We start from the raw sequence: 72,089 nt of genomic DNA on the forward strand, positions 1-72,089 counted from the left end.
CTATAGACACAGTATTTCAGGTTCCCACATTTATCAATCACTGCGTCCTTCTCATGCTATTTCCCTCGCGGGATAACAGAACCGCGGATCCGGACTCCGCACTCGCTTCATACGTATTTGTACGTCTCACACAATCATACAAGTTCAGATCCTCTAAACATTAATTCGCCCCCCCCCAAAACCTTGGGGAGACAAAGGTACACAGATTACAAAGTTAACAACAGCAGCTGCTACTCCCCAGATGACAAACATCGACATAAGTTATTCAAAGAGTTTCAAATACGCGTATACCAAACATATACGTATTACTACGCATATGTAAACCAAACAACAGTCGGCGACGTGGCGGCAGCGGCAGCAGCAGCAGCAGCAGCAGCGGCGGCGACAGCGACTGAGGTGAGTCCGGAGCGAGGGTGAGATCGGGCTGTACCGGGTGGTTTCTGTACTCAGGGCCACCCGAGCAGCAGCCCCGAGTCCCGTCTGGACCCAGACGTTCCCGGCAGCGAATCAGGAGAGGAGGGGGCGTAGCACCACCCACCGTTGACCAGGTGATAAGAAGCCTCTGGGAGGGCAGCGACTAGTCCCTGCCCACAGGGTACAGGGCAAGCAAATAGTGATTGTGTGTGTCCCAGTGGGGGGGTGGTCTACAGCCGTTTGCAGCTCGTTGGGGAGGGCGCTGGTTCTCTCCCAGTGCACAAGGTGAGTGGGATCACTCTAAGAGATCCAGAGTGGTGAACAGGAGCGGGCAAACAGGGGCGTCACGGGGCAGTTCGCACGAGCAGGGCAGGCGAGGAAGGTGCCAAGAAGCTGTGAACCAGGGGTGTCACCAGAAGGTATTTACCAGCTCAGTGAAAGAACAATGGTCTCCACCCGGCAGAAGAAGACCAAAATGGATGTGGGAACCCAGACAGAGCTCCCACGGAAGGAGGCAATGGTGCAGGTTGCAGGCTGCAGGGAATGCCACAGTGTCTCCCTGGTAACAGGGGGCTGTGTGCGCTGTGAGCAGGTAGATGATCCGCTCAGCTGAGCGGCACAGCTGCAAGGCCAGGTTGAAAGGCTTCAAGCAGAAGTAGAAAGGCTTAGGAGCATTAGGGAGGCTGAAATGGAGATAGACTGGTGGAGCCAGGCTCTGCCCTCCCTGCAACAAAAATGGGAGCACCTGCCAGATAGCTCCCAGGATCGAGGGGCCCCTGTACTCTGCCCCTCTCAGGTGGAAAACAGTAACCTAAATGAAAGGAGTGAGTGGAGGCAAGTTTATGGCCATGGCAAAAGGCGAGTGCCCTCCTTGCCTACCTCGCCTCCCCAGGTGCCTCTGAGAAATAGATATGAGGCCCTGGTGGAATATAGCCAGTCCAATGGGGATGTGGTGGAGAGGCAACCTATATCAGAGGTCTCACCACAGTCAGAAAAACCTGTCAGGCGTATAGCTACCTCCTCCACAAGGAAGAAGAGTTTTAGTTGTTGGAGACTCGCTCCTAAAGGGAACTGAGGGCCCAATATGCAGAGCTGACCCTCATCACAGGGAGGTCTGCAGCCTACCTGGAGCCTGAATCAGGGATATCACCAGGAAACTCCCCAACCTGGTGCAGTTGACAGACTACTACCCCCTGCTGGTCTTCCAGACAGGTGGGGAGGAAGCTGCATCCCGTAGTCTGAGGGGGATGAAGAAAGACTACAAGGCCCTAGGACGGTTGGTGAAAGAGTCTGGGGCACAAGTTGTTTTCTCCTCTCTCCTTCCATTTTCAGGTGATGACGTGGGATGGAATAGTAGGATTCTTTCCATAAATGCCTGGCTACGAGACTGGTGCTACAGGCAGGGCTTTGGCTTCTTTGATAATGGCTGGTTTTATAAGACAACAGGCCTGTCAGTAATACATGGGAAAGGTTTGTGTCGTAGGGGCAAAAGGGTCCTGGGACAGGAATTAGCAGGGCTCATTCGGAGAGCTTTAAACTAGATTCGAAGGGGGATGGGGTAGTAGCTGGACTTGCACCACTGGGGCAACGCTCTAGTGTTGAGGTAGACCAGGAGGCCTCCCATCCCCCTAGGGTGAAATCGGTGTGCTCAGCTCCCTCCCCGAAATGCCTGTACACCAATGCGCGCAGCATGGGGAATAAACAGGAGGAGCTAGAAATCCGTGTTCGGTCGGGGGGCTATGATCTAGTGGCAATTACAGAGACTTGGTGGGACACCTCGCATGACTGGAATGTGGTCATGGATGGCTATGTCCTGTTCAGGAAAGACAGGCCACTAAGGAGAGGTGGTGGAGTTGCTCTTTATGTGAGTGAGCAACTAGAATGTATTGAGTTCTGTCCAGGGGCGAACCAGGAGCGAGTTGAGAGTTTGTGGGTATGAATTAAGGGGCAGGCTGGCATGGGTGATACTGTTGTGGGTGTCTATTACAGGCCACCAGATCAGGATGAGGAGGTGGATGAGGCCTTCTACAGGCAGCTGAGAGCAGTCTCTCAATTACAGGCCCTGGTTGTCATGGGGGATTTCAACTACCCTGATATTTGCTGGGAGGCCTACTCAGCCAGCCATCCTCAGTCCAGGAGGTTCCTCCAGTGCATTGATGATAACTTTCTGATGCAAATGGTGGATGAGCCAACTAGGAGAGGAGCACTGCTGGATCTTATCCTTACTAACAAGGAGGGTCTGGTTGAAGTGAGAAGGTTGAGGGCAGCCTTGGTTGTAGTGACCATGAGATGGTAGAGTTCAGGATCTCATGTGGCAGGAACAGAATAGCTAGCAGAATCACAACCCTGGACTTCAGGAGGGCCAACGTTGGCCTTTTCAAGCAATTGCTAGGGGAAATCCCATGGGACAGGGTACTAGAAGGTAAGGGGGCCCAAGATAGTTGGTTAGCATTCAAGGACTGCTTCTTCCGAGCTCAAGATCAGAGCATCCCAGCAGGTAGGAAGTCAAGGAAGGGTACCAGGAGACCTGCATGGTTAAACAGGGAACTGCTGGGCAAACTCAAGTGGAAGAAGAGAGTATACAGATCATGGAAGGAGGGGCTGGCCACTTGGGAGGAATATAAGTCTGTTGTCAGAGGATGTAGGGAGGCAACTAGGAAAGCTAAGGCCTCCTTGGAATTAAACCTTGCAAGAGAGGTCAAGGACAACAGAAAGGGCTTCTTCAAATACATTGCAGGTAAAGCCAACACTAGAGGCAATGTAGGCCCACTGATGAATGAGGTGGGGGCCCTGGAGACAGAGGATAAAAAGAAGGCGGAGTTACTGAATGCCTTCTTTGCCTCTGTCTATACTGCTGGAGTCTGTCCTGAGGAGCCCCGGACCCCTGAGGCCCCAGAAGAAGTCAGGATAGAGGAGGAGTCTGTCTTAGTTGATGAGGGCTGGGTCAGGGACCAATTAAGCAACCTAGACGTCCATAAATCCATGGGCCCTGATGGGATGCACCCGCGGGTGCTGAGGGAGCTGGCAGAAGTCATTGCTAGGCCACTCTCCATCATCTTTGCTAAGTCGTGGGGAACAGGAGAGGTGCCTGAGGACTGAAGGAAAGCGAATGTCACTCCAGTCTTCAAAAAGGGCAAGAAGGAGGACCCGGGTAACTATAGACCGGTCAGCCTCACCTCTATCCCCGGAAAGGTGATGGAACAACTTGTCCTTGGTGCTGTCTCTGGGCACATCAAGGATAGGGGGATCATTAGGGGCACTCAGCATGGCTTCACCAAGGGGAAGTCATGCTTAACCAATTTGATAGCCTTTTATGAGGATGTTACCCAGTGGATAGATGATGGTAAAGCTGTGGATGTGGTCTATCTCGATTTCAGTAAAGCGTTTGACACGGTCTCCCACAGCATCCTCGCAGCTAAACTGAGGGATTGTGGTCTGGATGATCGGGTAGTGAGGTGGATTGTGAACTGGCTGAAGGAAAGAAGTCAGAGAGTGGTGGTCAATGGGACACAGTCCAGTTGGAGCCCTGTGTCTAGCAGAGTCCCTCAAGGGTCAGTACTGGGACCAGTACTATTCAATATATTCATTAATGACTTGGATGAGGGAATATAGTGCATTGTCAGCAAGTTCGCTGATGACACCAAACTGGGAGGAATGGCTGACGCGCCGGAAGGCTGTGCTGCCATTCAGAGAGACCTAGACAGGCTGGAGAGTTGGGCGGGGAGTAATTTAATGAAATATAACAAGGGCAAGTGTAGAGTCCTGCATCTGGGCAAGAACAACCCCATGTACCAGTACAAGTTGGGGACAGACCTGTTGGAGAGCAGCGTAGGGGAAAGGGACCTGGGAGTCCTAGTGGACAACAGGATGACCATGAGCCAGCAGTGTGCCCTTGTGGCCAAGAAGGCCAATGGCATCCTGGGGTGTATTAGAAGGGGTGTGGTTAGCAGGTCAAGAGAGGTTCTCCTCCCCCTCTACTCTGCCCTGGTGAGGCCGCATCTGGAATATTGTGTCCAGTTCTGGGCCCCTCAGTTCAAGAAGGACAGGGAACTGCTAGAGAGAGTCCAGCGCAGAGCCACGAAGATGATTAAGGGGGTGGAACATCTCCCTTATGAGGAGAGGCTGAGGGAGCTGGGTCTCTTTAGCTTGGAGAAGAGGAGACTGAGGGGTGACCTCATTAATGTTTATAAATATGTAAAGGGCAAGTGTCATGAGGATGGAGCCAGGCTCTTCTCAGTGACATCCCTTGACAGGACAAGGGGCAATGGGTGCAAGCTGGAATACAGGAGGTTCCACATAAATATGAGGAAAAACTTCTTTACAGTGAGGGTAACTGAACACTGGAACAGGCTGCCTAGAGAGGTTGTGGAGTCGTCTTCTCTAGAGACATTCAAAACCCGCCTGGACACGTTCCTGTGTGATATGATCTAGGTAATCCTGCTCCGGCAGGGGGATTGGACTAGATGATCTTTCGAGGTCCCTTCCAATCCCTAAGCTTCTGTGATTCTGTGATTCTGCGAAACAAATGCACAAACGATCACACTAACCAGAAGATAAATACGAATCGTACATGCAAATGTCAAAATCAAATACAAATGCACAAAGAAACGATTGCACTAACTGGATGATTAATACAAATTGTACATGCAAATGTATGCCACTCGGCGGGGTTCTCACGAACTGCGACTTATGAGTAGCTGCAAATGACAGGTCCCAAAACAAAAACAGAAAGAATGCCTTTTCTTACCAGTGGTCCTTGTCTGTCCCCGCATGGATCCGCCGAATTGGGGAGTCCCTCCAGAGAAATCTCTGGGGCTGGCCAAGGGAGTCTCCGACCCAGGGGTCCTGCAGCTGGACAGAGAGTCTCCTGCATGGCTCGCCAAAAAACAATACAAAAATCGGAAATCTCCAAACCCCCTTGCTTTCTAACTTTCCTCGCCGAAGTGGGAAGCTAGGTGCGGCTGGGTAAGAGTCTGAAAGAAAACTCAATAACACTAGAGTGTTATTAAGCAGGCATTCTTTATTACAGCGCTGGGCAGCACTGGGGATTATCCACCATGAGTGCTCCACCAGTTTGGTAAATTTTCAGAGAATATATACCATAAAGTTATACATAGTCATAAGATTTCTGAGAACTCATTTACATAACTGTGAGATATGCAAATGTTCGCTCTGCATGCGCAGTTGTTTTCTCTGGTGGTCATCAGGGGTCTTCAGATGAAGGCTGGTAGTCTTCCTCATTGTGTTCGCTGACTGACCCCTGTTTTTGCGCAAACTCAGTCCGGGGATCACGTAGGCCACGTCCTTCGAGGCAGCTGTTGCAACTCCCTTATCTTTATGTTTCCGTGCCTCTGTTTTCCCAAGGCCAAGTTGTCTGAAGTGAAATACAGCCATCTTAATTAGAAACTATCTTTTCAAGGCCCAGTTTTCTGAAGTGAGATATGGCCATCTTCATTAAAAAGGCTCCCCTTTATTTATTTATATAGCAAGGTTAGTCGAGTGTCTAAGGTATTTACAACATCCCTTGTTCTTGAGGCCCCCAACCGTTTCAACATTTACCCTTAAAAAAGTTAATTTGGAAAAAATGTTCTGAGCAGAGATTTTTCAAAAACAATTCACCCTGTAACTTTAAACACAGCTGAAATTAATTGACCAACTTGTCAAATTCATTCTGCAAATTGCCAGAAATCGGGCCAAGAATACCAGACCTTTCAAACACCTTTCTAATGGAAAAGGGAACTACAGCTATTATCATGCTTCACAACAGCTGGTATCCTTAGAATGCTGACTTGACAGGATTCACAGGTTTCAAATCTACTTTGCCACAGAGCTTTCATCCTCTAGCATGACCCTTCCACCTGGGCTATGGGGAGGTGCGGAGCACAGGCCCAACCATTATTGCTGTTACAAAACTAGAGAGAATCTATTATTCTGCAAAAATATAGAGAAGCAAAGTCTACAGCTAGATGGTATCCTCATGGTAAAAATCCCTTTTGGTCATAGAAGCAGCATGGACTGTGATAGCTAAAGTAATAGCTCAGGATGTGAAGTAACATCAAGTGGATAAGGCTCTAAGAATGTATTTGAGAGGGAGATATCATTCCTCTATGGAATTATGTTTATAGGGATCAGTGATTCCCTATGTTACATAATGATGCCTAATATGTCAAAAGGAGCTATAAATTTCATTTATTTTGAGATATTAAAAAATCTAGTGGAATGGTGAGAAATGTTTTATACTATCTTTGTGTCAGTAGCAACAAATTATTAAGTCTTGCTGAACATGTCAAAGTTATAAGCCAAGCCAAACAGAAATGCCCAAACCAGTCTTAAAGGAAGAACTGGCTCCTTGGAGCAAGGCAGGCATAGACTTGATTGAAAGGCTCTTCAAAGGATCATGTGCAGATTTTAAACAATCATTCTTGAGAAGAAATTACAGTAGCAAAACAGCACAACTATTTTTGCTAGCTACCCTATATCCTGTATCTAACAAAAAGCTCCTGGACATGCATTTAAACAACCTATACTAATTTCAATCCAGATGACTTTCAGTGCAATTTAAGCAGATGTATTAAAGCTACTGATGGCTACTGAAACCAACATTAAAATAATAAATAAACTACTCATTAAATCAAGGACAGCACTAATGAAATCTGGTTTGTCACCTTTCAGTTTAAATGAAGGCTAAGAAATAGAAAGCTTACTATGATCAAAGCAGGGTTCAAAAGGAAAAGTATACAAAATCCCTACACAATATGAGATCACGAAGCTACCATTGCTGAATGAACAAAAGATCATGCTTCTGGGGCAGAAATTAAAATGGTCACAAAGAGCGGTGTTCCTTGTGTGGTCTCATGTGTCCCTGATGTGACTTGTCATCCCAGATGACATACATCTATATGTGAAGAAGAGGAAAGTAAGACACAGGGTACCTATAGTTTGGCCTGGAAGAAATTAAAATTACAATCACACCCAAGGCAGGCAGTCAGTCAGGACATAACCAGACTAAATGAGCTCTCTGCTGCAATGAAATTTCAAAGGAAATTGGCCAGATAACTATCTAACTTGAAAAAGGTGTAAATCTTCTGCCGAGAGCACTGGGACTGTTCAGCCTGGAGAAGAGAAAGCTCAGGGGGATCTTATCAGTGTGTAATAAATACCTGAGCGGGGGCGGGGGGGGGGGAAGGAAAGACTAGAGAAGATGGAGATGGACAAGAGGCAACTGAAAGAAATTGAAATACAGGACATACCTGTGAGAGTGATTGAACACCAAAACAGGTTGCCCAGAGAGGTTGTGGAGTTTCCATCCTTGGTGATATTCAAAACCTGAATGGACACAGTCCTGTGCAGCCTGCCCTAGCTGACCCTGCTCTGAGCAGGGAGGTTGGACTAGACAATCTCTACAGGTCCCCTCCTACCTCACCTATTCAATGATTCTATGATTTAATTCAGGTCATAAATTCCTCTAAACAGGCATCTTACTGTTTTGTAGTATTAATAAAGCATAACGTGACAAACTACAGAAAATTCCAGTGACTGATTCAATTACACTCTGAACTGATTTAGAAGATTTCTGTCACGTTTCCCTAGTGGGACACTTGGAAAAGGAGTGTCTTCTACTTTCTCTGATATGATTTTTTCAAAAGCTGAAGAATTATTAACACCTGCAAAACAGGTCTGCAAAAAAGTCTGTTTTGTCTTGCCAGCATTACTCTCCTTGCTGTCATGGTTTAAAGCTGGGCCAGCTATTAAACCAATGGCAGATGCTCTCTATTAACCCCCCTCCCCCCCGAGAAGGGGAAGGAAAAGAGAAAAGGGAGGGAGACTTACGGGTTGGAAAGTTAAAACAGTTTTAATGAACTATAATAATGAAAAAGAGTATAATAATAATAATGGAAATAATTAAATATATACAAATATATACAAAACCAAGATCGAGCTCCCCCGATGTCGGCCACGTCACCACCAGTACTGCGGGGCAGGCTCTGGGAAGGCCCAGATTGGGCCCAGAAACAGACGGGAACTAGATTCAGGAATGAACGGATTGTGATCAGGGGCAGCAGAAAAATGGACAGAGTCCTCTACGGATACCAGCCATAGCAAAAGGGGGGTGAGACCCTTGTGATCCCCCTGCTTTATAGTGAGAATGACGTGTATGGGATGGAATACCTTCATTGGTCAATTTTGGGTCACCTGTCCTGTCCGCTCCTCCCTGGAGGTGTGACCCTTCTGCAGCTCTTCACTCATAATTAATGAGGAATTTAGCAGTGACCTTGGTTTCTCTAGGAATAAGTACAGCAAGATTCTTTCTGCATATCATCCCTACCGGTGCCTCAGTGATAACTACAAACTTCGAGTGTTATCAGTCTTAGAAGCAGACACTGTCTGCAAAACATGCAGTTAGTTTCAGAAAGTGCAGTTACAAAGAAGCAGCTTAGCTGAAAGTAAAAATCACTGAAAGGAAAATTGGTTCTGTTTCTGTCCAAACTAGGACATTCCACCTCCTATTACATACCATTTACATCATGCTCAGATCACTACTGCTTTTTCATTTTTAAATATATACAGATAGTGCTAGTTTATGATTCATATCTCTATGCAAAAGTTGATTAAGTTAATTCAGTTCATGACTGTGGGTTTCCATCTGGCTAGCAGTCTCTCAGGGCAGGAGAGATGGTATGAGATTTGTCACAGTTCGTGCCCAGAGGTTGGAAGGTAAAGATGTTAATCTCGTGAAGGTTACTGGATGCCACTTGCTGAAGCTAGCTCTGCTCTCATTACCACTGCATTAACCTGAAAGACACTTATTGAACACTGTTAATATTAGGTAGCAATTAAGATCATAAAGTTCAGAATTAAGTGTTCTCACCCACAATCAGATAACCTTCAGGGACACATCGGACTTCACCATCCTGCAGCATCACCCACCAAGTATATCCAGGCCCTTGAGCAAAAGCAATCCCATGAATGGGTTTACCTTTGCCTGAAGCAGGAAGAACCCAGACAGTTTTTCCCAACAGATTCCTTTCATGCACCACAGGGACTTTATCCCCTTCTACTGTATGTAAAAGGTCTGACTGAGCAGGGCCAGCTCGATTGATAGATCCCCTGGTGTTAACTAACCAGGTGGCTTGTGCCAAATGTTTATCCCAGTTTTTAAAGGTTCCACCCCCCATTGCTTTCAGGGTAGTTTTTAACAGCCCATTGTATCGTTCCATTTTCCCAGAGGCTGGTGCATGATAGGGGATATGATATACCCATTCGATGCCATGCTCTTTGGCCCAGTTATCTGAGAGACTGTTTTGGAAATGAGTCCCATTGTCCGACTCAATTCTCTCTGGTGTGCCGTGTCACCACAAGATTTGCTTTTCGAGGCCCAGAATAGTGTTTCAGGCAGTGGCATGGGGCACAGAGTATGTTTCCAGCCATCCGGTGGTTGCCTCCACCATGGTAAGCACATAGCGTTTACCCTGGCGAGTTTGAGGGAGTGTGATATAGTCAATTTGCCAGGCCTCCCCATATTTATATTTCAACCACCGACCCCCCCATACCACAAAGGTTTTAACTGTTTGGCTTGCTTAATTGCGGCTCATGTTTCACAATCATGGATAACCTGTGCAATAGAGTCCATGGTTAAGTCCACCCCTCGGTCACGAGCCCATCTGTATGTTGCATCTCTCCCTTGATGACCTGAAGTGTCATGAGCCCACCAAGCTAAAAATAGTTCACCTTTATGTTCCCAGTCCAAATCTATTTGGAACACTTTAGCAGCCTGATCCGCTTGTTGGTTGTTTCGATGGTCCTCAGTGGCCCGACTTTTAGGTACGTGAGCATCTACATGACGTACCTTCATGACTAGTTTCTCTAGCCGAGCAGCAACGTCTTCCACAGTTCAGCAGCCCAAATAGGTTTCCCTTTGCGCTGCCAGTTGCTTCGCTTCCACTGCTTTAACCACCCCCACAAGGCATTTGCTACCATCCATGAGTCAGTATAGAGATAAAGCCTTGGCCACTTTTCTCATTCAGCAACGTCCAAAGCCAGATGGATGGCTTTTACCTCTGCAAATTGACTTGATTCACCTTGTCCTTCTGTGGCTTCTGTGACTCGTTGTATAGGACTCCATACAGCAGCTTTCCACTTCCGATGCTTTCCTACAAGACGGCAGGATCCATTGGTGAACAGGGCATACTGCTTGTCATGCTCTGGTAGTTCATTATATGGTGGGGCTTCTTCAGCACGTGTCACCTCCTTTTCTGGTGGCATTCCAAAGTCTTTGCCTTCTGGCCAGTCCATGATCACTTCTAAGATTCCTGGGTGTAGAGGGGTTTTTGGAGGAGAATGGTCATGTAATGAGCCAGAAGTATGAGAGCATGGAGTGAGGGCCTAGCTGCGTGACAAGAGTCATGCAGTTAGTGTCAACAAGCTGACCTTGGAGAGAAGAGCTGAGGAAAAACAGCAGCTGAGCAAACAAGAATTGAGGGAGTAGCCGGTGGGAGCCGAACACGCAGGAGAAGAAACAAGAACTGATGGAGCCAATTAAGAAAGGACCAGTGGCAGAGCAGTGACCAATCAACACATCAAAGAAGAGTATGTTTAGTAATATTAACCAATAGCAATGCACATGCTTACAGCCAGGGACAGTACAAAATGTATAAAAGGGACAGCTTATGCTTAATAAAGCGTCTTCACTTTGATTCACATTGGATTGTGTGGAGGCGTGTTCCTTCTCCTCACCTGGGCGATTAGGGTTTCCTATTCAAGCCCTCTGTGTAATTAATGCAATCCATTTACTCCATGTAGCATCAGTTACATGATGAGTAGTAGGAACCTTACCCTGGAACATCCAGCCTAGTACTGGTAATCGGTGCGCCAGTGTCGTTATATTTGTCACAGTGGTCAAATAAAGACAGGAGACAGAAGGATAGTTCCAAGCAGGCAGCAAAGCAAAAGCAAAAGCAAAAAGCAAAAGCAAAAAGCGCCCGCGTTTATTTTTCTCCATTTTTTATACCTTCCCCCTCTAGCTGGCTAGCTTTATGATTGGTTGCATTCGCTGTTCACGTGCCCGACCACAACCGCTGATTGGCCGTCATGCACCGGCCATGAGTCCATGGTTGGCAGCTGCAATGTCACTCCGTATCTTGTTTTTCTCACATTCTGTTTTCTTGCTAAATTCCTCTTCACTCTCAGGTTTAACCGTTTCAAAGACATAGCTCCATTCCTTCAAGGTCAGGGCCGCCAGCAGCCCAGTCCAATCCCTCCATTCCCCCTTTTTGTTTTTCAACCAAAAAGGCCGTGTTTATCATCCGTTGCAGGGCCCTTTGCAAACAAGAAAACAAACACGGTAACACGAGCATGATGATACAAACTACAAACAATCCCATAAGTCCCATCTTTATCAATCCTGTCAGCCATCCCCCGAGTCCTAGGTGACCCAGCCAGTCATCTAAGAACCCATGACCCTCTCGTATTTTCTGCGTTGTGTCCATTAGTTCTTTGATTTGCTTATGAATTGATTTGGAGTGATCGCTCAGATCCATACAACACATTCCATCAAAATCCTGACACCCATGACCATGCGCTAATAACAAAAAGTCTATAGCAGCTCTATTTTGCAAGGTAGCATGTCGAATACTATCTACATCGTTGGCTAATGCTTCTAAAACTCTAGAAGTTTGGTTAGCTCTTTTTGCAACCCAGCAAGCTAAATTTCGCAGTTGTGTCAACCCCTGGGCAGCATCGTTACATTCTATCCCTATGGTAGTGACACTTCTTTTTTGCCTGGCCTTATGTAGGTTAGTATGGTTTAGTATGACTTTTTGCGTAGGCAGTAGTAGACTTAATTTGCCTATGGTACACGGACCTCCCACCTTCTTACTGGGCAGCCCTGGCCAAGCCCTATCCCCACAAATTAGGAATAAACCCTTTGGTAATTTTTGCTTTCAGATCCGTTTAAGGGGTTTTTGGAGGAGAATGGTCATGTAATGAGCCAGAAGTATGAGAGTATGGAGTGAGGGCCTAGCTGCGTGACAAGAGTCATGTAGTTAGTGTCAACAAGCTGACCTTGGAGAGAAGAAATGAGGAAAAACAGCAGTTGAGCAAACAAGAACTGAGGGAGTAGCCGAGGGGAGCCGAACACAGAGGAGAAGAAACAGGAACTGATGGAGCCAATCAAGAAAGGACCAGTGGCAGAGCAGTAACCAATTAACACATCAAAGAAGAGTATGCTTGAAGTGTGGACAGTAATATTATCCAATAGCAATTCACATGCTTACAGCCAGGGAAAGTACAAATGTATAAAAGGGACAGCTTATGCTTAATAAAGTGTCTTCACTTTGATTCACATTGGATTGTGTGGAGTCCAGTTTCTTCTCCTCAGACCCCCACTAGACATGTATGAAAGGGTTGTTCAGGCTGAGCTAAGGAGGCACAAAAGCTGCGTCTGGTTCAGGCTCCGCATCAGAGTCACCCAAACGTTGTGACTCCCCTCCCAAGGTGTCGGCGGAAGGACTATCGGCTGGTGTCCTCTTGTCAGCTCCAGGATCCAAAGCAGGCTTAACACACCTGGTGGGAAACCACCGTGGCCCTGCATCTGTGGAGACACAAGCATACCCACGTCCCCAGGTAATTAAATCCCACTGGCCTGTCCACTTTCCCATTTGCAGGTCTTGTGCTAAAACCTTTGCCCTGGCAAGAGGATCGCCTCCCTGCAAAGACAAAAAATGAGAGATAATTACAGGACACTCTTTCCCAGTTGGCAGAGTTAAATGATTCAATGTGTACACAGCCTTCCATAGGCGAGCATGCGGGGTCTCAGAGCTCATTCCCCCTTTTTGTTTTTCAAGAAGTTGCTTCAGAGTGTGGTGCACTCGTTCCACAATGGCCTGGCCGGTCGGGGAATGAGGAATGCCAGTAACATGTTCCACCCCCCAGGAGGCGAGAAATCGGGCCATGCGTGAAGATACATACACCGGCCTGTTGTCTGTCTTAATACGTTTCGGAATCCCAAGGGCAGCCCAGGCTTGTCGCAGATGTGAGGTGGCATCGATTGCTTTCTTGCTGGCATGGGCCGATGCCCACATGACCTTAGAAAAAGCATCCACAGAGACGTGAACATATTGTAGGCGACCAAAAGAGGGAATGTGTGTTACGTCCGTTTGCCACAGGTCCAAGGCTTGGCAGCTGCGCGGGTTAACCCCGCGTGGAAACACCAGTCCGGGTCCTAGGCGTTGACACTCCGGACAAGCGGCGGTGATAGATTTCGCGTCTGCAAAAGAGATCTTGAATTGACGGAATAATGCCCGAGCCCCTTGGTGAAAAAACTGATGAGACAGAAACGCTTGATGAACTAGGTCTGGCACTGGAGGGGTCCAAGCAGGGGCTGCGAGGGCATCGGCACGCACGTTCCCTTCACATATGAATCCTGGCAGACCAGTGTGGCTGCGAATATGCAAGATATAATACCTATGCATACGTCGGTTCACTACAATCCATGGCATTTTTAGCAACAAAAATAATTGTTCTGAGTTTACCTCTTTGAGTAGCGCACGATCAACGTGCTGCGCAATATCTGCTACATAAGCAGAGTCCGTAACAATGTTTACAGCACAATGCGAAAATGTTTGAAAAGCAACAATGGCAGCACTAAGTTCAATCAATTGAGGTGATCCCTGTACTAAATGCACCAATTCCTGCCATTGCCTTCCATCATACCAGGTAACTACTGCTTTTCCCGATTTTCCAGAGCCGTCAGTAAAGACCGTGGGGCCTTGTACTGGGCTATCCGCTGCCAGCGGCTTTTGAATCACTTGTAACTCTGAATGAGCTTGTAATAATTTGTGACTGGGAAGATGATAAGATACCTGCCCTTCAAATCCTTCCAGGGCCAATTGAAATGGTAAACTGTTTGCCATACACCAGCTCACATAATCGCGTTCAATGGAAATTATCAGTTGACTGTGGTCTCGGCCCATGAGTTGAATGCATCGTGTGCGTCTTTTCGTGATTATTTTCGATATCAGCTCAATCTGAGTGCTCACTGTTTTTCGTGGTTGAACGGATAAAAACAGCCACTCTAGAACGTGTAGCGGATCCTGCCAGCGCTCATTCCACTGGCCCAGTAATCCCATGGAATGATAGTTGGCAATGGCTACATAGAAACTTACTGGCATCACTAAATCCACACGATGTACCTTTTTCTGCCACATACCATTGGCCACTTCCTCTAAAGCCAAGGTGGCTTCCACTCTCAATGACCAGGGAGACATCAAATCAGTGTCTCCTTTCAACAGGTCAAAGAGCGGCTTCAATTGAGCAGTCGGGAGGCCCAAGTACGGCCTTACCCAGCTGATGATCCCCAATAATTTCTGCACATCATTCAGGGTTTTTATGTTTACTCGGAATTGGATGGATTGTGGCTCAGTTGTCTGATCCAAGACCTTAACTCCCAAGTACTTCCATGGGGCCTGCTGCTGAACTTTTTCCGGTGCTATACACAGCCCAAAAGTAGCCAATGATTGCCGCAGAGCTGGATATACCTGTTGAAGTTCTGCTTTATCTGCAGCTGACACAAGAATATCGTCCATGTAATGATAACAGTATACCTGTGGAAATTGCTCCCGTACTGGTGTCAACGCCTTTGCTACATACCATTGACATATTGTGGGACTGTTTTTCATGCCTTGCGGTAATACCGTCCACTGATATCGTTGACAAGGTCCCATGTTGTTCCTACTAGGTATTGAAAAAGCAAATTTGCATTTGTCAGTTTCATGTAAAGGGATGGTGAAAAAACAATCCTTCAGATCAATAACCAAAATGTCCCAGTTTCGTGGAATCATAGTCGGAGAGGGCATGCCTGGTTGTAAGGCTCCCATCCCCTCCATCACGTCATTTACTTTCCGCAGATCCTGCAGTAGTCACCATTTACCTGACTTTTTCTTAATCACAAACACAGGGGTGTTCCAGGGGCTATGGGAAGGTTCTAAGTGACCTTGTGCTACTTGTTCTTCCACTAATTGTTGGAGGGCTACACACTTTTCTTCAGGAAGGGGCCACTGCTCCACCCAAACGGGGGTGTTTGTTAGCCAAGTTAGAGGCAGAGTTGGTCTCTGTGCACCCTCCACAACAGTGGCCCCTATTAAAAATCCTTTTGTGTACCAATGACCACTCCCCATTGTCCCAGAACATCCCGTCCCCGAAAATTCAAGGGGACATCAATCACGTAGGGTCACACTGTTGCCATCTGACCCTCAGGGCTCTGAACTTGCACCATAAATCGGCTCTAGACACTCTGTGTCGCACCACCTACTCCTGCCAGCATGGAGCCAGCCGAGCAGATGGGCCAGGATCGAGGCCATATACGTGCAGATATGATAGTCACATCTGCTCCCGTATCAATCATCCCGGTCACCTGTATTGTCGAGGGGGTTCCTTTGGCGAAGGTGAGTATACAAGTTAAAGTTGGGCGGGTATTCTGTATGCTCTGACCCCAAAAGATCTGTGGCGTTCCTGTCGAACCGAACCCCCCCTCCCCTCCGATCTTATCCTGTTTACAAGTGACTTGTGCTCGGAAAGGAATCAACTGCGCGCGATCCGGCTACCTTTGGAAATTGACACGGGGGGGTAGGAGTCCATACCATCGCACAAATTTGACCCATATAGTCTGCATCAATAACTCCTGGTAAAACAAATAGACCTTGCAAGGTTACACTAGGATGTCCGAGTAATAGTGCACTTAACCCATTTCCAATGGGTCCCACGGCATTCAGTGGAACCTTATGCACTCTGCTATTCTCTATTGTGATTGCGGTTGCTGTGGTAACATCCAGTCCGGCACTCCCTGCGGTTCGGGCTGCGAGTTGACTGCATAAGCCTGGAACTGGTTGGGAAGATTCATTTGTGTCAGCACGCGGTTCCCCCCCCGCGTTCTTCCTCCCATTTCCCTGCACTCTGCAGCTGGTTGTTATCAGCCGACCTTGAGCATTATACTTAGACCTGCACTGCTTTGCAAAATGCCCCAGCTTCCCACAGTGATCACACATCAAAACAGAGTTACCTCCCCCACTCAGCTTCGACTTCTTAGGGCAATTTTTCTTAAAGTGACCTCCTTGCCCGCATGTATAACAAGGATAAGTTACCTTAAATGCTGCCGCAAATGTTTTTGCTAAATGCTCCATCTGAAATGTGTTTTTTTGGGTTTTTTTGTTTGCTTTTTTTTTTTTTTTATAGTTCCAAACTCATCAATGTCTGTTCGTTAGCCGATTGCCTCCAGTTTGCCTCAAAAAGCAACATGTCACTGTATCTTCTTTTTCTCGCATCCTGTTTTCTTGCTAAATTCCTCTTCACTCTCAGGTTTAACCGTTTCAAGGACATAGCTCCATTCCTTCAAGGTCAGGGCTGCCAGCAGCCCAGTCCAATCCCTCACGCCAGGAGGAGATGTGCTTCAGTACCAGTTACCTCTGAAGCAGCTCTAACTCCTTCATATGTTGCCAGTATTTCTTTTTCAGTTGGAGTGTAGTTGGCCTCGGAACCTTTGTATCCTTTACTCCAAAATCCTAGGGGTTGATAAGGGACATAACTCCTTTTCCTTTTTTACTTGCTATTTATCTGGGTGTGAGCTGTCCTGGGGGTTGAGAAATTCTTTGCCTGTGAGCTGTCTTAGGGGTTGAGGAATTCTTTAATTCTTTATCTTATCAGCCTGATGCATAAATTAACTGCCTAAGCATATCTCAATAGAACAAGTTGCAGAACATTAAGGTTATACAAAACCCAGTGAGAACTGGTCTTGGGGTTTGAGCCAAGATGTTACCATGCCCATGCAAGAAGAAAAGGTGAGAAGTGCACAGCGAGGAAGACATACGGCCTTCATCCCTGAGACCCCGGCTCACGACCACCAGGAGGAACTTATTGTAATAAAGACTGCCTTCTCGGGGAAAGTCATGAATATGTATAGGTGTCCTTGAAATGATGAATATGTAACACTTCGCTACATAAATACAAGCTGAATTACCGCGAAGGTGCGCACGACTTTGGTGGGACTACCCCCCCCCGTGCTGCCCAGCGCTGAATAAACATACCTACTTTACAACCCTGCCAGTTGTGGAGTCTGTTTTCTGCACGTCAGGGTCGACCTTGAGTCTCCCCTGGTACTTTCTGCCAGAGGCTCCAGGTAGGACCATTGTCCCCGGCTGCGGTATAGAGCACATTTTTAACATCTTCTCCTGTCTGGACTGGTCCAAGGGCTACTGCATGTACAATCTTGTTCCCTAGGGCTCAGTGTTGGGGCCAGTTCTCTTTAACATCTTTATCAATGATCTGGACCAGGGGATCGAGTGCACCCGCAGTAAGTTTGTAGATGACACTAACAGCATCCTGGCTAGTATCAGATATAGTGTGGCCAGCAGGACTAGGGAAGAGATCGTCCCTCTGTACTCGGCACTGGTGAGGCTGCACCTTGAATACTGTGTTCAGTTTTGGGCCCCTCACTACAAGGAAGACATTGAGGTGCTAGAGAGAGTCCAAAGAAGGGCAACAAAGCTGGTGAACGGTCAAGAGAACAAGTCTTATGAGGAGCGTCTGAGGGAAATGGGGTTGTTTAGTCTGGAGAAAAGGAGGCTCAGGGGAGACCTTATTGCTGTATACAAGTACCTGAAAGGAGGTTGTAGTGAGGAGGGTGTCAGTCTCTTCTCCCAGGCAACAAGTGATAGGATGAGAGGAAACAGCCTCAAGTTGTGCCAGGGGAGGTTTAGATTGGATATCAGGAAAAATTTATTCACCAAAAGGGTTGTCAGTCATTGGAAGAGGCTGCCCAGGGGAGTGGTGGAGTCACCACCCCTGGAGGCATTTAAAAGACGAATAGGGAGTATGTTAGGGAGTGCTTGGACTGTGTCGAAATCGAGGAAGATGGTGAGGATGACAAGGTTGAATGTCTATGGGTAAAGATCAGGGGGAAGGTCGGCAGGGCGGACATTATGGTGGGAGTCTGTTATAGACCACCCAACCAGGATGAGCAGGCGGACGAGGTGTTTTACAAGCGGCTGTCAGAAGCCGCCCGGTCGCCGGCCCTTGTACTCGTGGGCGACTTCAACTTGCTGGATGTCTGCTGGAAATACAACATGGCAGAGAGGAAGCAATCTAGGAGGTTCCTCGAATGTGTGGAGGACAACTTCCTCATGCAAGTGGTAAATGAGCCCACTAGAGGAGGGGCCCTGCTTGACCTGTTGTTTGTGAATGTCCTGGTTTGGCTCAAACCAGGCCAATTAGTCTTAGAGAAACCAAGGTCACTGCTTACGAGTGAAGAGCCGAAGGGGGTTGTACCTGCAGGGAGGAGTGGACGGGGCAGGTGACCCAGGATTGACCAGCAAGGTATTCCATCCCATACATGTCATTCTCACTTTCCTATTTATCACTAACCCACTGCCTCCTGGAGGTGGGGCCCAGGAGGGAGGGGCCCTCCTGTCTCCCACTGATTGGTACCAGCTTTGCCAAATCTCCAGTTAAAAGCCTGCAGGTGTGATGGCAGTGAAGCTATTGCATTTTCCCCTCTGCCCATGCTGGGGGAAGGTACTGCATTTTCCCCTCTGCCTGTGCTGGGGGGAGCAACTCTGCCTGAGGAGGATTTCCAACTCTTGATCTTGGTTTTGTACATATTTGTATATATTTGGTTATTTCTATTATTATTGTTATTATATTCTTTTTCATTATTATAGTTTATTAAAACTGTTTTAACTTTCCAACCCATAAGTCTCTCTCCCTTTTCCCTTTCCCTTTCCCTTGGGGGGGGGGAGAGGGTTAACAGAGAGCATCTGCCACCTGGTTAATAGCCAGCCCAGCTTTAAACCGTGACAGATTTATTGGCACCCAACGTGGGGCTCGAGAGAAGCTCCAATAGGTTGCTCTGATAAGTTGAATCCTGGCTCTGGTGGGAGGAGACCCAGAGAGCTCAGCTGAGAGAATATCAGATTTCTTCCTTTGAGATTTACGAGGGGTTGGAAAGTTAAAACAGATAGTGAAGATGGTGATGTCATTTTTGAATGCTGTGTTATCTCATCTTTTTATGGAGTTTCTTTCACAATTGAGTATTGCAATGATGCCTTACCTGCCGTGGGCACTGTGTTATTGCTTGCTTCTTATGAATGTTTACATGCAGTTTAGCAGTGGGCGCTGGTCGAAATGTATTGTTTTGGTATGGGCTTTGATACTGATTTATGCTGTGATAAACTGGGCAGTTAATATTCTGATCTCTTATCTCTATGACACAATGATGGGCAGCTTTAATCGCGAATCAGTAGCAGCAACTTCATCTGCACGCTCCAGGCGCCCTTTAGCTGATTCTGTTAATGATTACACTTCCAGTTTTACTTTGGGAAATAGTACCTTCTCCTTTTCTGCCAAGCTGATTCCACTAGATTTTGCAAAATTAGGATGGTGCTGTCTAGGTGGCATGTTTTTATTTTTGGTTGTCCTGAATGTGTTTCTGATGTGGGATAAGATTAAATATCGGTGCAGGGACAGTTGTAAGTGTTATGCAGCCACCTCAGATCCTACAGTGTGTACTGCCGCTACAGCCACTAAACCCACTGAAACCTTGGCAGCCTGTACCACAACTGCTACACCCCCCAAGATGGCCACTGCAGCTACTCAGACTCTCAGCACTCCCACGACAGCCACTGCATCTACTCAGACCCCAGCATCTATCGAATCTGTACCAATTGCTCCTGTAACCAGGAAGAAATACCTAAAGAAATCAGCTCATGAAGTGAAGGATGATGACTCGGAGCCTTCTAAGGCAGAGCCATCATATGACCCAGGTGAGGGCCCTTCTCAGGCAGAGTTAGGGCCTGACACAGATGGGGGTTTCCTCGATCGTCCTTTTAAAGCAGACCCATCACAGAAGAAAGGTCCTTCTAAAGCAGAACTATCACAGGAGGAGGAGGACTCGGACATAGAGATAACCTACCACTCCTTATCCCTGAAGGACCTGAGAAATATAAGGAAAGACTTCAGCCGTTATGACGGTGAACCTATTATTACCTGGCTGCTCCGATGCTGGGATAATGGGGCAGACAGCATGCAATTAGATGGCAGAGAAGCCAGACAGTTGGGATCCCTCTCCAGAGATGGTGGTATTGATAAGGCGCTCGCAAGGAAGTCCAACACTGTCAGTCTCTGGAGGCGACTCTTGTCAGCTGTAAAGAGCAGGTATCCCTATAAAGATGACGTTATGAGTCACCTAAGCAAATGGACCACTATAGAAAAAGGTATTAACTACCTTAGAGAACTAGCTGTGCAAGAGATCATTTATAGACACCCACGGGACATTGTAGATCCTGTAGATCCTGATGAAGTGGAATGCAACCGATCCATGTTCCGGAAGGTTGTGAAGAATGCTCCACCGCCATATACCCATACATTGTCAATATTAGTATGGGGAGAAGATGCTATGGCAAGATCTAGTGTGGGCGAAATGGCTAACTGTATGCGACAGTATGAAGATAGTATTTCTTCCCCACTGCAGGCACGCATCTCGGCTGTGGAAAAACTGACTAAGGAAAACAAGGACTCATTTAAACAACTGTCAGACAAACTGTCCATAATCGAGAATAAACTTGACTCTCTACCTACACAGGCGCGCGTTGCAGCTGTTAGGAGCAAACGCTCTCCTACAGGACCAGCTCAAAGGAAACGGAACACATCACGAGGTATCCTGTGGTTTGCCCTGCGTGGTTATGGGGAGGACATGAGCAGATGGCATGGACAACCTACCAGTACCCTACAGGCACGAGTACGTGAGTTGCAAGCTAAAAGAAATGCCAGAGAGAATTTTTCTAGGAGGATGGCTGCTCCAGTTACCAATGAGCAGGACCCCAGCCAGGGTAGATGGGCCTCAAATCACTTTTTCCCAAGTGTGAATAGGAGAAATGAAGGTCCAGTCTCTGTGAGCAGCACGAATCCATTTCTTAATTAGGGGGGCCCTGCCTCCAGCCAGGTGGAGGAGAGGGACAACCGAGTTTATTGGACTGTGTGGATTCGATGGCCTGGCACATCAAAACCACAAAGGTATCGAGCCCTGGTAGACACCGGTGCACAGTGCACCCTAATGCCATCGGATCATAAAGGGGCAGAATCTATCAGTATTTCAGGAGTAACAGGAGGATCTCAAGTGTTATCTGTATTGGAGGCCGAAGTGAGCCTAACTAAAAATGAATGGAAAAAGCACCCCATTGTGACTGGCCCAGATGCTCCGTGCATCCTTGGCATAGACTACCTCAAGAGAGGGTATTTCAAGGACCCTAAAGGGTATAGATGGGCCTTTGGTATAGCAGCTGTAGAGACTGAGGACATTAAACAGCTGTCTACCTTGCCTGGCCTCTCAGAAGATCCTTCTGTTGTGGGGTTGCTGAAGGTTGAAGAACAACAGGTGCCAATTGCTACTGCCACGGTGCACCGACGACAATATCGCACCAATCGAGACTCCCTGATCCCCATTCATAAACTGATTAGACAATTAGAAAACCAAGGAGTGATTGGCAAGACTCGCTCACCCTTTAATAATCCTATATGGCCAGTGCGAAAGTCTGATGGAGAATGGAGATTAACTGTGGACTATCGTGGCCTAAATGAAGTTACGCCACCGCTGAGTGCTGCTGTGCCAGACATGCTAGAACTTCAATACGAACTGGAGTCAAAGGCAGCCAAGTGGTACGCCACCATAGACATTGCTAATGCGTTTTTCTCCATTCCCTTGGCACCAAAGTGCAGGCCGCAGTTTGCTTTTACCTGGAGAGGTATCCAGTACACCTGGAATCGACTGCCCCAGGGGTGGAAACACAGTCCTACTATTTGCCATGGACTGATCCAGACTGCACTAGAAAAGGGTGGAGCTCCAGAACATTTGCAATACATTGATGACATCATTGTGTGGGGAGATACAGCAGAAGAAGTTTTTGACAAAGGGGAGAAAATAATCCAAATTCTTCTGAAAGCTGGTTTTGCCATAAAAAGAAGCAAGGTCAAGGGACCTGCCCGGGAGATCCAGTTTTTAGGGATTAAATGGCAAGATGGGCGTCGCCAGATCCCGATAGAGGTGATCAACAAAATAACAGCTATGTCCGCACCAACTAACAAAAAGGAAACACAAGCCTTCTTAGGCGTTGTGGGTTTCTGGAGAATGCATATTCCGGATTACAGCCAGATTGTACGCCCTCTTTATCAAGTGACCAGAAAGAAGAATGATTTTCAGTGGGGCCCTGAACAACGACAGGCTTTTGAACAGATTAAACAAGAGATGGTACATGCAGTAGCCCTTGGACCAGTCCGCATGGGACAAGATGTTAAAAATGTGCTCTACACCTCAGCTGGGGACAATGGTCCTACCTGGAGCCTCTGGCAGAAAGTACCAGGGGAGACTCGAGGTCGACCCCTAGGATTTTGGAGTCGAGGATACAAGGGCTCCGAGGCCAATTACACTCCAACTGAAAAAGAGATACTGGCAGCATATGAAGGAGTTAGAGCTGCTTCAGAGGTAATTGGTACTGAAGCACAACTTCTCCTGGCACCTCGATTACCAGTACTAGGCTGGATGTTCAAGGGTAAGGTTCCCACTACCCATCATGCAACTGATGCTACATGGAGTAAATGGATTGCATTAATTACACAGAGGGCTCGAATAGGAAACCCTAATCGCCCAGGAATCTTAGAAGTGATCATGGACTGGCCAGAAGGCAAAGACTTTGGAATGCCACCAGAAAAGGAGGTGATACGTGCTGAAGAAGCCCCACCATATAATGAACTACCAGAGGATGAGAAGCAGTATGCCCTGTTCACCAATGGATCCTGCCGTCTTGTAGGAAAGCATCGGAAGTGGAAAGCTGCTGTATGGAGTCCTATACGACGAGTCACAGAAGCCACAGAAGGACAAGGTGAATCAAGTCAATTTGCAGAGGTAAAAGCCATCCAGCTGGCTCTAGACATTGCTGAACGAGAGAAGTGGCCAAGGCTGTATCTTTATACTGACTCATGGATGGTGGCAAATGCCTTGTGGGGGTGGTTAAAGCAGTGGAAGCGAAGCAACTGGCAGCGCAAAGGTAAACCTATTTGGGCTGCTAAATTGTGGCAAGATATTGCTGCTCGGCTAGAGAAACTAGTCGTGAAGGCACGTCATGTAGATGCTCACGTACCTAAAAGTCGGGCAACTGAGGAACATCGAAACAACCAACAAGCGGATCAAACTGCTAAAGTGTTCCAAATAGATTTGGACTGGGAACATAAAGGTGAACTATTTTTAGCTCGGTGGGCTCATGACACTTCAGGTCATCAAGGGAGAGATGCAACATACAGATGGGCTCGTGACCAAGGGGTGGACTTAACTATGGACTCTATTGCACAGGTTATCCATGATTGTGAAACATGCGCCGCAGTTAAGCAAGCCAAACGGTTAAAACCTTTGTGGTATGGGGGGCGGTGGTTGAAATATAAATATGGGGAGGCCTGGCAAATTGACTATATCACACTCCCTCAAACCCACCAGGGTAAACGCTATGTGCTTACCATGGTGGAGGTGACCACCGGATGGTTGGAAACATACCCTGTGCCCCATGCCACTGCCCGGAACACTATCCTGGGCCTCGAAAAGCAAATCTTGTGGCGACACGGCACGCCAGAGAGAATTGAATCGGACAATGGGACTCATTTCAAAAACAGTCTCATAGACAACTGGGCCAAAGAGCATGGCATCGAATGGGTATATCACATCCCCTATCATGCACCAGCCTCTGGGAAAATTGAACGGTATAATGGGCTGTTAAAAACTACCCTGAAAGCAATGGGGGGTGGAACCTTTAAAAACTGGTATAAACATCTGGCACAAGCTACCTGGTTAGTTAACACCAGGGGATCTATCAATCGAGCTGGCCCTGCTCAGTCAGACCTTCTACATACAGTAGAAGGAGATAAAGTCCCTGTGGTGCATGAAAGGAATCTATTGGGAAAAACTGTCTGGATTCTTCCTGCTACAGGCAAAGGTAAACCTATTCGTGGGATTGCTTTTGCTCAGGGACCTGGATGTACTTGGTGGGTGATGTTGCAAGATGGTGAAGTCCGATGTGTCCCTGAAGGTGATCTGATTCTGGGTGAGACTACTTAATTCTGAACTGTATGTTGTTACTGCATAAGTGTCTTTCAGGTTAAGACAGTGGTGATGAGACTGGAGCTAGCTTCATCAAGTGGCGTCCAGTAACCTCCTCGAGACTGACATCTTTAAACTGCAACCCGTGGGCACGAACCATGACAAAAGAGAGACTGCTAGCCAGAGAGACTGCTGAGAGACTGCTAGCCAGATGGAAACCCACAATCCTGAACCAAATGAACTTGATGGACTTTTTGCATAAAGATGAATCATAGACTAGTGATATGTATATATATATTTGAAAATGAAAAGGTACTGGTGATCTGAGTATGACATGAATGGTATGGAATAAGGGGTGGAATGTCCTGGTTTGGCTCAAACCAGGCCAATTAGTCTTAGAGAAACCAAGGTCACTGCTTATGAGTGAAGAGCCGAAGGGGGTTGTACCTGCAGGGAGGAGTGGACGGGGCAGGTGACCCAGGATTGACCAGCAGGGTATTCCATCCCATACATGTCATTCTCACTTTCCTATTTATCACTAACCCACTGCCTCCTGGAGGTGGGGCCCAGGAGGGAGGGGCCCTCCTGTCTCCCACTGATTGGTACCAGCTTTGCCAAATCTCCAGTTAAAAGCCTGCAGGTGTGATGGCAGTGAAGCTATTGCATTTTCCCCTCTGCACATGCTGGGGGGAGGTACTGCCTTTTCCCCTCTGCCTGTACTGGGGGAAGCAACTCTGCCTGAGGAGGATTTCCAACTCTTGATCTTGGTTTTGTACATATTTGTATATATTTGGTTATTTCTATTATTATTGCTATTATACTCTTTTTCATTATTATAGTTTATTAAAACTGTTTTAACTTTCCAACCCATAAGTCTCTCTCCCTTTTCCCTTTCCCTTTCCCTTGGGGGGGGGGAGAGGGTTAACAGAGAGCATCTGCCACCTGGTTAATAGCCAGACCAGCTTTAAACCATGACAGTGAACAGAGAAGGACTAGTGGGAGATGTGAGGGTCGGTGGCCGTCTTGGGAATAGTGACCATGAAATGTTAGAGTTTTCGATAGTGGGGGAAGTAAGGAGGGGCAAGAGCAGAACTTCTGCCTTAGATTTCTGGCGGGCAGACTTTAGCCTGTTTAAGAGGTTGGTGGACAGAGTCCCTTGGGAGTCGGTCCTGAAGGGCAAAGGAGTCCAGGAAGGCTGGACATGCTTCAAAAGGGAATTGCTAAATATTCAGGAGCAGGCTGTCCCGGTGTGTAGGAAGACAAGCCGTCGGGGAAAAAGACCGGCCTGGTTAAACAGAGAACTTAGGCTAGAACTTAAGGAAAAAAAGAGAACCTATTTGCTCTGGAAGAAGGGTCAGGTAACTTGGGAGGTCTATAGGGATGTGGCCAGGTCGTGTAGAGAGAAGATTAGAAGGGCCAAAGCTCAATTAGAGCTTGATTTGGCTGCTATGGTTGAAGATAACAAAAAAAGCTTTTACAAATACATCAACAGCAAAAGGAGGGTCAAGGAGAGCCTCCACCACTTGCTGAATGAGGAGGGTAGTGTAGTGTCAGGGGAAGAGGAAAAGGCAGAGGTGCTCAATGCCTTCTTTGCCTCGGTCTTTAATGTCAAGACCGGTTGTCCTCAGGAGACTCAGCCCCCAGAGCCTGAAGTTAGGGATGGGGGGCTGTGTGAACCTCCTGTAATCCAGGAGGAGACGGTTAGTGACCTGCTGTGCCAATTGGACACCCACAAGGCTATGGGCCCGGATGGGATTCACCCCAGAGTAATGAAGGAACTGGCAAATGAACTTGCCAAACCACTCTCGATTATCTACCGGCAGTCCTGGTTAACTGGAGAAGTTCCAGCTGACTGGAAATTAGCAAATGTAATGCCCATCTACAAGAAGGGCCGGAAGGATGATCCAGGGAACTATAGGCCTGTCAGCCTGACCTCGGTGCCAGGCAAGGTGATGGAACAGATCATCCTGAGTGCCATTACACGGCACATGCAGGACAATCGGGGCATCGGGGCCAACCAACATGGATTCATGAAAGGCAGGTCCTGCTCGACCAACCTGGTCTCCTTCCATGACCAAGTGACCCGCTTAGTAGATGAGGGCAGGGCTGTGGATGTAGTCTATCTAGACTTCAGTAAGGCATTCGACACTGTCTCCCACAGCATCCTCCTAGACAAACTGGCTGCCTGGGGCTTGGATGGGTGGACTCTTCGATGGGTTAAAACTGGCTGGATGGCCGAGCCCAGAGAGTGGTGGTGAATGGGGCAAAGTCCAACTGGCGGCCGGTCACTAGCGGTGTTCCCCAGGGCTCAGTTCTGGGGCCGGTGCTGTTCAATATCTTTATAGATGATCTAGACGTAGGGATTGAATGCACCCTCAGCAAATTTGCAGATGACACCAAGCTGGGTGGGAGTGTCGATCTGCTGGAGGGTAGGAAGGCCCTACAGAGGGATCTGGACAGGTTAGATAGATGGGCCGAGACCAACAGCATGAGGTTCAACAAGAACAAGTGCCGGGTCTTACACTTTGGCCACAACAACCCCATGCAGCGCTACAGGCTGGGGGAAGAGTGGTTAGAAAGCGGCCTGGCGGAAAGAGACCTGGGGGTGCTGATTGACAGCCGGCTAAACATGAGCCAGCAGTGTGCCCAGGTGGCCAAGAAGGCCAATGGCATCCTGGCCTCTATTAGGAATAGTGTAGCCAGCCGGTCTAGGGAAGTGATTGTCCCTCTGTACTCGGCACTGGTGAGGCCGCACCTTGAATACTGTGTCCAGTTCTGGGCCCCGCACTTCAAGAAAGATGTTGAGGTGTTGGAGCGAGTCCAGAGGAGGGCGACCAAGCTGGTGAAGGGTCTGGAGGGTCTGACCTACTAGGAACGGCTGAGGGAGCTGGGGTTGTTTAGCCTGGAGAAGAGGAGGCTCAGAGGTGACCTTATTGCAGTCTACAACTACCTGAAGGGAGGTTGTAGTGAAGTGGGAGTTGGCCTCTTCTCCCAGGCAACTAGCGATAGGACAAGAGGACACAGCCTCAAGCTTCGCCAGGGGAGGTTCAGGTTGGACATTAGGAAGAATTTCTTTTCAGAAAGGGTTATTAGACATTGGAATGGGCTGCCCAGGGAGGTGGTGGAGTCACCATCTCTGGATGTGTTTAAGAAAAGACTGGACATGGCACTTAGTGCCATGGTCTAGCTGACATGGTGGTGTCAGGGCAACGGTTGGACTCGATGATCCCTGAGGACTCTTCCAACCTGGTTGATTCTGTGATTCTGTGATTCTGTAGATGTAGTGCTTAGGGATATTGTTTAGGGATATTGTTTAGTGGTTAACTAGGTAGTGTTAGGTTAATGGTCGGACTCGATGACCTTAAAGGCCCTTTGCAACCAAGACGATTCTGTGATTCTGTGATCTCTTGTTTAATCTGTTCAAAAGCCTGTTGTTGTTCAGGGCCCCACTGAAAATCATTTTTCTTCTGAGTCACTTGATAAAGAGGCCGTATAATCTGGCTGTAATCTGGAATATGCATTCTTCAGAAACCCACAACGCCTAAGAAGGCTTGTGTTTCCTTTTTGTTAGTTGGTGGGGACATAGCTGTTATTTTGTTGATCACCTCTATTGGGATCTGCCGACGCCCATCTTCCCATTTAATCCCTAAAAACTGGATCTCCCGGGCAGGTCCCTTGACCTTGCTTCTTTTTATGGCAAAACCAGCTTTCAGAAGAATTTGGATTATTTTCTCCCCTTTCTCAAAAACTTTTGCTGCTGTATCACTCCATAAAATTATATCATCAATGTATTGCAAGTGTTCTGGAGCTCCACCCTTTTCCAGTGCAGTCTTACTAATCACTCCTTGATTTTCTAGTTGTCTAATCAGTTTATGAATGGGGATCAGGGAGTCTCGATTGGTGCGATATTGCTGTCGGTGCATTGTGGTAGTAGCAATTGGCACCTGTTGTTCTTCAACCTTCAGCAACCCCACAACAGAAGGATCCTCTGAGAGGCCAGACAAGGTAGACAGCTGTTTAATGTCCTCAGTATCTACAGCTGTGTCCTGGTTTCATTGGGATTTGGTTTCAGTTTGTGGCCAGCCATGGTGATCAAGGCCCTTAGCAGTTAAATCCAGGGCAGCTGACCCTGGCTGGCCCACAGGTGCATTCTATATCATTAACAATCAAGTTCACTATAAAAGAGAGGGCTTGCTCTTTTGGAGAAGATTGGTGAGGAGGATTGTAAATACGCTTAAGTGACTTGCACCTGGGGTATTGAAAAGCACATATATCATGCTAGTAACTGTTGTTTAGTCTTGTGTGCTGGGCAAGTAGAACATATGCATTCAGATAACATAAGCCTGTGATAAGACTCAGGGGCACCTAATTCTTCATGCCTGAGATTCCTGTCCTGCTATGAGAAAGATCAAAGCACAGTGGAAAACTGCCGCCTGCAAGAAACCCCTAATATACAGGCGAAAGCAGCAGGCCTAGAATCTCTCTCACTCTCTCTCTCTAGCAGGAACCGAGCTCTGTAGTGCCTGCGTCTCAGCTTGCGTGCCTTTGCCCCGGGTGCTGCTTCGGAGATCCCCCGGTTTGCGAGGTAATGGGAATAAATTTGCTCTTTGCATTTTATCCGTGGTTTTGTGGTTGTTCCTGCGTCCTGCCTGTGTTGGCTCACACATTTTGGCATAGTCGGCAGGATCCAGGAACAGCCATGCCATGGCTGAAAAAGAAGTCAGGGACTGGGGAGGCCGTGACGGTGACACCCCGCATTCCAGGATGGCCCAATACTGAGGACTGGGCCCCCGTGGCCACTTTCCTGGCTACACTGGCTCCACCAGAAGCATGGCCTGAAATAGATGACAGGGTGGTGATTACCCCCCAGGCAATTGAAACGGCTATGCATGGGTTGCCATGGAAAAGGGCATCAGATTCTTCTCATAAATTAGTGGGGAGATTGGGATGGTTGTTAGCTACTGGTCTTAGAGCTTTTCACCGTGAAAATGTTGCATTACGGAGTAGAGTGAGAGAATTAGAGAAGTAAGTCGGGACTTTACAGGATGCAAAGGTGATCGCGCATTAAGTAATTACTATTCAAGCAGAGCGGTGCTATGGGTTGCAAGATAATGTAGAGCGGTTGGTAGCACGTATTGCTAATAAATAAAGGGATAAATATAGAAAAAGTAAGGTTTCAATTTCCCAAGTTCGTGCTCTCACTGCAAAACGGTCATGAGATCCTGAGGAAGTGGATGGAAATATTGAGAATGAATCCTCGGACTCTGAGATTGAGTTTGAATTTGATCCAGACTTAAAAGGCAGGGAGGTGGTGGAAGCATGACCCCTCATACAAATGATGGGGCAGCAGGAACGAGCGTCTGGGGGAGTGCAGGTCACATGTACTTACACTCCAAAAGAATTAAGGGAGTTTTTAGAGATCTATCAGCAGAAGAGCAGCAAAGGCATACTGGCATGGATTTTGCAAGCTTGGGACAGTGGAGCTGCATCTATTCATTTATTAGCAGGTGAAAAAGATTTATTAAGCCCTATAGCCCATGATGATCAGATAGAGCAAGGATATGCTCAGTTGCAAAGTGGCAGGGGCCCTGATGGGCGAGCCATTACTGCACCTACGCTGTATCAATGGTTGTGTGCAGCAGTTTTAACAGCATGTGCAGAACCTGTTGAATTAGTGTCGTCCCTTGTAAGCTGGTGCACATTGGAAGAAGGTATTAATTTGGTGCGGCAAATGTGGAATGATTTTGTACAAGCCGGCATCCCACGATCAGAAATGTTTTGCAGATGGCAAAAATTAGCCTTTACACAAAAAAGCCGACCAGACCCACCACCGACTCCGTGCCCACCCTCCGCCCCACCCTGCCACCGCAATGCACAACACTACTTGGCAAATGCAAAAACAGCAGAACTGAAGGTTTGGCAGGTCCCCCAAAATTGCTGCAACTGTAGCCTCTTACCATGGGGGGACCGACACCCTTCTGTTCCTTTAACTATAAAGTGGCAGTCTTGGGGAGGGGGGGTTTACATGTATTAGCTCTGGTGAATACTGGAGCTGAAGTTACTGTATTGCATAGTATTGTTAATAATAACAATCACAGAATCACACAGAATCAACCAGCTTGGAAGAGTCCTCAGGGATCATCGAGTCCAACCATTGCCCTGACACCACCATGTCAGCTAGACCATGGCACTAAGTGCCATGTCCAGTCTTTTCTTAAACACATCCAGAGATGGTGACTCCACCACCTCCCTGGGCAGCCCATTCCAATGTCTAATAACCCTTTCTGAAAAGAAATTCTTCCTAATGTCCAACCTGAACCTCCCCTGGCGAAGCTTGAGGCTGTGTCCTCTTGTCCTATCGCTAGTTGCCCGGGAGAAGAGGCCGATTCCCACTTCACTACAACCTCCCTTCAGGTAGTTGTAGACTGCAATAAGGTCACCTCTGAGCCTCCTCTTCTCCAGGCTAAAGAACCCCAGCTCCCTCAGCTGTTCCTCATAGGTCAGGCCCTCCAGACCCTTCACCAGCTTGGTCGCCCTCCTCTGGACTCGCTCCAACACCTCAACATCTTTCTTGAAGTGCAGGGCCCAGAACTGAACACAGTACTCAAGGTGCGGCCTCCCCAGTGCCGAGTACAGAGGGACGATCACTTCCCTAGACCGGCTGGCTACACTATTCCTAATAGAGGCCAGGATGCCATTGGCCTTCTTGGCCACCTGGGCACACTGCTGGCTCATGTTTAGCTGCCTGTCGATCAGCACCCCAAGGTCTCTTTCTGCCAGGCCGCTTTCTAACCACTCTTCCCCCAGCCTGTAGAGCTGCATGGGGTTGTTGTGGCCGAAGTGTAAGACCCGGCACTTGTTCTTGTTGAACCTCATGCCGTTGGTCTCGGCCCATCTATCTAACCTGTCCAGATCCCTCTGTAGGGCCTTCCTACCCTCCAGCAGATCGACACTCCCACCCAGCTTGGTGTCATCTGCAAATTTGCTGAGGGTGCACTCAATCCCTACGTCTAGATCATCTCTAAAGATATTGAACAGCACCGGCCCCAGAACTGAGCCCTGGGGAACACCGCTAGTGACCGGCCACCAGTTGGACTTTGCCCCATTCACCACCACTCTCTGGGCTCGGCCATCCAGCCAGTTTTTAACCCATTTAAGAGTCCACCCATCCAAGCCCCGGGCAGCTAGTTTGTCTAGGAGGATGCTGTGGGAGACAGTGTCGAATGCCTTGCTGAAGTCTAGATAGACTACATCCACAGCCCTGCCCTCATCTACTAAGCGGGTCACTTGGTCATAGAAGGAGAACAGGTTGGTCGAGCAGGACCTGCCTTTCATGAATCCATGTTGGCTGGCCCCGATGCCCCAATTGTCCTGCATGTGCTGTGTAATGGCACTCAGGATGATCTGTTCCATCACCTTGCCTGGCACCGAGGTCAGGCTGACAGGCCTATAGTTCCCTGGATCATCCTTCCAGCCCTTCTTGTAGATGGGCATTACATTTGCTAATTTCCAGTCAGCTGGAACTTCTCCAGTTAAGCAGGACTGCCGGTAGATAATAGAGAGTGGTTTAGCAAGTTCATCTGCCAGTTCTTTCATTACTCTGGGGTGAATCCCATCTGGGCCCATAGCCTTGTGGGTGTCCAATTGGCACAGCAGGTCACTAACCATCTCCTCCTGGATTACGGGAGGTTCACACAGCCCCCCATTGTAGGTAGATTAGGGTACGGCGACCGGAAAATCTCGGGCTGTAACGGAAGGTAGGCGTGGCGAAAGGAGCAGGATGTGTCATTATCGTGCGAGTTCGTACGGGACAAGACGACTATATAAGGCTGTTGCGCAGTTAAATAAACGCCATTTGTTGCATCCTCACATTGGTGTCAGTGCTCAATGGCCCTGGGGTGCGGATAGCCTCAGGCTAGCCAGCAACCGAACGGAGCTTGCTGCAGACAAGCGGCAACAAGTGGTGACCCCGACGTGATTGCTGGGCTGGCGGACCGCAGGCGGTCGGAGTGGGTTCGCGAACCATGGAAACCTTGATAAAGGTGATTTCGTTACTGGGCGGGGAATTTAAGATTTCTGTGAAATCGAAAGACGTAGCCCAGTGTGTGGACCGTCTCGTTAAAGGGGGGGGCGGTGGCAGGACCGGCTGATTGTTTACAGCCGAATACCTGGGAGCGGTGCTCGATGCAGCTCGCTGAGCGAGCTATGGCAGCGGGTTCTGCCAAAGAATTAAAAACATGGGGAGTTATCTTGTGGCTGCTACGGACTGCGCGGGAGGACTGGGTGACATGGGATGCGGCTCGGACGTGTTTACATGGGGTCTACCCTGACCAAGACAGAAGTGACAGTGGTGAAACTCCTCCAACATATACTCTCTGAGAGAGGAATTAAATATGACGAAGCTGCGTTAAAGCAGTTACTGTTTTGGGCAAAAGATAAAGGACATTTTACAACCTTTAATGATGTCTTTGAAGTGCCTTTATGGGAGAAGATTGGTGACTCTCTCTGGAATGTGGTGATAAGGAAGCCTTTAAATTGTCTGCTACATGGCGGCTGGTTAGTGAAGCGTTAAAAGGAATAAAAGCAGAGAGAGAAGTCACACATACAGCTTTTATGGCTTTAGGACCACAGGCGCCTACTATCCCCTCACTGTTTGCGGGACCAACACCTCCCACGGCCCCGGTGGCTGTACCGGTGGCAGCTCCTTTATCACCGTGGGTACGGACGGCTCCGAAAAAAGCTGAGGAGCGGGGAGCGAGTAAAATAGATACAGATCCATCAGAACCGGTAGTGCGCCCTAAAACACGAACTCGATTTGAACTAATTGATTCAGACGCTGAACAGGAGACTTGGCAGAAACCCCCTCCCTCTCATTGATCTCTCTACGGATGAGGCTGAGCAGGAGGACAAGAAGGAGGGTAAACATGCTTTGTACCCACCTTTACCGGATTCGCCATTTACAGAGTCAGCAGTACCAGAGTCACAAGGACTTAAAGGACTGTTACCCTCACGAAATGGACACGAAATTGACGTGACAGAGCTTGGTAGACGACTGGAAGAATTAAAGACGGAATTGCAGCAGCATCGTTCAGCCAACGCCTCGGGACACGTGACTATGTCTCCCCCAAAACCCCCCTCTGTGTTCGAGACAAGTATTAGGGCCACCTCAACCTCCTTTACAACTCCCTACTCCACCTTTAGATCAGGGCAGGGGGTGAGGTTTGTGTCCATCTGGTAATGTGGGAGGTGAGGGAGAGGGTCAGCTTCCGCCCGCGTATACAGGGGAAGGGGGGGAGGTGAGGGAGGAGTGAAATGGAAAGGGGTCATTCAAGATGTGTTATTAGAAGGAGTTGTGATTCCACGGGCATATCTGGTGATTGTGGGTGCGGGTCCTGAGGGGAGAAATATTTGGCAACTGTTAGATTGGAAAATTGTAAAAGAAGCATTACCACTATAGTTAGCGAAAGACAGCACAGGTGAGGACTGCAGAAAAGTTGTTGCAGGGATGGCAAATAGTAACCCCACCTTAACTGAGCTAATGGATGCTTGTGAGAAAGTAGGAACCACCACATTTCAGATGGAGCATTTAGCAAAAACTTTTGCGGCAGCAGTTAAGGTAGTTCATCGTTGTTATACACGCGAACAGGAAGGTCACTTTAAGAAAAACTGCCTTAAGAAGTTGAAGCTGAGTGGGAGAGATAACTCTGTTTTGATGTGTCATTGCTGTGGGAAGCTGGGGCATTTTGTGAAGCTGTGCAGGTCTCAGTATAATGCTCAAGGTCAGCTGATAACAACCAGCTGCAGAATACAGGGAAACTGGAGAAAGAACGTGGGCGGGGGGGAACTGTATGCTGACACAAATGAATCTTCCCAACCAGTTCCAGGCCTATGCAGTTAACTCATAGCCCAAACCGCAGGGAGCGCATGACTGGTGTTTCCACGCAGGGTTAACCTGCGCGGCTGCCAAGCCTTGGACCTGTGGCAAACAGGGATAATGCTAATGATGATTGTCAAAAGATCATTGAAGCTTTACCTGGAAAAACAGATTTGAATGCTATGATAAAGGCATGTGCAAAAGTGGGTACTGTGGAACATAAGGCTCAAGTTATGGCTGCGGCCGTACTTGGGGCTTACGTCGTCACAATTGCAGCCTATATTCCAATTGTTAGCAGGGGACACAACTTTAACAGCGCCACGACAAACTACTTCAGAGATACAGCAACTGATTACAGAAATAGAAAGCAGGCTACATTCCAAATTTGTACATCGTATTGATTTGAATCAGGAAATACAAATTATCACTTTGTTTGATAGGCAAATTCCGTATGCAATAATTGGTCAATGGAATTCAGAATGATCAGATTCGTTACAGAGCTATTGGCACAGATTATTCATCAAAGGACGGATGCGATGTCGGGAGCTTGTGGCCAGAGATCCCTGCATCACTAACCGTTCCTATTTTGCAGCTCAATATTTTGAGTGGTGTATGGCTAATAGCTTTGCTTTGCAAACAGCTATGGAGAATTTCTCGGGACAGGTTGTTTACCACTTGCCCTCCCATCCTGTTATAAAATTGAGTGCGGAACTTCCAATTGCCACAGGAGTGTTGTGCGCAGACACTCCTGTGGATGGAACTACCATTTTTACGGATGGATCTGGGAACAGAGGCAAGGCGGGCCTTGTCTGGTATTCTGATGGCAAGTGGGAATCTATGGTAATACAACAAAAGGGTTCACCTCAGGTGGTAGAATTACGAGCTGTATTAAAAATATTTCAGAATTTTCCCATTCCCTTTAATTTGATTGCTGATTCAGCATATGTAGCTGGCATTATAAAGCAATTGGATAGATCTGTTATAGAGCATATATGTAATCAGTGTGTTTTTGAATTGCTGCGAGCTCTGTGGCAAGAAATTCAAATCCGAACTGCATTGTTTTATGTTTTACATGTAAGAAATCATACTAATTTGCCTGGGTTTATTGCAGAAGGCAATGCTCGAGTGGACTCTTTGGTTTTTCATCCTAAAACAACAATTTGTACCAGAGTGGAAGCAATAGCACAATTGCTTGTCAAAGTGCATAGAAGGATTACAGACATTACCGGACTAGACTCAGATGCTATCTATTTACCTATCAGAAAGGAATATCTACAGTGGTTAACAAATCAGTCAACTCTTTTTCAAATGGCCTTACAGGACTTTACTGGACAATTGTTAACACATTTGCCAAAAGATAAAAAGCTACAGTTTATTTGCAAACAGGATTGGGAAGAAAAACCTATCAGATCAGAGATACCTATGACTGGACTAACTGTTTTTACTGATGCAGGAAAGCGATCACATTCAGCAGTTATTACCTGGCAAGAGGATGGACAATAGAAACATTGTAAATTCTCAGGACAAACTGAGGACTCATTGCAGACACTTGAATTTTTTGCGATATATCAGGTTTTTGTAAAATGGACCAATAAGAAATATGCGACTTTACACTGTTTTGCTACAGTTGCATCAAGCAATAAACCTCAGAGAGATACCTTATTTTGTCACCCACATTCGTAGTCATCAATTTGATCAAAATTTGAGCATTGGAAATAATAAAGCAGACACACTTGTATCCTATACGCAAATATCACCAAATTTATTTGAACAAATACACCTATCCCATCAATTCTTTCATCAATCAGCGAAAATGTTAGCGAAACAATTTCACCTCACCATGGCACAAGCACGTGAATTAGTTAGTGCTTGTCCTAGTTGTCAGAAAATTGGCATGGGAATTGGAATAGGGGTAAATCCTCGAGGATTGAGTGCGTTGCAACTGTGGCAAATGGACGTTGCTCACATTGCAGAATTTGGAAGGCTCAAATATGTTCATGTATCTGTTGATACGTTTTCACATATAATATGGGCAACAGCACAAACTGGGGAAACAGGTCGTCATGTCAAATGACATTTACTTGCTTGCTTTGTGAGTCTTGGGGTTCCACAACAACTTAAGACTGATAATGGACCAGCATATTGTTCACAGATTTTTCGTCAATTTTGTCAACTATGGGTTATTACACATGTCACTGGGATTCCTCATTCGCCTACGGGTCAGGCGATTGTGGAACGTGTTCATAGTACATTGAAACAGCTTCTGCAAAAACAGAAAGGGGGAGAGGTGACTGAACCTTCTGAGAGACTTGCAAAAGCTGTTTATGTACTTAACCATTTAACTTTAGCAGGAGATAAGGAGCGACCCCCAATTGTAATACATTGGGAGGCAGTTCGACAAGGAGCAAGCTATGTGCAAAACAAAGGCAAAGTGTGGTATAGGGAACCAGGTACTAACGAGTGGTTGGGACCAGGGGAACTATTACTAATGGGTCGAGGTTATGTTTCTGTCTCTACAGGCGCAGGAGTACGGTGGATTGTTTCTAAAAGGATGGTTAGCCACATTATTAGAGGGAATAGTTTATATAGTTGTGATTATAATTATCATAGGGATCTGCGTGGGTTGTGTTGAGGCAATCATTGAGAATAGTATATGGAAATAGTGAGATAATAAATCTAACTACTTCCAAAGGGGGAAATTGATACCGGATGGTTTAGCAACGGTTTAGCAAGAGTAGGCCTCAGAGTAGGCTCTAAAAGGCCTGATCTGTGTTACCTTTAAACAGAATCAGCTTTCCTGTCAGTAATTTTCCTTTCAGCTAGAATAATAGAGAATAACAGTATGTTCTGAAGTAAACTACATGTTTTGTAGATAGAGTCTGCTTATGGGGATGTTTATAATAGGCATTATCCTACTTGTGTTACCCTGTTTGTTTGCATGTTTGCAGAAAACTGTGTAACAAATGGTCAATACAGCCTTTGTGGCACAACAACAGAGAGCAGGATTTATGGGTAACCAAGGCTGGGATTCTCTGACTGGGCTCTGCGAGACACAGGGAACCAGGTTTGAGTAAGAAACAAAAGCACAGAATTAAGATTCTTGGGGAGGGAGAAGGATTCCCAGACGTAATTCCTGTCAACTACCAATCTCACATTTTACATCGCGCTCTTTATTCTTTAAATCATTTTTCCCAGGGAGACCAAGAGCGTGCCCCAATGGAGCGACATTGGGGTCCAGGGGTGCCAGAAGTGGGCCCCCCAGTCAAGGTTCGGTTCCCTGGGGCAGCGGAGTGGGAAACAGGTTGGGAGCTGCTATATCACGGGAGGGGGTATGCCGCCATCAAACGGGATGATGTTATACAGTGGGTCCCTACACGATGTTTGCGCCCTGATTTAAAACAAAATCCTAACCCGAAGTAATATGTACGCTGTCCGAGCTTTATGTTTTGCAGGAGTACCTGTGGGGGAAGCCGAAACAGCACCAGCCTCGACCTTCAGACGTGAGGAGTCATGACAGTACAGAGAGTCTGGTAAAGCGGGGGGGCGCCAAGAAAGATGAGGAACGGCGGCCGTTGCTGAGTGAAACAAAAGCTTTAAACAATGCGCTTATGATTAGCTTGCTTTTGCTTTGCATCTCAGGAGTTGCAGGGGAATCTTACTGGAGAACCTGGGCTCGGGATGTTGTATCCGCCAGCTACGCTTACGCTTTGACGCAAGGCTCCAGAATCAGCGATACGCTTTACTTCGCATGACTTGAAGCATGGGGAGGGGGAAATGTAGGTAGATTAGGGTACGGCGACCGGAAAATCTCGGGCTGTAACGGAAGGTAGGCGTGGCGAAAGGAGCAGGATGTGTCATTATTGTGCGAGTTCGTACGGGACAAGACGACTATATAAGGCTGTTGCGCAGTTAAATAAACGCCATTTGTTGCATCCTCACATTGGTGTCAGTGCTCAATGGCCCTGGGGTGCGGATAGCCTCAGGCCAGCCAGCAACCGAACGGAGCTTGCTGCAGACAAGCGGCAACACCCCATCCCTAACTTCAGTCTCTGGGGGCTGAGTCTCCTGAGGACAACTGGTCTTGACATTAAAGACCGAGGCAAAGAAGGCATTGAGCACCTCTGCCTTTTCCTCTTCCCCTGACACTACACTACCCTCCTCATTCAGCAAGTGGTGGAGGCTCTCCTTGACCCTCCTTTTGCTGTTAATGTATTTGTAGAAGCTTTTTTTGTTATCTTTGACCGTAGCAGCCAAATCAAGCTCTAATTGAGCTTTGGCCCTTCTAATCTTCTCCCTACATGACCTGGCCACGTCCCTATAGACCTCCCAAGGTACCCAACCCTTCTTCCAGAGCAAATAGGCTCTCTTTTTTTCCTTAAGTTCTAGCCTAAGTTCTCTGTTTAACCAGGCCGGTCTTTTTCCCCGACGGCTTGTCTTCCTACACACCGGGACAGCCTGCTCCTGAATATTTAGCAATTCCCTTTTGAAGCATGTCCAGCCTTCCTGGACTCCTTTGCCCTTCAGGACCGACTCCCAAGGGACTCAGTCCACCAACCTTTTAAACAGGCTAAAGTCTGCCCGCCGGAAATCTAAGGCAGAAGTTCTACTCTTGCCCCTCCTTACTTCCCCCACTATCGAAAACTCTAACATTTCATGGTCGGTATTCCCAAGACGGCCACCGACCCTCACATCTCCCACTAGTCCTTCTCTGTTCACAAACAACAGGTCAAGCAGGGCCCCTCCTCTAGTGGGCTCATTTACCACTTGCATGAGGAAGTTGTCCTCCACACATTCGAGGAACCTCCTAGATTGCTTCCTCTCTGCCATGTTTTATTTCCAGCAGACATCCGGCAAGTTGAAGTCGCCCACGAGTACAAGGGCCGGCGACTGGGCGGCTTCTGAGAGCCGCTTGTAAAACACCTCGTCCGCCTGCTCATCCTGGTTGGGTGGTCTATAACAGACTCCCACCGTAATGTCCGCCCTGCCGACCTTCCCCCTGATCTTTACCCATAGACATTCAACCTTGTCATCCTTCACCATCTTCCTCGATTTCGACACAGTCCAAGCACTCCCTAACATACAACGCTACCCCACCGCCTCTCCTGCTTCGCCTGTCCCTCTTAAAGAGCTTATAGCTATCCATAGCAGCACTCCAGTCATGAGAGTCATCCGACCACGTTTCTGTGATGGCAACCACATCATAACCTTCCTGCTGTACAGTGGCTTCTAGCTCTTCCTGTTTGTTGCCCATACTACATGCATTGGTGTAAAGGCACTTCAGCTGGGCTAGCGGTCTTGCCCCTGACACAGGCCTGTCACCCCTAGGTTCATTTGTGGCTGCCCTGGTCTTATCCCCCTCCCCCATCGAACCTAGTTTAAAGACCTCTTAACCAGCCCTGCCAACTTCTGGGCCATAACCCTTTTCCCCTTCTGACTCAGGTGTTCCCCATCCAGCATAAGCAGGCCCAGTGCCATGAAAGCCACCCTGTGGTCAAAGAACCCAAAATCCCACCTACGGCACCAGTCTCTTAGCCACATATTAATCTGTTGTGTTTTCATAGTCCTTTCCCTATTTTCACCTAACACTGAAGGAATTGAGGAGAATATCACCTGCGCACCTACCCCCTTTACCAAACGCCCCAGGGCCCTGAATTCCCTTTTGATTGCCCTGGGACTTCTCCCTTCAATCTCATCCCTACCCACCTGCAATACTAATAGTGGGTGGTAGTCAGAGGGCCTCACCAGTTGAGGAATCCTCCTGGCAACATCCCTTACCTGAGCCCCAGGGAGGCAGCAGACTTCCCTGTGAGTTGGATCTGGCCTGCATATGGGGCCCTCCGTTCCCCTTAGCAGGGAGTCGCCTATAACAATTACTTTTCTTTTCTCCTTTTTGGAGCTGGTTGCAACCCTCCTACTTGGTTGCTTCTGTTTACGTAGCCCTGTAGAAGGTCTTTCACCTAGATTCGTGTCTTCCTGACGCTCAGGCTCCAGCACCTCATACCTATTTTTCAGGGGGACACGGGGAGGGGAGGAAGGCCGGGATAGGATTCGCCTACCACCCCGAGCAGGGACCTGTCTCCATTCCCCCCCATCCCCTAGGTCTCCTCCTGCTCCTTGTGGAGGAGGAAGAGGATCCTCCACTTCCTGGGGAGCATTAGGACCGTCCGTTTTCCCCAGGACGGGCAGGGAACAGCACTGCCCACCAACCTCTTCCTGGGATGCTCTTGTACTCCTTAACCTTTCCACCTCCTCCTTGAGTTGGGCCACCAAGGAGATCAGGTCGTTGACCTGCTCACACCTCACACAAGCGAGGTCTCCGTTACCCTCGAGTGCCAGGGCCAGGCTCTGGCACTCCCTGCAGCCTGCCACCTGGACCTCCGCATGCTTCCGCGGCAGATCCGTTGGGGTTGCCATGTCCTTTCTGGCACCCGCAGAGGACTTAGGGCCCCACTGAGTGGAAACCATACCTTCCTGCCCGCCTAGCCTGCTCCCCCTGCCTGCGCGAACTGCCGTGCAAACTGCCACGCCCCTGTTTGCACGCTCCTGTTCGCCACGCTCCCCAGGGGCCCTTCATATTTCCCGCGGTGCCTCCAGCTATGCCCCCTCCTCACCTGATTCGTTGCCGGGAACTTACAGGTCCAGACGGGACTCGGGGCTGCTGCTCGTGTGGCCCTGAGTACAGAACCCGCCCGGTACTGCCCGATCTCACCTTCGCCCCGGACTCACCTCAGTCGCTGTCGCTGCTGCCACTGCTATCGCCGCTGCCACTGACTATGATGCCACATCACAGATCTGTGGACTGGGGGGAAAATCTGACCCCCGCCATCCAAGCTAAGGTGACCTTAACAATAGAAAATGCTACACCATTTACTGCGACCGTGTTAATTGCCCCAATTAAAGAATATTTCTTGGGTATTGATATGTTGACAGGATGAACAGTTGAACCTTTAAATGGTTGCTTCTGCTTTGGAACTTCGCAAGCAGGATTTGCTCTTCGATCTATAACTGTCTTGCGTGGATTCCCGAAGTGGGATCCTGTTGTGCTGCCTGTGCCTGCCAAGGTGATAACAGTAAAACAGTATCGTATTCCGGAGGGTGGGGGGGGAGAAGGAAATTACCCAAACCATTCAGGCACCTCAGTAAGTGGGAATTGTTAGGGAAACTATGACTGCTTTTAATAATCCTATTTGGCCTGTTCAAAAACCAGATGGCACTTGGAGAATGACTGTAGATTACAGAGAATTGAATAAAGTCACCACACCCCACACCCCCCCCACCCCATGCAGTTATGGTACCAGACATGGTTACTCTTATAAAAAAAATCAGCAAAAGTTTACAACCCTGGAAAGTGGTGATAGACCTTGCTAATGCTTTCTTTTCTCTAGCCATTGCTTCAGAAAGCCAAGACCAGTTTGCCTTTACCTGGCAACAAACCCAATATACTTTCCAAGTTTTGCCTCAGGGATACAAACACAGTCCCTCCATCTGCCACCAAATGATAGCAGCTGATGTTGCCCTATGGTCAGGTACTGTTACTTTTTATCATTATATTGATCATCTATTGATTATGGCAGAGTCACAACAAGAAATCGCAGCAGCTGCTGAATCACTGACAGTGCATTTACAGGACTGAGACTAGGCAATTAATTCAAAGGAAATACAGGGCCCTAGTACTACTGTACAATTTTTGGGAATAGATTGGCATGTACTTCTCCTCTTATTTTACATCTTTTGTTGATATTGGATTCTCGAGTTCTTGTATTTCAGGTATCTTCGACGACTACCTGTACCTTATCTAGAGGAGATAGCATTGGAACGGTGTTATTGGTGTCGCAAACCCAACATCGAATTGAAGTTCAATCTGAAAAAGCATATGCCCTGGATACATTTCTGCAAGGCCAACATGTAAATACTTAGATTTGGTGTAATTAACTCATCTGCTTTTTACATTAAGGGAAGATCAACAGCTGCAGATCTTTTGACAATGTGTTTCATTAGCATGCCAGTAGCTGTATTATACAATTATATTATGCTAAGTGATTGTGATATTAATGTTTTCCATTTGCTATTTTTTTCTGAGTAGGTAATGACTGTATGCCAATGAACATCACAACATTGATTGACAGTGGACTATTTCCTTCTCCAACACCATAAATGCTGCTTCAACATCACTGATGAATCAGCCAGCATAGAGGACAATATTCAACGTCTCCAGGACTTACAGCATCCAACAGAACAATCTACTGATGGTGCCTGGCTGGCTGCGTGGTTTCATTCCCTGACAGGATGAATGGAACACCTGATTCACAGTATTATTCTATAGATATATATGTTTACTCCTTTTTCTATATGTATTTATTGCGTGCCTCTGTATATTACTCTGTTCTACACCCCGCAAGCCCAAATGTACATGTCCAGCTTTGCACTTCCCAGGAGAAGTGATCTCTTGAGCAAGGGGGTGGAATGTGGGAATATAACGGAAGATTGGCAAGGAGGATTGTAAACACGCTCAAGTGACTTGCACCTGGGGTGTCAAAAAACACATACATCATACTACTAACTACTGTTTAGTCTTGTGTGCTGGACAAGTAGAACATCTGCATTCAGATAACATAGGCCTGTGATAAGACTCAGGGGCACCTAATTGTTCATGCCTGAGATTCCTGCCCTGCTGTGAGAAAGATCAAAGCACAGTGGAAAACTACCGCTTGCAAGAAACCCCTAATATACAGGCGAAGGCAGCAGGCCCAGAGTCTCTTGCTCTCTATCTAGCAGGAACCGAGCTCCGCGGTGCCTGCGTCCCTGCTTGCGTGCCTTTGCCCCGGGTGCTGCTTCGGAGATCCCCCGGTTTGCGAGGTAATGGGAATAAATTTGCTCTTTGCATTTTATCTGTGGTTTTGTGGTTGTTCCTGCATCCTGCCTGTGTTGGCTCACACACATGGCCTTAAAGGTATCACTCTGCTATGTTGTTTGGCATTAGTTTAGGGTATTCTAAATTCTTTTGGAACTGCCATTTCTGATTTCTATGGAATGGGAATGAGTGACATTGTCCTGGTTTGGCCTAAACCAGGCCGATTTTCCTTTCAGTGATTTTTACTTTCAGCTAAGTCTCCTTTAAGTAACTGCATTTTCTGAAACTAACTGCATGTTTTTGCAGACAGTGTCTGCTTCCAGGACTGATAACGCTCGAAGTTTGTAGTTATCACTGAGGCACCGGTAGGGATGTTGTGCAGAAAGGCTCTTGCTGTACTTATTCTTGAGAGAAACCAAGGTCACTGCTGAATTCCTCATTGCTTACGAGTGAAGAGCCGAAGGGGGGTCGCAGCTGCAGTGGGGAGCAGACAGGGCAGGTGACCCAAAATTGACCAACGAGGGTATTCCATCCCATACACGTCATTCTCGGTATAAAGTGGGGGGATCACGAGGGTCTCGCTCTCTTTCTGCTATGGCCGGTGTCCAGGGAGGACTCCGTCTGTTTTCCTGCTGCCCCCGATCCCGATCCGTGCGTTCCTGAATCCAGCTCTCGACCGTCGCTAGGCACAGGCTGGGCCTTCCCGGAGCCTGCCCTGCAGTGCCGGTGGTGACGTGGCTGACTTCAGGGGAGCTCAATCTTGGTTTTGTATATATATTTGTATATATTTGATTATTTTTATTATTATTATTATACTTTTTTTTTTTCATTATTATAGTTTATTAAAACTGTTTTAATTTTCCAACCCAGAAGTCTCTCTCCCTTTTCCCTTTCCCTTTCCCTCTGGGGGGAGGGGGAGGGATAACAGAGGGCATCTGCCGCAGGTTTAATCGCCAGCCCAGCTTTAAACCGTGACAGATTTATTGGCGCCCAACGTGGGGCTCGAGAGAAGCTCCGACAGGTTGCTCTGATAAGTCGAATCCCAGCTCCAGTGGGAGGAGACCCGGAGAGCTCAGCCAAGAGAGTATCAGATTTCTTCCTTTGAGATTTACGAGGGGTTGGAAATTAAAACAGATAGCTAAGATGGTAATGTCATTTGTGAGCCTTGTGTTACCTCTTCTCTTTATAAAGCTTGTTTTACAGTTATGTGTAATGATACCTTACTTGCCGTATGCGCTGTGTGTTAGTGCTTACGTGTGGTTTAACAGGGCGTGCTGGTCAAAATGTGTCGTTTCGGTATGGGTTGTGATACTGATTTATGTCGTGATAAACTGGGCAGTCATTATTCCGATCTCTTATCTCTATGATACAATGATGGGCAGCTTTAATCGCGAATCCGTAGCTGCGCACACCGGGCGTCTTTTAACTGATTTTGATAGTATCTGCTCCTTTTTTGCCAAGCTGATTCCTGCAAAATTCGAACAGGGCATGTTGTTATTTTTGGGTGTCCTGTATGTGTTACTGGTGTGCTATGTGATCAGATGTCAGTGCAGCAACAGCGGGAGGTATCATGCTGCCCCTGTAACCAGGAGAAAACACCGAAAGAAATCAACTAGTAAAGTGAAGGATGATGACTCAGAGGCTTCTAAGGCAGAGCCAGCACAGGACCCGGGTGAGGGCCCTTCTCAGTCAGAGTCAGGGCCTGACACAGAGGGGGGTTTCCTTGATCGTCTTTTTAAAGAAGGCCCATTACACAAGAAGGACAAGAAAGGTCCTTCTAAAGCAGAACAATCACAGGAGGACTCGGACTCGGAAGTAGAGATAACCTACCACTCCTTATCCCTGAAAGAACTGCGAAATATAAGAAAAGATTTTAGTCGTTATGACGGTGAGCCAATAATTACCTGGTTGCTCCGATGCTGGGATAATGGGGCAGATAGCATAGAACTGGATGGTAGAGAAGCCAGACAGTTGGGATCCCTGTCCAGAGATGGTGGTATTGATAAGATGCTTCCAAGAAGGTCGAACAGTATCAGTCTCTGGAGGCGACTCTTGTCAGCTGTAAAGAGCAGGTATCCCTATAAAGATGATGTTATGAGCCACCTAAGCAAATGGACCACTATAGAAAAAGGTATTAACTACCTTAGAGAACTAGCTGTGCAAGAGATCATTTATAAACACCCTCAGGACATTGTAGATCCTGTAAATCCTGATGAAGTGGAATGCAACCGATCCATGTTCCGGAAGGTTGTGAAGAGTGCTCCACCAACACATGCCCATACATTGTCAATATTAGTCTGGGGAGAAGATGCTATGGCACGACCTAGTGTGGGCGAAATGGCTAACTATATGCGACAGTATGAAGATAGTATTTCTTCCCCACTGCAGGCCCGTGTCTCGGCTGTGGAAAAACTGACTAAGGAAAACAAAGACTCATTGAAACAACTGTCAGACAAACTGTCCAGGATCGAGAATAAACTTGACTCTCTACCTACACAGGCCCGCGTTGCAGCCTTTAGGAGGCAACGCCCTCCTACTGGACCGGCTCAAAGGAAACGGAACACGTCACGAGGTATCCTGTGGTTTACCCTGCGTGATTATGGGGAGGACATGAGCAGATGGCATGGACAACCTACCAGTACCCTACAGGCACGAGTACGTGAGTTGCAAGCTAACAGAAATACCAGAGAGAATTTTTCTAGGAGGATGGCTGCTCCAGTTACCAGTGAGCAGGACCCCAGTCAGGGTAGATGGGCCTCAAATCCTTTTTTTCCAAGAGTGAATAGAGGAAATGAAGGTCCAATCCCCGTGAGCAGCACGAATCCAATCTTTAATTAGAGGGGCCCTGCCTCTAGCCAGGAGGAGGAGAGGGATAACCGAGTTTATTGGACTGTGTGGATTCGATGGCCTGGCACATTAGAACCACAAAAGTATCGAGCCCTGGTAGACACTGGTGCACAGTGCACCCTCATGCCATCGAATCATAAAGGGACAGAATCTGTCAGTATCTCGGGAATAACAGGGGGATCTCAAGAGTTATCTGTATTGGAGGCCGAAGTGAGCCTAACTGAAAATGAATGGAAAAAGCACCCCATTGTGACTGGTCCAGATGCTCCGTGCATCCTTGGCATAGACTACCTTAAGAAAGGGTATTTTAAGGACCCAAAAGGATATAGATGGGCCTTTGGTGTAGCAGCTGTAGAGACTGAGGACATTAAACAGCTGTCTACCTTGCCTGGCCTCTCAGAGGATCCTTCTGTTGTGGGGTTGCTGAAAGTTGAAGAACAACAGGTGCCAATTGCTACTGCCACGGTGCACCGACGACAATATCGCACCAATCGAGACTCCCTGATCCCCATTCATAAACTGATTAGACAATTAGAAAATCAAGGAGTGATTAGCAAGACTCGCTCACCCTTTAATAGTCCTATATGGCCAGTGCAAAAGTCTAATGGAGAATGGAGATTAACTGTGGACTATCGTGGCCTAAATGAAGTTACACCACCTCTGAGTGCTGCCGTGCCAGACATGCTAGAACTTCAATACGAACTGGAGTCAAAGGCAGCCAAGTGGTACGCCACCATAGACATTGCTAATGCATTTTTCTCTATTCCCTTGGCACCAAAGTGCAGGCCACAGTTTGCTTTTACCTGGAGAGGTATCCAGTACACCTGGAATCGACTGCCCCAGGGGTGGAAACACAGTCCTACTATTTGCCACGGACTGATCCAGACTGCACTAGAAGAGGGTGGAGCTCCAGAACATTTGCAATATATTGATGACATCATTGTGTGGGGTGATACAGCAGCAGAAGTTTTTGACAAAGGGGAGAAAATCATCCAAATTCTTCTGCAAGCTGGTTTTGCCATAAAAAGAGGCAAGGTCAAGGGGCCTGCCCGGGAGATCCAGTTTTTAGGGATTAAATGGCAAGATGGGCGTCGCCAGATCCCGATAGAGGTGATCAACAAAATAACAGCTATGTCCGCACCAACTAACAAAAAGGAAACACAAGCCTTCTTAGGCGTTGTGGGTTTCTGGAGAATGCATATTCCAGATTACAGCCAGATTGTACGCCCTCTTTATCAGGTGACCAGAAAGAAAAATGATTTTCAGTGGGGCCCTGAACAACAACAGGCTTTTGAACAGATTAAACAAGAAATTGTGCATGCAGTAGCCCTTGGACCAGTCCGTATGGGACAAGATGTTAAAAATGTGCTCTACACCTCAGCTGGGGACAATGGTCCTACCTGGAGCCTCTGGCAGAAAGTGCCAGGGGAGACTCGAGGTCGACCCCTAGGATTTTGGAGTCGAGGATACAAGGGCTCTGAGGCCAATTACACCCCAACTGAAAAAGAGATACTGGCAGCATATGAAGGAGTTAGAGATGCCTCAGAGGTAATTGGTACTGAAGCACAGCTTCTCCTGGCACCCCGATTACCAGTACTAGGCTGGATGTTCAAGGGTAAGGTTCCTACTACTCATCATGCAACTGATGCTACATGGAGTAAATGGATTGCATTAATTACACAGAGGGCTCGAATAGGAAACCCTAATCGCCCAGGAATCTTAGAAGTGATCATGGACTGGCCAGAAGGCAAAGACTTCGGAATGCCACCAGAAAAGGAGGTGACACGTGCTGAAGAAGCCCCACCGTATAATGAACTACCAGAGGATGAGAAGCAGTATGCCCTGTTCACCGATGGATCCTGCCGTCTTGTAGGAAAGCATCGGAAGTGGAAAGCTGCTGTATGGAGTCCCATACGACGAGTCACAGAAGCCACAGAAGGACAAGGTGAATCAAGTCAATTTGCAGAGGTAAAAGCCATCCAGCTGGCTTTAGACATTGCTGAACGAGAGAAGTGGCCAAGGCTGTATCTTTATACTGACTCATGGATGGTGGCAAATGCCTTGTGGGGGTGGTTAAAGCAGTGGAAGCGAAGCAACTGGCAGCGTAAAGGTAAACCTATTTGGGCTGCTGAACTGTGGCAAGATATTGCTGCTCGGCTAGAGAAACTAGTCGTGAAGGTACGTCATGTAGATGCTCACGTACCTAAAAGTCGGGCAACTGAGGAACATCGAAACAACCAACAAGCGGATCAGGCTGCTAAAGTGTTCCAAATAGATTTGGACTGGGAACATAAAGGTGAACTATTTTTAGCTCGGTGGGCTCATGACACTTCAGGTCATCAAGGGAGAGATGCAACATACAGATGGGCTCGTGACCGAGGGGTGGACTTAACTATGGACTCTATTGCACAGGTTATCCATGATTGTGAAACATGCGCCGCAATTAAGCAAGCCAAACGGTTAAAACCTTTGTGGTATGGGGGGCGGTGGTTGAAATATAAATATGGGGAGGCCTGGCAAATTGACTACATCACACTCCCTCAGACCCGCCAGGGTAAATGCTATGTGCTTACCATGGTGGAGGCGACCACCGGATGGCTGGAAACATACTCTGTGCCCCATGCCACTGCCCGGAACACTATCCTGGGCCTCGAAAAGCAAATCTTGTGGCGACACGGCACACCAGAGAGAATTGAGTCGGATAACGGTACTCATTTCAAAAACAGTCTCATAGATAACTGGGCCAAAGAGCATGGCATCGAATGGGTATATCACATCCCCTATCATGCACCAGCCTCTGGGAAAGTTGAACGGTATAATGGGCTGTTAAAAACTACCCTAAAAGCAATGGGGGGTGGAACCTTTAAAAACTGGGATAAGCATTTGGCACAAGCTACCTGGCTAGTTAACACCAGAGGATCTATCAACCGAGCTGGCCCTGCTCAGTCAGACCTTTTACATACAGTAGAAGGGGATAAAGTCCCTGTGGTGCATGAAAGGAATCTGTTGGGAAAAACTGTCTGGGTTCTTCCTGCTACGGGCAAAGGTAAACCCATTCATGGGATTGCTTTTGCTCAAGGACCTGGATGTACTTGGTGGGTGATGCTGCCGGATGGTGGAGTCCGATGTGTCCCTGAAGGTGATCTGATCCTGGGTGAGAATACTTAATTCTGAACTGCATGATGTTAATTGCTGCATAATACTAACAGTGTTCATAAGTGTCTTTCAGGTTGAAGCAGTGGTGATGAGACCGGAGCTAGCTGCAAGTGGCGTCCAGTAACCTCCTCGAGACTGACATCTTTAACCTGCAACCCGTGGGCACGAACTGTGACAAAGCTCATATCATCTCTCCTACCCTGGGAGACTCCTAGCCAGATGGAAACCCACAATCCTGAACTAAATGAACTTGATGAACTTTTTTTTTTTGTATAGAGATGAATCATAAACTAATGTTATCTGTATATATTTTAAAATGAAAAGTTAGTGGTGATCTGAGTATGACGTGAATGGTATGGAATAAGGGGTGGAATGTCCTGGTTTGGCCTAAACCAGGCCGATTTTCCTTTCAGTGATTTTTACTTTCAGCTAAGTCTCCTCTAAGTAACTGCATTTTCTGAAACTAACTGCATGTTTTTGCAGACAGTGTCTGCTTCCAGGACTGATAACGCCCGAAGTTTGTAGTTATCACTGAGGCACCGGTAGGGATGTTGTGCAGAAAGGCTCTTGCTGTACTTATTCTTGAGAGAAACCAAGGTCACTGCTGAATTCCTCATTGCTTACGAGTGAAGAGCCGAAGGGGGGTCGCAGCTGCAGTGGGGAGCAGACAGGGCAGGTGACCCAAAATTGACCAACGAGGGTATTCCATCCCATACACGTCATTCTCGGTATAAAGTGGGGGGATCACGAGGGTCTCGCTCTCTTTCTGCTATGGCCGGTGTCCAGGGAGGACTCCGTCTGTTTTCCTGCTGCCCCCGATCCCGATCCGTGCGTTCCTGAATCCAGCTCTCGACCATCGCTAGGCCCAGGCTGGGCCTTCCCGGAGCCTGCCCTGCAGTGCCGGTGGTGACGTGGCTGACTTCAGGGGAGCTCAATCTTGGTTTTGTATATATATTTGTATATATTTGATTATTTTTATTATTATTATTATACTTTTTTTTTTTCATTATTATAGTTTATTAAAACTGTTTTAATTTTCCAACCCAGAAGTCTCTCTCCCTTTTCCCTTTCCCTTTCCCTCTGGGGGGAGGGGGAGGGATAACAGAGGGCATCTGCCGCAGGTTTAATCGCCAGCCCAGCTTTAAACCGTGACAGACATGTATGTTCTTTTTCCCTCGAAGATGATCTCAGCGGCTTTTGAGATTTTTGTATACCCTTGGGATGTTTTCACCACCATGCTCATATTGTCAGGCCTTCTGAATGTTTTCCAGTCCTTGCTCTTGCTTAAACATTGGTATAAGGGTGGATACAGCACAGCTGCTGCTACCACTGTAACAGACACGGCAGCTGCCCTGGCACCCACAACTGGAATTGCAGATACTCAGACCCTGCCAGTCCCTACAGCAGGCACCCTGGCTATCCCAGAGGCTATTCAGATTTCTGTACTGGATACTGTGATTACCCAACTCCAGGCAGCACTTGCTGTGATGACCCAGACTTTGGCAACAAGGGTTGCAGCTAATCAGCCCCCAATGATGGGTGATGCAGCTAACCTAGGCATTCAACCAGTGCAGGTATCAGGTGCCCATGTACAGAAGATAAAAAACACAAAAAGAGCAGGTTGTGATGGCTGACCAGGGACATAACAGGAGGCCGAGCCAGAGATAACCACTCGATCCCTATCCCTGAGTGAGCTGTGAGATATATGTAAAGATTACAGCTGTCATGAAGGCGAGCAACTTGTTACTTGGCTGCTCTGATGCTGGGATAAGGGAGCCAATAGTTTTGAGTTAGAGGGTAGAGAAGCCAAGCAGCTGGGACCAATGGCTAGAGAAGTGGGTATTGATAGGGGTCTTGCAAGTGGTGCAGAGCCCCTCACTCTCTGGTGACTTCTGCAAAGTGTAAGGAACAGGTATACCTTTAGGGATGATGTCATATACCACCCAGGCAAGTGGACAACCATTGAGAGAGGGGTTAAGAATCTGAGGGAAATAGCTGTGTGGGAGCTGCCTTTTGAGGACCTGGATGACCAACAGACACCACTAGATCTAGATGCACTGAAAGTTACCGGACCCATGTGGTGCAAGTGGGTACAGACCGCGTCACCATCATAGGGCAACTCATTAGTGTTATTTAGCTGGGTGTTGCCGCTTGTCTGCGGCAAGGTCAGTTCGGTTGCTGGCTGGCCTGAGGCTATCCGCACGCCAGGGCCATTGAGCACTGACACCAATGTGAGGATGCAACAAATGGCGTTTATTTAACTGCGCAACAGCCTTATATAGTCGTCTTGTCCCGTATGAACTCGCACGATAATGACACATCCTGCTCCTTTCGCCACGCCTACCTTCCGTTACAGCCCGAGATTTTCCGGTCGCCGTACCCTAATCTACCTACATTTCCCCCTCCCCATGCTTCAAGTCATGCGAAGTAAAGCGTATCGCTGATTCTGGAGCCTTGCGTCAAAGCGTAAGCGTAGCTGGCGGATACAACATCCCGAGCCCAGGTTCTCCAGTAAGATTCCCCTGCAACTCCTGAGATGCAAAGCAAAAGCAAGCTAATCATGAGCGCATTGTTTAAAGCTTTTGTTTCACTCAGCAACGGCCGCCGTTCCTCATCTTTCTTGGCGCCCCCCCGCTTTACCAGACTCTCTGTACTGTCATGACTCCTCACGTCTGAAGGTCGAGGCTGGTGCTGTTTCGGCTTCCCCCACAGGTACTCCTGCAAAACATAAAGCTCGGACAGCGTACATATTACTTCGGGTTAGGATTTTGTTTTAAATCAGGGCGCAAACAGCGTGTAGGGACCCACTGTATAACATCATCCCGTTTGATGGCGGCATACCCCCTCCCATGATGTAGCAGCTCCCAACCTGTTTCCCACTCTGCTGTCCCAGGGAACCGAACCTTGACTGGGGGGCCCACTTCTGGCACCCCTGGACCTCAGTGTCGCTCCATTGGGGCACGCTCTTGGTCTCCCCGGGCAAAATGATTTAAAGAATAAAGAGGGCGATGTAAAATGTGAGATTGGTAGTTGACAGGAATTACGTCTGGGAATCCCTCCCCAAGAATCTTAATTCTGTGTTTTTGTTTCTTACTCAAACCTGGTTCCCTGTGTCTCGCAGAGCCCAGTCAGAGAATCCCAGCCTTGGTTACCCATAAATCCTGCTCTCTGTTGTTGTGCCACAAAGGCTGTATTGACCATTTGTTACACAGTTTTCTGCAAACATGCAAACAAACAGGGTAACACAAGTAGGATAATGCCTATTATAAACATTCCCATAAGCAGACTCTATCTACAAAACATGCAGTTGACTTCAGAACATACTGTTATTCTCTATTATTCTAGCTGAAAGGAAAAGTACTGACAGGAAAGCTGATTCTGTTTAAAGGTAACACAGATCAGGCCTTTTAGAGCCTACTCTGAGGCCTACTCTTGCTAAACCGTTGCTAAACCATCCAGTATCAATTTCCCCCTTTGGAAGTAGTTAGATTTATTATCTCACTACTTCCATATACTATTCTCAATGATTGTCTTAACACAACCCACGCAGATCCCTATGATAACTATAATCACAACTATATAAACTATTCCCTCTAATAATGTGGCTAACCATTATTTTAGAGACAATCCACCTAATTCTTGCAGGATTTTGTTGAGCCAATTATTTCCTGCTGCATCCCTGATTGCCCTGCTGTCTTCTGCTACTCTCTGTCGGATCTCCGGATCTAAATCCCACCTCCACATATGGTTTAATACACTTGATCGGAAACCACCGTACTCCTGTGCCTGTAGAGACAGAAGCATAACCTCGACCCATTAGTAATAGTTCCCCTGGTCCTAACCACTCGTTAGTACCTGGTTCCCTATACCACACTTTGCCTTTGTTTTTCACATAGCTTGCTCCCTGTCGAACTGCCTCCCAATGTATTACAATTGGGGGTCGCTCCTTATCTCCTGCTAAAGTTAAATGGTTAAGTACATAAACAGCTTTTGCAAGTCTCTCAGAAGGTTCAGTTTCCTCTCCCCCTTTTTGTTTTTGCAGAAGCTGTTTCAATGTACTATGAACATGTTCCACAATCGCCTGACCCGTAGGCGAATGAGGAATCCCGGTGACATGTGTAATACCCCATAGTTGACAAAATTGACGAAAAATTTATGAACAGTATGCTGGTCCATTATCAGTCTTAAGTTGTTGTGGAACCCCAAGACTTGTAAAGCAAGCAAGTAAATGTCATTTGACATGACGACCTGTTTCCCCAGTTTGTGCTGTTGCCCATATTACATGTGAAAACGTATCAACAGATACATGAACATATTTGAGCCTTCCAAATTCTGCAATGTGAGTAACATCCATTTGCCACAGTTGCAACACACTCAATCCTCGAGGATTTACCCCTATTCCAATTCCCATGCCAATTTTCTGACAACTAGGACAAGCACTAACTAATTCACGTGCTTGTGCCATGGTGAGGTGAAATTGTTTCGCTAACATTTTCGCTGATTGATGAAAGAATTGATGGGATAGGTGTATTTGTTCAAATAAATTTGGTGATATTTGCGTATAGAACACAAGTGTGTCTGCTTTATTATTTCCAATGCTCAAACCTTGATCAAATTGATGACTACGAATGTGGGTGACAAAATAAGGTATCTCTCTGAGGTTTATTGCTTGATGCAACTGTAGCAAAATGGTGTAACGTCGCATATTTCTTATTGGTCGTATAAAAGCTCTTTCAATTCGATTTACAATGCCTGCTGCATAAAGAGAGTCTGTTACAATATTGACAGGTAAATCCTTCCATTTTACAAAAACCTGATATATTGCAAAAAATTCAAGTGTCTGCAATGAGTCCTCAGTAAATTCCTGAGAATTTACAATGTTTCCATTGTCCATCCTCTTGCCAGGTAATAACTGCTGAATGTGATCGCTTTCCTGCATCAGTAAAAACAGTTAGTCCAGTCACAGGTATCTCTGATCTGATAGGTTTTTCTTCCCAATCCTGTTTGCAAATAAACTGTAGCTTTTTATCTTTTGGCAAATGTGTTAACAATTGTCCAGTAAAGTCCTGTAAGGCCATTTGAAAAAGAGTTGACTGATTTGTTAACCACTGTAGATATTCCTTTCTGATAGGTAAATAGATAGCATCTGAGTCTAGTCCGGTAATGTCTGTAATTCTTTTATGCATTTTGACAAGCAATTGTGCTATTGCTTCCACTCTGGTACAAATTGTTGTTTTAGGATGAAAAACCAAAGAGTCCACTCGAGCATTGCCTTCTGCAATAAACCCAGGCAAATTAGTATGATTTCTTACATGTAAAACATAAAACAATGCAGTTCGGATTTGAATTTCTTGCCACAGAGCTCGCAGCAATTCAAAAACACACTGATTACATATATGCTCTATAACAGATCTATCCAATTGCTTTATAATGCCAGCTACATATGCTGAATCAGCAATCAAATTAAAGGGAATGGGAAAATTCTGAAATATTTTTAATACAGCTCGTAATTCTACCACCTGAGGTGAACCCTTTTGTTGTACTACCATAGATTCCCACTTGCCATCAGAATACCAGACAAGGCCCGCCTTGCCTGTGTTCCCAGATCCATCCGTAAAAATGGTAATTCCATCCACAGGAGTGTCTGCGCACAACACTCCTGTGGCAATTGGAAGTTCCGCACTCAATTTTATAACAGGATGGGAGGGCAAGTGGTAAACAACCTGTCCCGAGAAATTCTCCATGGCTGTTTGCAAAGCAAAGCTATTAGCCATACACCACTCAAAATATTGAGCTGCAATAGGAACGGTTAGTGATGCAGGGATCTCTGGCCACAAGCTCCCGACATTGCATCCGTCCTTTGATGAATAATCTGTGCCAATAGCTCTGTAACGAATCTGATCATTCTGAATTCCATTGACCAATTATTGCATACGGAATTTGCCTATCAAACAAAGTGATAATTTGTATTTCCTGATTCAAATCAATACGATGTACAAATTTGGAATGTAGCCTGCTTTCTATTTCTGTAATCAGTTGCTGTATCTCTGAAGTAGTGTGTCGTGGTGCTGTTAAAGTTGTGTCCCCTGCTAACAATTGGAATAGAGACTGCAATTGTGACGACGTAAGCCCCAAGTACGGCCGCAGCCATAACTTGAGCCTTATGTTCCACAGTACCCACTTTTGCACATGCCTTTATCATAGCATTCAAATCTGTTTTTCCAGGTAAAGCTTCAATGATCTTTTGACAATCAGCATTAGCATTATCCCTGTTTGCCACAGGTCCAAGGCTTGGCAGCCGCACAGGTTAACCCTGCGTGGAAACACCAGTCCTGCGCTCCCTGCGGTTCGGGCTGCGAGTTAACTGCATAGGCCTGGAACTGGTTGGGAAGATTCATTTGTGTCAGCACACAGTTCCTCCCCCGCGTTCTTTCTCCAGTTTCCCTGTATTCTGCAGCTGGTTGTTATCAGCTGACCTTCAGCATTATACTGAGACCTGCACAGCTTCACAAAATGCCCTAGCTTCCCACAGCAATGACACATCAAAACAGAGTTATCTCTCCCACTCAGCTTCAACTTCTTAAGGCAGTTTTTCTTAAAGTGACCTTCCTGTTCGCATGTATAACAACGATGAACTACCTTAATTGCCGCCGCAAAAGTTTTTGCTAAATACTCCATCTGAAATGTGGTGGTTCCTACTTTCTCACAAGCATCCATTAGCTCAGTTAAGGTGGCATTACTATTTGCCATCCCTGCAACAACTTTTCTGCAGTCCTCACCTGTGCTGTCTTTCGCTAACTATAGTGGTAATGCTTCTTTTACAATTTTCCAATCTAACAGTTGCCAAATATTTCTTCCCTCAGGACCCGCACCCACAATCACCGGATATGCCCGTGGAATCACAACTCCTTCTAATAACACATCTCGAATGACCCCTTTCCATTTCACTCCTCCCTCACCTCCCCCCCTTCCCCTGTATACGCGGGCGGACGCTGACCCTCTCCCTCACCTCCCACATTACCAGATGGACACAAACCTCACCTCCCGCCCTGATCTAAAGGTGGAGTAGGGAGTTGTAAAGGAGGTTGAGGTGGCCCTAATACTTGTCCCGAACACAGAGGGGGGTTTTGGGGGAGACATAGTCACGTGTCCCGAGGCGTTGGCTGAACGATGCTGCTGCAATTCCGTCTTTAATTCTTCCAGTCGTCTACCAAGCTCTGTCATGTCAAATTCGTGTCCATTTCGTGATGGTAACAGTCCTTTAAGTCCTTGTGACTCTGGTACTGCTGACTCCGTAAATGGCGAATCCGGTAAAGGTGGGTACAAAGCATGTTTATCCTCCTTCTTGTCCTCCTGCTCAGCCTCATCCGTAGAGAGATCAATGAGAGGGAGGGGGTTTCGGAGGGGGTTTCGGCCAAGTCTCCTGTTCAGCGTCTGAATCAATTAGTTCAAATCGAGTTCGTGTTTTAGGGCGCACTACCGGTTCTGATGGATCTGTATCTATTTTACTCGCTCCCCGCTCCTCAGCTTTTTTCGGAGCCGTCCGTACCCACGGTGATAAAGGAGCTGCCACCGGTACAGCCACCGGGGCCGTGGGAGGTGTTGGTCCTGCAAACAGTGAGGGGGTAGTAGGCGCCTGTGGTCCTAAAGCCATAAAAGCTGTATGTGTGACTTCTCTCTCTGCTTTTATTCCTTTTAACGCTTCACTAACCAGCTTGCATGTAGCAGACAATTTAAAGGCTTCCTTATCACCACTTGACACCGCATTCCAGAGAGAGTCACCAATCTTCTCCCATAAAGGCACTTCAAAGACATCATTAAAGGTTGTAAAATGTCCTTTATCTTTTGCCCAAAACAGTAACTGCTTTAACGCAGCTTCGTCATATTTAATTCCTCTCTCAGAGAGTATATGTTGGAGGAGTTTCACCACTGTCACTTCTGTCTTGGTCAGGGTAGACCCCATGTAAACACGTCCGAGCCGCATCCCATGTCGCCCAGTCCTCCTGCGCAGCCCGTAGCAGCCACAAGATAACTCCCCATGTTTTTAATTCTTTGGCAGAACCCGCTGCCGTAGCTCGCTCAGCGAGCTACATAGAGCACTGCTCCCAGGTATTCGGCTGTAAACAATCAGCCGGTCCTGCCACCGCCCCCCCCCTTTAACGAGACGGTCCACACACTGGGCTACGTCTTTCGATTTCACAGAAATCTTAAATTCCCCGCCCAGTAACGAAATCACCTTTATCAAGGTTTCCATGGCTCGCGAACCCACTCTGACCGCCTGTGGTCCGCCAGCCCAGCAATCACGTCGGGGTCACCATTTGTTGCCGCTTGTCTGCGGCAAGCTCCGTTCGGTTGCTGGCTGGCCTGAGGCTATCCGCACCCCAGGGCCATTGAGCACTGACACCAATGTGAGGATGCAACAAATGGCGTTTATTTAACTGCGCAACAGCCTTATATAGTCGTCTTGTCCCGTATGAACTCGCGTGATAATGACACATCCTGCTCCTTTCGCCACGCCTACCTTCCGTTACAGCCCGAGATTTTCCGGTCACCGTACCCTAATCTACCTACAGCTGGGCAGATGCTGACGCACCAACAGTGGGCAACATGGATAATTGGATGTGGTGATATGCAGACAATCTCCTTTCTTCCACACCGGCCGCTGTCTTCGCTGTGGAAAAACCATCTGACAAATCCACAGAGCTGCTCGGTGAGGTGTTGGACAAATTGTCCCAGATGGAGGACAGACCCCGCTCCCCACCTGTACCGATGAATGTCTCAGCCATCAGGAGACAGCGCTCCCCTGGAAGACCTCCTTGGGAGAGACAATACATATCACGAGGCACCCTTTGTTTTTCCCTGTGTGACCATGGAGAAGACATGAGGAAACGGGATGGAAAACCTACCTCGGCTTTACAGACACGCGCATGTGAGTTGCAAGGTGAACCGATTAGGAACGGGGGTTCTTCCAGGGAACTTGTTGCTCCACTTTCCAATGGGAAGCTCTCCAGACAGCGTAGATGGGCTTCGGATCCCTATTTACCAGATGAGAATAATGGGGATCAAATCTACGTGAGTTGCTCGAACCAAGATGTCCGTAACGGACACTATGTTCAGGATTAGAGGGGCCCTGCCTCCAGCCAGGTGGAGGATAGGGACAACTGTGTGTTTTGAACTGTGTGGATTCGACGGCCTGGCACATGAGAACCACAGCAGTATAAGTCTCTAGTGGACATTGGTGCACAATGCACCATAATGCCGTCAAACTATAAAGGGAAAGAATCAATTTGTATCTCTGGTGTGAAAGGGAGCTCTCAATAGCTGACTGTATTGGAAGCTGAAGTGAGTCTGACTGGGACTGAGTGGCAGATGCACCCTATTGTAACTGGCCCAGATGCCCCATGCATTCTTGTTATAGTGTTGCTGCTTGTCTGCGGCAAGCTCCGTTCGGTTGCTGGCTGGCCTGAGGCTATCCGCACCCCAGGGCCATTGAGCACTGACACCAATGTGAGGATGCAACAAATGGCGTTTATTTAACTGCGCAACAGCCTTATATAGTCGTCTTGTCCCGTACGAACTCGCACGATACTTGCACATCCTGCTCCTTTCGCCACGCCTACCTTCCGTTACAGCCCGAGATTTTCCGGTCGCCGTACCCTAATCTACCTACAGTATAGATTATCTGAGGACAGGATATTTCAAGGACCCGAGGGGGTATTGGTGAGCATTGGTGTAGTGGCTGTGGAGACGGAAGAAATTGAACAGCTGTCTACCCTGCCTGGTCTATCAGAGGACCCTTCTATTGTGGGGCTGCTGAGCGTCGAGGAGCAAAAGGTTCCCATTACTACTAGAATGGTCCACCGACAACAATAGCAGACTAACAGAGACTCCCTGATCCCCTTCCATGAGCTGATTTGTCAATTGGAGAATCAAGGAGTGATCAGCAAAGCACACTCCCCCTTCAACAGTCCCATAGGGCCAGTACAAAAGTCCAGTGGGGAATGGTGACTAACTGTGGACTAGCGTGGCCTGCACGAAGTCACACCACCACTGAGTGCTGCCATACCAGACATGTTAGAACTCCATAATGAAGTGGAGTCAAAGGCAGTGAAGTGGTATACCACGATTGACATCACAAATGCATTTTTCTCCATTCCTTTGGCAGCAGAGTGTAGGCAACAGTTTGCTTTCACCTGGAGTGGTATCCAGTACATGTGGAATCGACTGCCCCAGGGGTAGGAACATAGCCCCACCATTTGCCATGGACTGGTCCAGACTGCACTGGAAAAGGGTGGAGCTCCAGAACAGCTGCAGTACATTGATGACATCATTGTATGGGGTGATACAGCAGGGGAAGTTTTTGAAAAGGGGGAAAAAGTAATTCATATCCTTCTAGAAGCTGGTTCTGCTATCAAACATGGAAAGGTCAAGGGACCTGCAAAAGAGATCCAGTTTTTAGGGATCAAGTGGCAAGATGGCTGCCATCATATCGCAATGGATGTGATCAACAAAATAACAGCCATGTCTCCACCAATTAACAAAAAGGAGACACAAGCTTTCCTAGGTGTAGTAGACTTCTGGAGGATGCACATTCCCCATTACAGTCAGATTGTGAGCCCTCTCTATGAAGTAACTCGGAAGAAGAATGTCTTTAAATGGGGCCCTGAGCAACAACAGGCTTTTGAGCAAATTAAACAAGGGGTAGTCCATGCAGTGGCCCTTGGAACAGTCCAGACGGGACCAGATGCAAAGAATGTCCTCTATACTGCAGCTGGGGAGAATGGTCCTACCTGGAGCCTCTGGCAAAAGGCACTGGGGGAGACTTGAGGTTGACCCCTAGGGTTTTGGAGCTAGGGATACAGAGGATCAGAGGACTGTTATACTCCAACAGAAAAAGAGATACTGGCAGCCTATGAAGGAGTTGGAGCTGCCTCAGAAGTAATCGGCACTGAGGTACAGCTCCTCCTGGCACCCAGATTACCAGTGTTGAACTGGATGTTGAAAGGACAGACCCCCTCTACCCATCATGCAACTGATGCTACATGGAGTAAGTGGGTTTCATTGATTACTCAGTGGGCTCTAATAGGGAATCTCAATCGCCCAGGAATTCTGAAAGTAATCATGGACTGGCCCGAAAGCAAAGATTTTGGAATGTTGCCAGAGGAGGAGGTCATGTGCGCTGAAGAGGCCCCATCATAGAATAAACTATCAGAGAATGAGAAGCATCATGCCTTGTTCACTGATAGATCTTGTCATAATGTAGGGAAGCAGCGGAAGTGGAAAGCTTCCGTGTGGAATCCTATGTGCTGAGTGGCAGAAGCAGCTGAGGGAGAAGATGAGTTGAGTCAGTATGCAGAAGTAAAAGCCATCCAGCTAGCTCTAGATATTGCTGAGTGAGAAAAATGGCCAGTACTCTACCTGATTACTGACTTGTGGATGGTTGCAAATGCCCTGTGGGGATGGCTGAAGCACTGGAAGAAAAACAACTGGCAGCGCAGAGGCAAACCCATCTGGGCAGCTGAATTATGGCAGGATATTGCTACCTGATGAGAGAAGCTGGTTGTGAAGGTATGTCACGTAGATGCTCGTGTCCCCAAGAGTCGAGCCACTGAGGAACATCAAAACAACCAGCTGGTGGATCAAGCTGCTAAGATTCAAGTGTCCCAAGTAGACCTGGACTGGCAGCATAAAGGTGAACTATTTTTATCTTGGTGGGCCCATAATACATCGGGCCATCAAGGCAGAGATGCCACATATAGATGGGCCTGTGACCGAGGGGTGGATTTGACCATGGACACCATTGCACAGGTCATCCATGAATGTGAAACTTGTGCTGCAATTAAACAAGCCAGGTGACTAAAACCCCTGTGGTATGGAGGACGATGGCTAAAATATAAGTATGGAGAGGCCTGGCAGATTGATTACATCTCGCTTCCACGAATCCGCCAAGGCAAGTGCTATGTGCTCACAATGGTGGAAGCAAGTACTGGCTGGTTGGAAACATACCCTGTGCCTCATATCACTACCCATAACACTATTATGGGCCTTGAGAAGCAGATTTTGTGGTGACATGGCACTCCAGAAAGTATCGGGTCAGATAACGGGACTCATTTCTGAAATAACCTCATAGACACCTGTCCTGGTTTGGCCTAAACCAGGCCGATTTTCCTTTCAGTGATTTTTACTTTCAGCTAAGTCTCCTCTAAGTAACTGCACTTTCTGAAACTAACTACATGTTTTGCAGACAGTGTCTGCTTCCAGGACTGATAACGCTCGAAGTTTGTAGTTATCACTGAGGCACCGGTAGGGATGTTGTGCAGTAAGGCTCTTGCTGTACTTAGTCTTAGAGAAACCAAGGTCACTGCTGAATTCCTCACTGCTTATGAGTGAAGAGCCGAAAGGGGGTCGCAGCTGCAGGGGGGAGCAGACAGGGCAGGTGACCCAAAATTGACCAACGAGGGTATTCCATCCCATAGACGTCATTTCTCAGTATAAAGCGGGGGGATCACGAGGGTCTCGCTCTCTTGCTCTTTCTGCTATGGCCGGTGTCCAAGGAGGACTCCGACTGTTTTCCTGCTGCCCCCGATCCTGATCTGTGCATCCCTGAATCCAGCTCTCGACCGTCGCTAGGCCCAGCCTGGGCCTTCCCGGAGCCTGCCCTGCAGTGCCGGTGGTGATGTTGCTGACATCGGGGGAGCTCGATCTTGGTTTTGTATATATATTTTGTTGCCGCTTGTCTGCAGCAAGCTCCGTTCGGTTGCTGGCTGGCCTGAGGCTATCCGCACCCCAGGGCCATTGAGCACTGACACCAATGTGAGGATGCAACAAATGGCGTTTATTTAACTGCGCAACAGCCTTATATAGTCGTCTTGTCCCGTACGAACTCGCACGATAATGACACATCCTGCTCCTTTCGCCATGCCTACCTTCCGTTACAGCCCGAGATTTTCCGGTCGCCGTACCCTAATCTACCTACATTTCCCCCTCCCCATGCTTCAAGTCATGCAAAGTAAAGCGTATCGCTGATTCTGGAGCCTTGCATCAAAGCGTAAGCGTAGCTGGCGGATACAACATCCCGAGCCCAGGTTCTCCAGTAAGATTCCCCTGCAACTCCTGAGATGCAAAGCAAAAGCGAGCTAATCATAAGTGCATTGCTTAAAGCTTTTGTTTCACTCAGCAACGGCCGCCGTTCCTCATCTTTCTTGGCACCCCGCCGCTTTACCAGACTCTCTGTACTGTCATGACTCCTCACGTCTGAAGGTCGAGGCTCGTGCTGTTTCGGCTTCCCCCACAGGTACTCCTGCAAAACATAAAGCTCGGCGTACATATTACTTCGGGTTAGGATTTTGTTTTAAATCAGGGCGCAAACATCGTGTAGGGACCCACTGTATAACATCATCCCGTTTGATGGCGGCATACCCCCTCCCATGATGTAGCAGCTCCCAACCTGTTTCCCACTCCGCTGTCCCAGGGAACCGAACCTTGACTGGGGGGCCCACTTCTGGCACCCCTGGACCCCAATGTCGCTCAATTGGGGCACGCTCTTGGTCTCCCCGGGCAAAATGATTTCACGAATAAAGAGGGCGATGTAAAATGTGAGATTGGTAGTTGACAGGAATTACGTCTGGGAATCCTTCCCCCTCCCCAAGAATCTTAATTCTGTGTTTTTGTTTCTTACTCAAACCTGGTTCCCTGTGTCTCGCAGAGCCCAGTCAGAGAATCCCAGCCTTGGTTACCCATAAATCCTGCTCTCTGTTGTTGAGCCACAAAGGTTGTATTGACCATTCGTTGCACAGTTTTCTGCAAACATGCAAACAAACAGGGTAACACAAGTAGGATAATGCCTATTATAAACATTCCCATAAGCAGACTCTATCTACAAAACATGTAGTTTACTTCAGAACATACTGTTATTCTCTATTATTCTAGCTGAAAGGAAAAGTACTGACAGGAAAGCTGATTCTGTTTAAAGGTAACACAGATCAGGCCTTTTAGAGCCTACTCTGAGGCCTACTCTTGCTAAACCGTTGCTAAACCATCCAGTATCAATTTCCCCCTTTGGAAGTAGTTAGATTTATTATCTCACTACTTCCATATACTATTCTCAATGATTGCCTCAACACAACCCACGCAGATCCCTATGATAATTATAATCACAACTATATAAACTATTCCCTCTAATAATGTGGCTAACCATCCTTTTAGAGACAATCCACCTAATTCTTGCAGGATTTTGTTGAACCAACTATTTCCTGCTGCATCCCTGACTGCCCTGCTGTCTTCTGCTACTCTGTCGGATCTCCGGATCTGGATTCCACCTCCACATATGGTTTAATACATTTGATCGGAAACCATCATACTCCTGTGCCTGTAGAGACAGAAGCATAACCTCGACCCATTAGTAATAGTTCCCCTGGTCCCAACCACTCGTTAGTACCTGGTTCCCTATACCACACTTTGCCTTTGTTTTGCACATAGCTTGCTCCCTGTCGATCTGCCTCCCAATGTATTACAATTGGGGGTCGCTCCTTATCTCCTGCTAAAGTTAAATGGTTAAGTACATAAACAGCTTTTGCAAGTCTCTCAGAAGGTTCAGTCACCTCTCCCCCTTTTTGTTTTTGCAGAAGCTGTTTCAATGTACTATGAGCACGTTCCACAATCGCCTGACCCATAGGCGAATGAGGAATCCCAGTGACATGTGTAATACCCCATAGTTGACAAAATTGACGAAAAATCTGTGAACAATATGCTGGTCCATTATCAGTCTTAAGTTGTTGTGGAACCCCAAGACTTGCAAAGCAAGCAAGTAAACGTCGTTTGACATGACGACCTGTTTTCCCAGTCTGTGCTGTTGCCCATATTACATGTGAAAACGTATCAACAGATACATGAACATATTTGAGCCTTCCAAATTCTGCAATGTGAGTAACATCCATTTGCCACAGTTGCAACGCACACAACCCTCGAGGATCTACCCGTATTCCAATTCCCATGCCAATTTTCTGACAACTAGGACAAGCACTAACTAATTCACGTGCTTGTGCCATGGTGAGGTGAAATTGTTTCGCTAACATTTTCGCTGATTGATGAAAGAATTGATGGGATAGGTGTATTTGTTCAAATAAATTTGGTGATATTTGCGTATAGAACACAAGTGTGTCTGCTTTATTATTTCCAATGCTCAAACCTTGATCAAATTGATGACTACGAATGTGGGTGACAAAATAAGGTATCTCTCTGAGGTTTATTGCTTGATGCAACTGTAGCAAAATGGTGTAAAGTCACATATTTCTTATTGGTCATATAAAAGCTCTTTCAATTCGATTTACAATGCCTGCTGCATAAAGAGAGTCTGTTACAATATTGACAGGTAAATCCTTCCATTTTACAAAAACCTGATATATTGCAAAAAATTCAAGTGTCTGCAATGAGTCCTCAGTAAATTCCTGAGAATTTACAATGTTTCCATTGTCCATCCTTTTGTCAGGTAATAACTGCTGAATGTGATCGCTTTCCTGCACCAGTAAAAACAGTTAGTCCAGTCACAGGTATCTCTGATCTGATAGGTTTTTCTTCTCAATCCTGTTTGCAAATAAACTGTAGCTTTTTATCTTTTGGCAAACGTGTTAACAATTGTCCAGTAAAGTCCTGTAAGGCCATTTGAAAAAGAGTTGACTGATTTGTTAACCACTGTAGATATTCCTTTCTGATAGGTAAATAGATAGCATCTGAGTCTAGTCCGGTAATGTCTGTAATCCTTTTATGCACTTTGACAAGCAATTGTGCTATTGCTTCCACTCTGGTACAAATTGTTGTTTTAGGATGAAAAACCAAAGAGTCCACTCGAGCATTGCCTTCTGCAATAAACCCAGGCAAATTAGTATGATTTCTTACATGTAAAACATAAAACAATGCAGTTCGGATTTGAATTTCTTGCCACAGAGCTCGCAGCAATTCAAAAACACACTGATTAAATATATGCTCTATAACAGATCTATCCAATTGCTTTATAATGCCAGCTACATATGCTGGATCAGTAATCAAATTAAAGGGAATGGGAAAATTCTGAAATATTTTTAATACAGCTCGTAATTCTACCACCTGAGGTGAACCCTTTTGTTGTACTACCATAGATTCCCACTTGCCATCAGAATACCAGACAAGGCCCGCCTTGCCTGTGTTCCCAGATCCATCCGTAAAAATGGTAGTTCCATCCACAGGAGTGTCTGCGCACCACACTCCTGTGGCAATTGGAAGTTCCACACTCAATTTTATGACAGGATGGGAGGGCAAGTGGTAAACAACCTGTCCCGAGAAATCCTCCATAGCTGTTTGCAAAGCAAAGCTATTAGCCATACACCACTCAAAATATTAAGCTGCAATAGGAACGGTTAGTGATGCAGGGATCTCTGGCCACAAGCTCCCGACATCGCATCCGTCCTTTGATGAATAATCTGTGCCAATAGCTCTGTAACGAATCTGATCATTCTGAATTCCATTGACCAATTATTGCATACGGAATTTGCCTATCAAACAAAGTGATAATTTGTATTTCCTGATTCAAATCAATACGATGTACAAATTTGGAATGTAGCCTGCTTTCTATTTCTGTAATCAGTTGCTGTATCTCTGAAGTAGTGTGTCGTGGTGCTGTTAAAGTTGTGTCCCCTGCTAATAATTGGAATAGAGACTGCAATTGTGACGACGTAAGCCCCAAGTACGGCCGCAGCCATAACTTGAGCCTTATGTTCCACAGTACCCACTTTTGCACATGCCTTTATCATAGCATTCAAATCTGTTTTTCCAGGTAAAGCTTCAATGATCTTTTGACAATCAGCATTAGCATTATCCCTGTTTGCCACAGGTCCAAGGCTTGGCAGCCGCACAGGTTAACCCCGTGTGGAAACACCAGTCCTGCGCTCCCTGCGGTTTGGGCTGCGAGTTAACTGCATAGGCCTGGAACTGGTTGGGAAGATTCATTTCTGTCATCATACGGTTCCCCCGCCCTGCATTCTGCAGCTGGTTGTTATCAGCTGACCTTGAGCATTATACTGAGACCTGCACAGCTTCACAAAATGCCCTAGCTTCCCACAGCAATGACACATCAAAACAGTTATCTCTCCCACTCAGCTTCAACTTCTTAAGGCAGTTTTTCTTAAAGTGACCTTCCTGTTCGCATGTATAACAACGATGAACTACCTTAATTGCCGCCGCAAAAGTTTTTGCTAAATGCTCCATCTGAAATGTGGTGGTTCCTACTTTCTCACAAGCATCCATTAGCTCAGTTAAGGTGGGGTTACGATTTGCCATCCCTGCAACAACCCCTCTGCAGTCCTCACCTGTGTTGTCCCTCGCCAACTATAGTGGCAACGCTTCTCCCACAACCCTCCAATCCAACAGTTGCCAAATATTTCCTCCCTCAGGACCCGCACCCACAATCACCGGATATGCTTGTGGAATTATAACTCCTTCTAATAACGCATCTCGAATGATCCCTTTCCATTTCACTCCTCCCCCCCCCTCCCCTGTATACGCAGGCAGACGCTGACCCTCTCCGCCACCTCCCACATTACCAGATGGATGCAAACCTCCCCCCCCGCCCTGATCTAAAGGTGGAGTAGGGATTTGCAAAGGAGGTTGAGGTGGCCCTAATACTTGTCCCGAACACAGAGGGGGGTTTTGGGGGAGACATAGTCACGTGTCCCGAGGCGTTGGCTGAACGATGCTGCTGCAATTCCGTCTTTAATTCTTCCAGTCGTCTACCAAGCTCTGTCACGTCAATTTCGTGTCCATTTCGTGATGGTAACGGTCCTTTAAATCCTTGTGACTCTGGTACTGCTGACTCCTTAAATGGCAACTTTAACGGTGGTCATTTAGTGCCGGAATGTAAACTTTGTTCAACAGACTCAGGAAACAGCGAATCCGGTAAAGGTGGATACGAAGCAGGTTTACCCTCCTTCTTGTCCTCCTGCTCAGCCTCATCCGTAGAGAGATCAATGAGAGGGAGGGGGTTTCGGAGGGGGTTTCGGCCAAGTCTCCTGTTCAGCGTCTGAATCAATTAGTCCAAATCGAGTTCGTGTTTTAGGGCGCACTATCAGTCCTGATGGATCTGTATCTATTTTACTCGCTCCCCGCTCCTCAGCTTTTTTCGGAGCCGTCCGTACCCACGGTGATAAAGGAGCTGCCACCGGTACAGCCACCGGGGCCGTGGGAGGTGTTGGTCCCGCAAACAGTGAGGGGGTATAGACGTCTGCGGTCCTAAAGCCATAAAAGCTGTATGTGTGACTTCTCTCTCTGCTTTTATTCCTTTTAACGCTTCACTAACCAGCTTGCATGTAGCAGACAATTTAAAGGCTTCCTTATCACCACTTGACACCGCATTCCAGAGAGAGTCACCAATCTTCTCCCATAAAGGCACTTCAAAGACATCACTAAAGGTTGTAAAATGTCCTTTATCTTTTGCCCAAAACAGTAACTGCTTTAACGCAGCTTCGTCATATTTAATTCCTCTCTCAGAGAGTATATGTTGGAGGAGTTTCACCACTGTCACTTCTGTCTTGGTCAGGGTAGACCCCATGTAAACACGTCCGAGCCGCATCCCATGTCGCCCAGTCCTCCCGCGCAGTCCGTAGCAGCCACAAGATAACTCCCCATGTTTTTAATTCTTTGGCAGAACCCGCTGCCATAGCTCGCTCAGCGAGCTGCATCGAGCACCGCTCCCAGGTATTCGGCTGTAAACAATCAGCCGGTCCTGCCACCGCCCCCCCCTTTAACGAGACGGTCCACACACTGGGCTACGTCTTTCGATTTCACAGAAATCTTAAATTCCCCGCCCAGTAACGAAATCACCTTTATCAAGGTTTCCATGGCTCGCGAACCCACTCCGACCGCCTGCGGTCCGCCAGCCCAGCAATCACGTCGGGGTCACCACTTGTTGCCGCTTGTCTGCGGCAAGCTCCGTTCGGTTGCTGGCTGGCCTGAGGCTATCCGCACCCCAGGGCCATTGAGCACTGACACCAATGTGAGGATGCAACAAATGGCGTTTATTTAACTGCGCAACAGCCTTATATAGTCGTCTTGTCCCGTACGAACTCGCACGATAATGACACATCCTGCTCCTTTCGCCACGCCTACCTTCCGTTACAGCCCGAGATTTCCGGTCGCCGTACCCTAATCTACCTACATATTTGTATATATTTGATTATTATACTCTTTTTCATTATTATAGGTTTATTAAAACTGTTTTAACTTTCCAACCCGTAAGTCTCTCTCCCTTTTCCCTTTCCCTTCGGGTGGGGGGGGAGGGTTAACAGAGAGCGTCTGCTGCAGGTTTAATAGCCAGCCCAGCTTTAAACCGTGACAACACCTGGGCTAAATAGCATGGTATTGAATGGATATATCACATCCCCTACCATGCACTTGCTGCTGGGAAAGTGGAACTATGTAATGGATTGTTGAAGACGACACTGAAAGCAATGGGTGATGGGACTTTGGAAGGGGCTGCCCAGGGAGGTGGTGGAGACACCATCTCTGGAGGGGTTTAAGAAAATACTGGACATGGCACTTAGTGCCATGGTCTAGTTGACATGGTGGTGTCAGGGCAATGGTTGGACTCGATGATCCCAGAGGTCTCTTCCAACCTGATTGATTCTGTGATTCTGTGATTCTGTGACTTTCAAAAATTGAGATGAACACTTAGCAAAGGCCACCTGCTCAGTTAATACCAGGGGATCTACCAACCGGGCTGGTCCTTCTCAGTCCGAACTGTTGCACACCATAGAGGGGGATAAAGTCCCTGTGGTTCATGCAAGAAATATGTTGGGGAAAAGAGTTTGGATTACTCCTGCCTTGAGCAAAGGCAAACCTACGTGTGGAATTGCTTTTGCTCAAGGACCTGGATGCACGTGGTGGATGCTGCAGGAGGATGGGGAAGTTAAATGTGTACCCCGGGGAGATTTAATTCTGGGCGAGAATAGCCAATAACTGTATGATGCTAAGTGTCATTTATTATAGTAAGAATCACCCCAGACCCTGAACATGGGCTGCAGCAGATACATGCACTGCAAGATCAAGATGCAATACTCCATCCTGCTGCACTCAACTTCAACAGTCCATAACACTGTATTGAGGCCTGGTCCCGATCTGCTAACTGAGTGGATCCCACACCAACGTTTTTTCCTGCCCTGAGAAATATTTTGAGGAATGGAACCTATGGATTTGGACTGAATTGATTCAATGGACTTCTTGGAAAGATGGCCCATGGACTAGAGAGAATATCTGTGTGTATATGTGGATGTGTATGTATGTTGAGGGATGGGGAAAATAGTAGTGACTTGATGTAAATGATATAGAATAAGGGGTGGAATCCTGTCCTGGTTTCATTGGGATTTGGTTTCAGTTTGTGGCCAGCCATAGTGATCAAGGCCCTTGACAGTTAAATCCAGGACAGCTGACCCTGGCTGGCCCACAGGTGTATTCTATATCATTAACATCAAGTTCACTATAAAAGAGAGGGCTTGCTGGGAAGAGATGGGGCTTTTCCTGCTCTCCTCTTCTTTTCTCCCTCTTCCTCATTTCTAATGTTTGTGATTCCTGGAGCAACTTGCTGGTGCTCTGTAGATAACTATAGTTTTGTCTCTTTTGTGTCGTCACTTATACTGATTTCTTTATTTCATTAAATCTAACTTCAACCTACAAGTCTCCCTCCTTTTCCCAATTCCCTTCCTCATTTGGGGAAGGGACGTTTGGTGATAGAAAAACTGTTTGTTGTTTAGCCCTGGGTGCAGGCTAAAGGAGGACAAGCTGCTATACCTGAGGCCCATCTATACCCTTTTGGGTCCTTAAAATACCCTCTATTGAGGTAGTCTATGCCAAGGATGCACAGAGCATCTGGGCCAGTCACAATGGGGTGCTTTTTCCATTCCTTCCTCATTAGGCTTACTTTGTCTTCCAATACAGATAACTTTTGAGTTCCCCTCCATCACTCCAGAAATACTGATGGATTCTGTCCCTTTATGATTCAACAGCATTAGGGTGCACTGTGCACCAGTGTCTTCTGCCTCTGTACCTTTGTGGTTTTAATGTGCCAGGCCATTGAATCCATACAGTCCAATAAACTCACTTGTCCTTCTCCTCCATGTGGCTGGAGGCAGGGCCCCTCTAATTAAGGAATGGATTCGTGCTGCTCACAGGGATTGGCCCTTCATTCGCCTTGTTCACATTTGGGAAATAGGGATCTGAGGCCCATCTACCTTGACTGGAGTCCTGCTTTCTGGTAACTGGAGCAGCCATCCTCCTAGGAAAACTCTCTCCAGATTTTCTTCTACCTTGCAACTCACGTACTTGTGCCTGTAGGGTACTGGTAGGTTGTCCATGCCATCTGCTCATGTCCTCCCCATAATCATGCAGGGCAAACCACAAGATACCTTGTGTCGTGTTCCGTTTCCTTAGAGCCGGTCTTATAGGAGGGTGTCTTCTCCTAATGCCTGCGATGGCCTGTGCAGGTGGAGAATCAAGTTTATTTTCTATTTTGGACTATAAGCTTTGAGCGTCATCAGTCCTAGAAGCAGACACTGTCTGTAAAACATGCAGTTAGTTTCAGAAAGTGCAGTTAATTAGGAGAAACTTAGCTGAAAGTAAAAATCACTGAAAGGAAAATTGGTTTTGTTTTAGTCCAATAGGACACCCTGATACAATCTTCTGGACAGTTTTTCACTGACATCTTTTTCTTCCTTGGAAAGTACAAGCTATTTTCTTCTTTCCCCATCTCTAAGACTTTTAGGGCCCACAGCCCTATCTACTATTTCCCATTTTTACTGCAATATTGACTTCAGTATTCCATCAGTTGCTTTCTCCTGGAATATCCTTGACACTTGTAAGCAACACTAAAACAGTCTTCACTAGACTGCCTACAAAAACATGATAATTCAGTTTGTGGATTGTTTATCATGCTGACCAACAGTATCTCAATGATATTCCCTTGTACTTTTCTGATGGTAATTGTCTAATGTCACTTGTTCTGTATTGTTAGATTTTTTGACAACCATCTTTTGGGGACTGAATTTTGCAGTGCCTAGCACAGTAGGCTCCTGGTCCATGAGTGAGGCTTATTGGCATTAAAGTAATGTTATTATTACTTTATAAGATAATGTGAGTAATTAGGTAATAATAGTTATTATTAATGTCAATAAATTTCTTTAAGATATTTATCTTGCTACAGTGTGAGAACTGACAATATCATGGAGTAATAAATCCAAATACAGACTTTCAGTAATAAACAAATGGGATCTCCTATATTCCTATAATCCCTGAGAAATACTAGCTTTTACCAGAAGGTGGTGCTTATGTGCCACTAAATAAAAACGACGACACATTCCTTCAATTGTTCTCACATAGTAGGACAGAAAATGAATCATTTACGATTCTTGCACTTCATTTTGAACAGATGGACTGAACTGTGAAGATAAGGAACCAATATCTTTCTTCCATAGTACATGACTTTTCCAAGTTTTTAAAACTGGGCTTTCATCTCATTTTACATGCAGGCTGACAGTGAAAAAGGGTTTTAGTACTTGTCAAATATTAGTCCTTGCACAAAACAATGAAAAATAATTTATAATTTTTTTAAAAAATATAAATTTTTACAGAAAGAAAACATGTAAAATGATGTAAGTATGGATTATTTAAGCTTGTATTACTAAATACCTGACTAGAAGCTGCAGTTTTGATAACTGATTTTTACTATTTTGGTTTAATAAAACATTTTTAAAGCCAAAAAGTGAAGATAAAAAATATATTCTCAAAAATTAGCTCAAAGGGGCTCT

This window comes from Nyctibius grandis, chromosome W, assembly GCF_013368605.1.
Source record: "Nyctibius grandis isolate bNycGra1 chromosome W, bNycGra1.pri, whole genome shotgun sequence".
Lineage (NCBI taxonomy): Eukaryota > Metazoa > Chordata > Aves > Nyctibiiformes > Nyctibiidae > Nyctibius > Nyctibius grandis.